Source organism: Panthera tigris, chromosome D4 (genome assembly GCF_018350195.1).
Source record: "Panthera tigris isolate Pti1 chromosome D4, P.tigris_Pti1_mat1.1, whole genome shotgun sequence".
NCBI lineage: Eukaryota > Metazoa > Chordata > Mammalia > Carnivora > Felidae > Panthera > Panthera tigris.
Window position 1 is genome coordinate 61,486,369 of NC_056672.1, and position 60,948 is coordinate 61,547,316.

Sequence of the window (60,948 nt, forward strand, 5' to 3'; positions counted from 1 at the left end):
CAACAATTTCTTACTAGACCCATGTCCAAAGGAAAGGGGAATAAAAGGAAACATGAACTATTGGAACTTCATCAAGATAAAAATCTTCTGCACAGCAAAGAAAACAATCAACAAAACTAAAAGCCAACTGATGGAATGGGAGAAGATATTTGTAAATGACATATCAGATAAAGGGTTAGTATGCAAAATCTATAAAGAACTTACCAAACTCAACCGAAAAAATACCAGTGAAAAAAATGGGCAGAAGACATGAATAGATACTTTTCCAAAGAAGACATCCAGATTGCCAATAGACACATGAAAAGATGCTCAACATCACTCATCATCAGAGAAATACAAATCAAAACTACATTGAGATACCACCTCACACCAGTCAGAGTGGTTAAAATTAACAACTCAGGAAACAACAGATGTGGGCAAGGATGTGGAGAAATGGGAACCCTCTTGCACTATTGGTGGGAATGCAAACTGGTACAGCCGCTCTGGAAAACAGTACGGAGGTTCATCAAAAAATTAGAAATAGAAATACCCTATGACCCAGCAATTGCACTACTAGGAATTTATCCAAAGGACACAGGAGTGCTGATTCATAGGGGCACATGCACCCTAATGTTTAGAGCAGCACTATCAACAACAGCCAAATTATGGAAAGAGCCCAAATGTCCACCAACTGATGAATGGATAAAGAATATGTGGTTTATATATACAATAGAATACTACCTGGCAATGAGAAAGAATTAAATATTGCTATTTTGCAACAACATGGATGGAACTGGAGGGTATTATGCTAAGTGAAAAAAGTCAGTCAGAGAAAGACAGATACATATGTTTCTCTCATATGTGGAATTTGAGAAATTTAACAGAAGACCATGGGGGAAGGAAGGGGGAAGAAACTAGTTTCAAATAGAGAGGGAGGCAAACCATAAGAGATTCTTAAATACAGAGAACAAACTAAGGGTTGATGGGGGCCTGGGGGGTGGTGGGGAGAAATGGGTGATGGACTCTGGGGAGGGCACTTGTTGGGATGAGCACTGGGTATTGTATGTAAGCGATGAATCATGGGAATCTACTTCTGAAACCAAGCGCACACTGTATGTTAGCTAACTTTACAATAAATTATATATATATATATATATATATATATGTATATATATATATACATATATATATAAATTATATTTAGAAAAAGAAAAAAAAAGAGAGATGAGAAAAGTGGAATGGTTGGAACTCTTTAGGTTGCAGGGTAACAGAAACCCAGCTTGACTTAGATTAGGTAAAAAAGGAAATGTATTGGTTTGGGTGCTACAAGAAGGGAAGGACTACAGGTAGACCTCAAGGACAGAGACTTGAATATAAGCAACTTTGGAACCAGAAAACCGAGTCCCACCTGGATTTCTGTCTCTTCATTATTTTTTCTCTACAAATTTATTGTATTCTTTTAAACCAGCTGCAATCATGTGATAAGGAAATTGGCTGCAAACACTCTTCATCTCAGCTTCATCACCAGAGAAGAACAGACCATTCTTTCCCTGGTCCCTAGTCAAAAACTCCAAATGACAAGTTCTGACCACCTCTCAGCCATCAACTGTGACCAGGTTCAAAGTCTCTCAAAAGGAACACGGCAGCTCATATCCAAATCAATTGCCTAAAGGGCCAGAAGGAATATTTGCCCAAAGGGGTGAATGATGTTCCCAGAAGAAGAGTTAAAACTATGGGCAAATAAAATAACAGAGATTTACTACAAATACTACAACAGAGACCCAAAATGACTTATTCAATGAAGAAAGTGCAAGATGATGAAAGGAAGAGAAAATTTAAGGGAAACAATGTGGGATGATGAGAGCAAAAGTCTATTTGTGTGGAGACAGATTTCTTTCCACTACCTTTTTTCAGATACGCTCTTTTTTTTTCACATATGATCTTTTAGATAGACATGCAATCCTAGTCCTAAAATGTCTGAGCTTCTCACTTTCCATATCCAACAAAAAATTCTGATATAATAAGACCAAATCTTATCCCCCTTAATCCAACTATCCTCAGTCTATTTGTGTGCTGTTCCTTCCCAACTAATATGTCAAAATACCACACAAGATTTTGCCCTGTCCAATAAGCTCAACCTCCCACCTTTTGACAAAATTATAAGTAAACAAAAAGATGGAAATTAGTCCCAAATTTAAGACTCACTATTTGCTTAAAACAAAAATAATTCCCTTTAAGGCATGTTGCATTCATTCTTTAATGACACAATTGTAACATAATTATAAACATTATAACAGTATAACCATTATAACATCATAAATAATTTGAGGGAAAATTCAGGAATAGTTGAATCAAACAGGAATTAGGTTGCATTTTGGCTAAAGCTTAGTAATTTATCCCAGTCTACATGGGTAGGCTAAACATCCAAAATAATTTTTTTCATTTTTATTTTATTAATATTTATCTAAAAAACTGTATTCACGTACTAAATCCAAAAATGACTTCATTTTAACATTATTCCTCCTGTATTGTACATCCTCAGTAAATGCTTGTTAAATAAGTAATACAGGATCCATGGAAGCAGAGAGATAAAGAAACTTAACTTTTCCTTTAGGGAGAGGTCAAGAAAATCTTCATGAGTTCACTAAGGGGACGAGGCAGGTAACGAAAGAACATGTACAAAAAGAGAGGTCTGCACAAGCACGAGGAGCCAATTAGTTCACTACACTAAGGAGGAAAACTAAAAATGGGAGAGCAGGGAGAGGTGCAGTAAGAAAAGCTGGCAGAGGTCAAATCATAAAAAGCTTTATAAGCCATGCTAACAAATTAGATCTTCATTCAGTAAATGATAGAAAGCTGCTAAAGATTTTTAAGCTGGGAGCGGGTGAGGGAGAAGAAAAAAAAAATCGTATCTTCAGTTTTCACATTTATAAAATCATGCTGAAAGTATTAAGCAGATAAATTGAAGAGATCTAGGCCAGCAGCTAAGGAGAGCAATTAGAGGTAAGTATTATATTAATTCACGGGGTAAATGATGAAAGGTCTAAATTGAGAGATTCCAAAAGTATTTCATCAGAAGTAATAATAGGATTTGAATCTTGGAAACAAAAGAGAGGGCAGAGACTAGAAGTCCCCAGCTGAATGTATGTTGATGCCACAATCCATAATGAATAATATGGAAGGAGAAAGCTTGTAAGGGGGGCAATAATGAGCCCAATTTAGTACCTAGTATGCTGCCTGTAGTAGGTCCAGGAGAAGCTTCCCAGAAGGCAGTGAACATTGTATGTCCATCATGTGGGATGGAGGTCTGAACCAGAGAAAGAGATTTGGAGCCATGAGCAGAAAGGTGGTAACTCAAGCCCTGCAATTAGATGAGATGATCCAGGGGAGTGTGCCAAGGAAAGAAAGAAAGAGAAAGAGAAAGAGAAAGAGAAAGAGAAAGAGAAAGAGAAAGAAAGAAGGAAAGAAAGAAAGAAAGAAAGAAAGAAAGAAAGAAAGAGGGAGGGAGGGAGGGAGGGAGGGAGGGAGGGAGGGAGGAAGGAAGGAAGGAAGGAAGGAAGGAAGGAAGGAAGGAAGGAAGTCGGTCTTAGGACAGAAGTCTGGATTGTATGCAACTTATATTTATTTAAGACTGTTTCTTAATTTTATAACATATTTGTTTATAAAAATTTGAACTATAAGAAAACTTGCAGACTAGTTGAAAATTGGCATATGTGGTAAAGGGACGATTTGTTACATGAAAAATAAAAATAGCTAAGCATATATATACATGTATATATGTGTGTGAGTGAATACATATACAATAGGAGGTATGGTTGATTCACTTGAAGGGGGGTTTCAACATCTGACAGAGCAATGCCCCTCAAAGGAGCTTGAGTGGAAACCTTCTGCTATCAACTCAAGTGGGTAGTGAGTATGGGAAGAGACAGGTGGCATAACCCACATAGATATTCTCCTTGAAGGCCAACTGCTAACCTGAGTACTTCTTGTACTGGTAGACCAGTGCTTTGATACCTAGAAAATATCTTAAAGGCCCTTCTGAATAACCTGTATTTTTCCCAGGTCATGGAAAACATTCATGATGTGAGAGACGCAGTGAGTTGAAGAGAAGCAGCAGAGCCATCAATAACAGCTAGTATGGAGCTGAATGCCATAAACGAGCAGCAAATTGTGGCATGAGAATTCTATGGCCACATAAGAAAGATGGAGCCTAAAACTTCTTGTGGATGAGTATCAATAGCCTGAATGATAGGTAGAATTGTTTACCCTACATAGTGGTAACACTTAGGTATGGACATAAAGCTGACCAACCCTTTACTGACATGAGACATTTCTTTGACTTTACAAATCTCTGAAGACAAAAATGAGTCTTACCCTTGGACTCCCAAATACCATTTTTTTAGAGTTGACCATAGAGATAGAAGTATGTCATGTCACCCTAGAAAACCAGGATCCCTCAGTCCCCAGCACTCATCTAAGATGTTGTTGAACGAGTATTGGAAGATGGCCAAGGAGTGCAGATGCTAAACAGTATTACATTATATTCAGACTCATCAACAGATGCCTGGAAGGATGGTATTTTCTTTCCACTTTTTCAAGAACAAAGTTATAAGCATCCTGGGTGTCAAATTTCGTAAAGATCTAAGCGCCTGTTCAGGAAGATCAGTGGTAATGATGATGATAGCTACCATTTATTGAGTACCTATCATGTGCCAGATCTTATGACAGATAAACAATACTTACAGCAACTTCTACAAGATCGCATAGTTAAAAATTGGTACAGACAGAAGTCAAACCCAGATATTATTGGTTCCATTGTCTATACTCTTTACTTTATGCTACATTGCCTCTTCTACTGAGAGATGGTGTGGGTTATACATGGTGAGCTTACCAAAGTCACAGTTGTCTTTCTAGAAAAGACAACTTTTTTCTTATTAAAGAGAACCAAGATAGACCCTGCAAGAAATGTGGGAAACTGATCCATCCTCCACCATTAAGTACTGTTTTACTTCAAAAGAACTTCAGCCTTTCGTTTTGTAGCAGTAAAAACACCAGGATCCAGCTCCATAATACACCGGCCTGGTGATGGGCACAGAACATAGGAGCCAGGGTAGCTCTTCTGCCTTCCCATTGGAGAATTATTATCTATACATGGTAGAATTATTCAGAACTCCTGGCAGAGGTAACAAATGGGATAGCAAATAGCCAGGTACCAAGAAAATATTGGTGGTAGTGAACTTCAAAGCGAACTTCGAATTTGGAACAGATTTAGGGAGAAGTTAAAATAGTTTGAGCATCCAGTGAAAAGTAGCCTCAGGAACTCTTGATATACTCTTCAGACACAATTTAAGGGGGGCATTCTCTTTATAATGTGGCCTTGCAAATAAGGAAATCCATGGATAATGTCCAAGCTTTTGAGTCAGACAGAGAGCCTGGCCTGCCAAACCAAGTCTTCATCCACAGAACTGCCAATACTTCATTATGGAAGTTAGCTTCTTTGGCTAGGAATAACTCTGAAATGCAGAACATCGTTTCCTAAACTCAGATCTAACAGGTAGTAAGGGTCAGAGGCCAGCTGTCTTCTTGTGGAGTTACATCTAAGTGTGGACTCCCAGCAGCAGTGAACACACACACGCACACACACATACACACACACACACACACACACACATCCCAGTAGAGACAGGTATATCACTAGCATTGCCTCTACTCAGAGGACAAGTTCTACCAATTCAGAAAAGTAATAAAGGTTTCAGTACCATATCAGTGTGAAGAGCTCTCCTGAGGCCTCCTTGGAATTCAGCCAAGATAACTGAGTCATTCCATTCCATCTCCTGGGCAAGAAGCCAGAATGATCACTGACCCTCACCTCACGCTGAAGCCTATGGACATCACTGATGGCATTCCCATCTGCTGTCACAGCAGGACAAAGGATAACCAACAATTGCAACACGCTTTGAAAACACAAAATATCTAATAAAACTCATTTTTTTCTGGAATCACTTTCTATTTAGTTTCAACAACCAAAAAAAATTTTTCTAGAGAAATTTCTAACAAGAAATAATAATAATAATAATAATAATAATAATAATAATATGCTGCCTATTGCTATGGCAAGTTCTGTCCATTCAGTCTCTAACTGCTAAAACTGCATGTGAAAATGACACAGAAGGGCTATGATCATTTTATTTGACCCTAAAGGTCACTACTGAAATTCAATATAAAGTGTATACTTGATCCTGTTCACAAAGATAAATAAGAATATTACTTCACTACTAACTACTTCTAAGAGAATTCAGCTCTTGTTAGAGCCTTGCTGAAAAATGAATCCTCAGAAATTCGAAGCCCCATCTTTAAAACGATTTGTAGAAACTAAGGGACTAAGCCTTGACACCTGGAAACGAATTAAATATTTCTTAAAACATTTTAAATAATGTTCTCATTCTATTTCTAGAAATGATTGATTACTTCTGAATGTGTAATAATTTTCCAGACTACCTTCCACAACTATAGCTTTCACCCTGAAAACTGGACTTTCATTACAGAATGAGCACAGTGACAACTGAGTGTATTTAAGATAATAAGTTAATGGGCAGTTATTTTGTATAAATCAGACATTCAAATATTTATAGGCAAAATAAGAATTGTTTAAAAATTTGAAAAAAATATTCTCATCAAGCACACAAACTATAATATTCCTGAATAATTTCCTGTGACTCACTGACCAGCTACACATTCATTCAACATATTTTGAATTCAACATACTTTGATCTTTTGGTTAGGTCAACTTTATATTTTCCAGATTTAGTCAAATTTTAGATTTAACCAATTCACTAAATTAAACTTAAAACCAATTGTCATATCTCTTTTCATGCAGAAAGAAGGGGTGGAGGGATGGGACTCCAACAAATTCATGAGCAAGTTGCTTGGAATTGAATTCTTATAAAATAGTGTGGGTGGGGGAAAAAGGAACCCTGTGAAATTCTTTGAGTACTACTAGTTGAAATAGTTTTCATTTTCTTGATTCATCTCTCACCTTCTCATCCTTGTTTGTCTCTATTGCCACTCAAAAACCCTCTCACTTACCTCTTATTAATTCCCTGTTCCATTCCCTGAAGTGGCCTTTCAAAACTTTCTCTTCCTCTATGTTCCCAAAAGCCCCAATCACAAGACTTCACTTCTAGCCTGCTACTTTTCTGAGAAAATAGAAGCTATCTGAGGTATGTTTCTTTTTACTCCCTTTCTCTTCCCCTCTGAATTCCTCTGTATTGTAAATTGTATTCCTCCTTCCAATCTTTGGCTCCAGGATGAAATGTCTCTCATTCTGGTAACATTATCCTCTTTGCCTTTACATTTGATCATAAACCCTCCCATCTCCTTACATACTTGCTCCTTCAATTCTCTTCCTTGATTTTTTTTTTTTAATCTCTCCTGACCAATCATCTCTTCTGCCTACTTAGGTAGACCCAATCCTTTAAAATAAACAAACAAGATGCCTGGGTGGCTCAGTCGGTTCAACTTCAGCTCAGGTCATGATCTCGCAGTTGGTGAGTTCGAGTGCCACATCAGGCTCTGTGCTGACGGCTGGGGGCCTGGAGCCTGGAGCCTGCTTCGGATTCTGTGTGTGTGTCTCTCTCTGTCTGTACCCTGCTCATGTTCTCTCTCATTCTCTCTCTCTCTCTCTCTCTCTCTCTCTCTCTCAAAAATTAAAAATAAACATTAAAATAAAATAAAATAAAATAAAATAAAATAAAATAAAATAAAATAAATAAAATAAACAAAAATCTTCTTTTGACCTTATCCCTTCCTCCAAGTTTTCTTATCATCTCTTCAACATCCTAATTATTAGAAAAGGAATCTACATTTGCTCCCTACATTTCTTCACTAGCCCTTACTCATATATTCCTTCTAGGATCATGATGAGCTCCTACATGTCAAATCCAACTTCATTCTCTCAAGCTCTTGCAGTGTTTGACACCGTGGATGACCTTGTATTTCCTTAAACCCTTCTTTCCCTTGCTTTTGTGACCTTGTAGTACCCTGCTTCTCCTAAGCATGTCCTGGCCGTGACTCCCCTTGTTCTTCCTTCTCCTGTCCTGTGACACCAGGACAGGTTTACCCTTGATCCTCTTCTTCATACCCCCTAACTCTATCCTTTAATAATCCAGTTCTTTGGGAACTCTTTTGGCATCAGGATCTCCAGTCCAAAAGTTATCTCTCAAACTACTCTATAAATATGTCTACCTGGCAGACAGCTTTATCCATAACACTAGGGACTCCTCAAAGGCATAAACCCTGTTTTACTTATTTTTGTTCTTCAGTCTCCCACCTCCACCATCGAGGGGCAGGAACAGGGTAGTAGAAACTCAATAAAAGTTATTTAAGCTAAACTAAATTGTATTTACCACCAGCACCCAAAACTGAACAGACACAAACTGAACAGCTCTCTGGCCCTCCATACCCAGAACAACCCAGCCTCCTAACTTCCCCATTTCTCTTAACTTCTAACCTCCAAGCCTTAAAACCTCAGCTCCAACTCTGACATGTTCTTTTTCTTTATCCCTTAAATCCGATAAATTATCATGTGTTATTGATTCTTCCTCTGTTATGTTTTTACGTCTGTTTGCTCATTTACCTTCTTTGTGTCATATCTTCAATTTGAGGCCTTAATTACCTCCCACAGATCTTACTGTAATAGATTTCCAAATCAGTTTTCTCATCTTGCCTACATACTACTTCTATATTAATCTTCATTTAACACACTTCTAATGATACTAGTCTGCATCTCAAAAATAGCTAATATTTATCCTTTGCCTAGCAAACTACAAATGTCTTGCCCTAGCATCCAAAGTTCTTCATAATATGGCCCCAAAATGCCTCAAGTTACTTTAAGAAAAGAAAACATTGGGGCACCTGGGTAGCTCAATCAGTTAAGTGTCTGACTTTAACTCAGGTCATAATCTCATGGTTCATGAGTTTGAGCCCTGCATCAGGCTCTGCACTAGCAGGCTCTGCTTTCTCTCCCTCCCTCTCTCTCTCTCTCTCTCTCTGCCCCTCCCCCATTCTCTCTCTCTCTCCCAAAATAAATAAGCTTTTAAAAAATTAATAAAAAAAGAAAGAAAATAAAACATTTTTAAAAAGGATATTTATTGATCAACTGATAGCTGTCAGAAACAAGAAAGCTCTAAAAATAAACCACTCTCTCTTTCTACTGTGTCTCTGTTTCTCTTTTCAGTTTCTCTTCTCTCTATTTCTCTGCTTCCTCTGGTTATTCAGTTTCCATTCCCTGATGGTTTCAGCTAGCACACAGCACAATAAATATGACCACTCCTAACACCTTCTAAACCTCGGTGACTCTCAATACTTCCTTGCAGTTTCTGCCCCCACTGCTAATTGTTTCAGTCTTTGATTTCCCACTTACAAATTCTGAAGAGTTCAAAAAGCCTATACACGTTTTCGTGCCACAGGAATGCCACAGGACAGCCTATGGGTTGTCCGTACTTGGATCAGATGCCCATTCTATTCCAATCAGCCAAGATCCAATCACACAGGGGATGGGCAGGATAACAGGGTCAGAGAATGGATCCTTTGGAAGTAGAAAAAGATTCCCTTAAAAGGAATCCTTTAGAAAGGCAGGCAATGATCAACATCTCTAAAGCAGTACTTTTTCTTGCCCTGTTCCCCTACATATATGCCATGATTCTATCAAACAGGAATTGCCATCTCACAAACCCAGTCCACAATTTTATAACTGCATGTCTTTGCTCATTCTGTTATCTCCACTTAAAATTATCTCTGCCACCATCTTACTATCTTGAAACCTACCACCCAAAGGACACAAACAGACATAAAAGTAATTCCCAAGGCATTCAATACATACCAAGAAAAGGAAGCGATGAAAAATTATTTGAGCACAAAGAAACAATACCCAAAAAAGGTTCATTTTTTTGGTCAATTGAATTAGCAAAAATATATTTTGAATGAATAATGTACCTTATGATGACAGTTTCTTGTCTTCCAGTGAAATACAACTAAAATATGGCTAAAACATTTAATTCCTGTCAAAATGTCACAAAGATGTCCAAATATAAATAAAAGAAGACAAGCACACCTAATATCAAGATTTTTTAAAATAATAGCACTAGAACAAGTAATGGTAAGAATATAGTAAAACTGTTGGTCTTATAAATGGCTTTCTTATAAATGGTATTTAAATGGTATGTAGTATATATTATATATAATATAATATATATATTATATAATATATATATTATATGGTATATAATAATATATATAATAAATGGTATATAAATATATATTTCTTATAAATGGTATTGCAAAAATACTAAAACCCATTTAGAAAGCAACTGACCAAATCATTTTGGAATATACAGAAAAACCTTAAGAGGAAAACTAAATTGCTTTTTAACACTATCAACTAGAGGAAAACTCTTAATGTTTTGATATATATCCTTCCATAATCAAATATCAAAATTCTAAAGGCAGGATTAGTATCACCTTGGGCTTCAACAGGGGTAAAGTAAGTACTATTACTGATTCTATTTTTATTTAAAATTTTGACACTTTGTTCATCATGGATTTTTTGCATTATTTTTTGAATATTGCATTAAAATGTTATTTAATCTTGATTATTGAGTTTTTCAGTGCCCGTTTAAACTTTGCACCCGAGGCAAGTTCCTCACTGTCCTCATTCTACTCCTGGTCCTGCCTAGAGTTCACAGTCCACACAAGGGGTTGGAAAACTTTTTCCAAAATGGGCCAGATTGTAAATATTTTAGGCTCTGTGGGCTGTGTCGTCTTTGTTGATAACTACTCAACTCTACCATTATAAAGCTAAAATATCACTGATATTTAAATTAAAAAGTGTGCTATATTCCAATAAAAATTTATTCACAAAAACAGGCTGCAGGACATATTTGTCCCACAGACTATTGTTTGCCAACCCCTAATCTACACTAAATCCTCATCTAGTTGTCGGTGTTAGAGAGTCAAGTAATTCTCATTAATAAATTGTCTGTAAATAGCTAAAGCTTACCCTTGAAGAGTCAATGATTCTAATTTAACCAATTTTGGTCAAAATTTTTCTAAAATGAACTAAAAAAACTTTTTAATGGTTTTAAAATACAAAAAACAATTAAAGAAAATTAAAAGCACCCATAATCACTATTCAACAATTACCACTATTACAATTTTGGTGAGTTGTCTTCAAGTCTTTCTATACGTAATTTTTCTTTTCTTTTTTTTTTTAGAGAGTGTGCATGCAAGTGGGGGGGGGGGGTGAGGGAGACAGACAATCTTAAGCAGGTCATGCCCAGCATGGAGCCAGATACAGGGCTTGATCTCACAACCTGAGACCTGAGCCAAAATCAAGAGTCAGACACTTAACTGACTGAGCTACCCAGGCACCCCTCTATACATATTTTAACAAAGATATGAGTATTGAGCAGCATAGGCCTGATTATGCTGTGGTAACAAATTAACTCCTAAATCCCAGTGGCCTAACTCAACTAAGGCTTATTTTTCACTCATACTACCTGCCCATCATGGGTCAGCAGAATCTTAGTCCATCAAGGACCCAGACTAATTAGGAAACTCCACAGTCCTGTAGCTGCACCTGGAACATGTGACCTCATCAATCACCCTGGAAGACAAAGCAATAGCTGGAGGATCTCACACCAGCTCTGCTATGCTTTGGCCCATAAGTGACACACAACTTTTGCCCACAGCCCGTTGTCTAGAACTAGTCATGTAACTATAGGTGGAAGGATAGAAATGACAAGGACATAAAATGAAATGTTTAGTGGCCACCATCCTTCTTATCACATTATATACATTTATGTATGTATGTATTTGTATTCCTTTCTTTGCCCTTAAAATTATATCATAAACTTTTCCCCACATCATCCAATCTCCTCATAAATACAGATATCACTCCTTGTTACTGAGTCAGGTTCACTATTATAGCTTCTGTGCAGCAAAGGAAACAACAAAACTAAAAGGCAACCTATGGAATAGGAGAAGATATTTACAAATGACATATCTGATAAAGGGTTAGTATCCAAAATATATAAAGAACTTATAAAACTCAACACCCAAAAAATGAATAATCCAATTAAAAAATGGGCAGAAGACATTAACAGACATTTTTCCAAAGAAAACATCCAGGTGGCGAACAGACACACGAAAGGTGCTCAACATCACTCACCATCAGGGAAATACAAATCAAAACTACAATGAGATATCACCTCACACCTTCAGAATGGCTAAAATCAACAACACAAGAAACAACAGGTGTTGTCCAGGATGTGGAGAAACAGGAGCCCTCTTGCACTGTGGCTGGGAATGCAAACTCGTGCAGCCACTCTGGAAAACAGGATGAAGTTTCCTCTAAAACTTATAAATAGAACTTCTCTATGACCAAGCAATTGTACTACTAGGTATTTACCCAAAGAATACAAAAATACTAAATCAAAGGGATACATACACCTTTAAGTTTATAGCAGCATTACCTATAATAGCCAAACTATGGAAACAATCCAAGAATCCATCGACTGATAAATGGCTAAAGAAGAAGTGGTATGTAGGAGTGCCTAGCTGGCTCAGTCAGTAGAGCACACAACTCTTGATCTTGGAGTTCAAGCCCCAGACTGGGTGTGGAGATTATAAACAAACAAACAAACAAATAAATAAACAAACAAACAAACAAACAAACAGCTTTAAAACAAAGAAGTGGTGCATATATACACAATGGAATATTACTCAGCCATGGAAAAGATTGGAATTTTGCATTTGCAAAGCCATGGATGGAGCCAGAGAATATAATGCTTAGCAAAATAAGTCAGCCAGAGAAAGACAAATACCATAAGATTTCATTTACATGTGAAATTTAGGAAGCAAAACAAACAAGCAAAGGGGAAAAAAAAGAGAGAGACAAACCAAAAAACAGACTCTTAACTATAGACAATAAACTGATAGTTACCAGAGGGGAGGCAGGTGGGGGGATGGGTGAAATAGGTGATGAGGATTAAGGAGTGCACTTGTGATGAGCACCAGGTGTTGTATGGAAGTGTTAAATCACTATATTGTACACCTGAAACTAGTATTACACCGTATGTTAGCTGGAATTAAATAAAAACTTTTTAAAAAGCTATTATAAACATTGCTATGTGCCAGGCATTTTCCTCAGTACTTTATGCAGATTTTGTCATTTAATTCTTAAAACTAGTCTATGAGGAAAGTCCACTAGCATACCCATTTTATGGTTCTACAAATAGAGGCCTAGTGAGCTTACATAAATTTTCCAAGACCACACAGCTAGTAAGTGGCAGATCTGAGACACATACACAGGAATGTCAGACTTCAAAGCCCATGCTCTTAACCAATGAGTGTGAACTAAAGAGCTGAGCTGTGGTCCAAGTCTGAAACACAGTACTGCTGTACTGGGCTATTGACTGGGAGTCATATTATGGCAGGAGTGGAAAAGGATGCATCAGACCATAAAGATTTGTTGTTACCAATAACTGGTGGACAATAGAAACAGTAACAGATGAAAAATGGGACCCAAGAGGAAACTGGTAAAATTTTCCAATTTTTTTTCTCTTTCTTTCTCTGTGAGGTATTTTGAAAAATGATTGATCTCTTTGAATTCAAGATCCCTGGATTATTAGACCACTTTGGAGGGAGGGGGAATAATAAAGATATAATGGACTCTGATACTCTAGAAATCTGGAGTTCAGCAGGTTTCAATTGAAAAAAAAAAAAGAAGAGTAATAAATGTAAGAATCTTCTTTAAAACATTTAACTATGAGCTATCTTTACTTAATATGTGTTCTCTACTTAAAGCAAGGACTGATATGTACATATTTCGTTACACACAATTTTTAGTATTCTTCATATACTCATGTCTTACCACAGAAATTTTAAAAATTGTAGGATTTGCTATGTATCATATCTTAAAATTCTTAATGAGCTGAAAGATTTATATTTAAAAAGCACTATCAATATAATCATTTAAATATTATCACCACAATTGTATCTTAAGATTAGAACATATATCAAACATAAGCATGCTGTCTTAGTCTATTCAGGATGCTACAACAAAAATACCATAGATTGAGTAGCTAAAACAACAAACATGTATTTCCCACAGTTTTGGAGACTGGGAAGTCCAAGATCAAAGTGCTGGTAGATTTGATATATGGTCAGGCCCTCTTCCTTGTTCATAAACAGCCACCTTTTCATGAGACCTCACATGGAAGAAGCAGTGAGGGAGCTCTCTGGGCTCCCTCTATAGGGACACTAATCCCACTCATGAAGGCTCCACCCTCATGACCTAATCACCTCCTGAAGGCCCTACCTACTAACACCATCACATTAGAGGTTATGATTTCAACATATGGATTTGGGGAAATTACAAACATTCAGTCTATAACACATGCTAAGTTCTGTTTTAGTAATAAACCCATTCCTAGATTTACTGTGGAGCAGACAGACACATAAGAATTTTCTATTGGTCAAGTTTTTATTATTTAGAAGGTATATTAGTTGCCTAGGGTAGCCATAACAAATTACCACAAACTTGGCTTAAAACAAAATTTATTGTCTCACAGTTCTGGAGGTAAGAAGTCCAAAATCAAGATGTCAGCAGGGCCATGCTCTCTCCAACGGCTCTAGGAAAGAATCTTTCCTTGTTTTTTCCAAGTGTTTGGTGGTTCTTGGCACTCCTTGTCATTCCATGGCACATAGATGCATCACCCAATCTGTGCCTCTACTATCACATGGCATTCTTCCTATCTGTGTCCAAATTTCTCTCTTCTTATAAGGACACCAGTCATTGGAGTAGAGCCCATTCTAATGCAATATGACCTCATCTTAAATTGATTTCCAAATAAGGTCACATTCACAGATACCTGAGGATAGAATTTCAACCTATTTTTGCCAGGGGGACACAATTCAACCCACAACAGATGTCATAAAAGTGTCTTCATGTCTTCCTTGGGAGTGTAGGTGAAGACAGCAGAAAGGGAAGAATTATTTTCCACCAACTCTAGCGGAAGGCTCTGTGTTGAGTCTTGATAAATTTTTACTAATAGACCCATATTCAAACATTCTATCATATGCCTAAACACATAGAGTTTCAACTCTTGAGTGGATTTCTTGGAGCAAAACTGGGGGTACCTATACCCCATATATAACAGTGTTTACCAATCAATCAACAAAAAGTTCTCCAAGTTGAAACAAACTAACTTACAGACAAAATTTGGCAACCAACCCATTTGAAAGTTAGGAATTGCTTATAATTTTGATCATTACTCATTTTTCTCTCTTTTTTTATAAGGGCAAGAACTCTGTTATTTGATATATACTATTTGTAACTGCTACTGGAACTTACAATAATCCCTGAACTTAATGGTTCGCAACCAATATTAACAGATGATGACGATCATCATCATCATCATGACAGAAATAAATCCAAACAGAAATTTTTCAGAAGGCAGTAGCCTTCTGTTTTTATCATAAGTACATTTTTTAAAGTAGATAACTATATTCAAGTGTTTATTATTTCTTACATAATAAGTACAGATAGAAATCTTGAGCTTATGTTAAAAATAAAAAAATTAACCAAAGCTCAAAATAAATATATTCAGCAGGGAACAATAGTCTTATAACAATGTAGCCTTTCGCAGAGCACCTTGGAGTGATGAATCATTGTACTTGATGATCTTAAACAAGTTTACATATAATTAGAGAGGCATGGAAGTTAGGGGGCTGGTATTGTTGTTTTACACAGAAACCTAGCACCAGACATCTCATAAAAATTCAGAGGTTTGTATTTGTATTATGTAAGAATTACAACAACCCTAACAAAAAATAAAAATCCTTGGTCAAACTGTAAAATGATTTTTCACTTCCGTTTCTGAGTCACTTATTACAAATAGCAAGCCAAAAATAAAGCACACAATTAGGAAAGGAATCAAGCTAATTTTGTGTAATAGGTAGATAGATAAATATAGATAGATAATTGTGTTTTAAGTGTGTAATACATACATGCTTGTAATTTTGAGAAATTTTGGTGAGGAATATTCACAAATATGTTGTGATGTATTTTTTTAGGTTTCAATCTGCATTACTAATACTTAAAACTTCTAGAGACCAAATTTTATTTTAAATTATCCAGTAGAGAAATCTTTACGGTTTTATGTTACTTAACATATATTATGCCTTTCTTCTAAAAAATTAATATCTTGAACAAGATCCCTGTCTCCCAAAGTCCTGCCTTCTTATTGCAAGTACCCTATGTCTATTCAGGTATTCCACTATCTGGTTGCCCCTCTTCCATCTAAATACTGCAGTCCTTACTACTTCAACCCCTTTATTTTTCAGTCTGTAACCCTGAGTTCCCATCCCAATCCTTCTCTCTTCGGATTTGACGCTATTAAGGCCTGATCTTCTCAGCTTCAACCGATCACACTTCCAGTGGAATAGAGAACTGAACAGACCCTTAACAAAGGAGGAAAAACAAAACAAAACAAAAACCTCTCCTTTACCAGATCAAATATAATTACAAGACTTGAACTTATAAAATGATACTCCAGGTGCCTCCCTCTCTCTTACTACTTGCTTACCCTCCCTTCGGCCATTTCTCTACCAGAGCCTGGGAACCTAATCACAGTGACATCACCAAGAGCTAGGGACCATTCTTCCTGGGTTGCTAGGTCGTTACTTGTCATCCTCATGTCATTAGGCTGTGCAACAGGTTCTGTTCCTCATCCTATCCTGAACCTACAAAAAAGACCTGTCATTTATAGACAAAATTATAAAAACCTCTCTTCTCTATGAATCCTAGAAAATAGCCGAAGCTCCAGGAATATCTGCCTAATTCTCATTAAATCCCCAAACTCTCAAACAACTTTATCTCAGCTATCAGTTATGTCTGATTCCTAAACTCCATAAAAATTTGTTTTCCACAGAAACCTTCTGTTGCTTTTCCTATAACCTCACCAAATCTGCAGGCCAATAATATATTCTTCCTCCACAGGATCCATGAATCAAGCTTCATTCAGATTTCCTGATGCACTGGGGCTGGTATTTCTGCTTCTGTCTCTCATGTTCTGCTTCTTTCACTGGTATGAAGGAGGAGGTAGAATGGTTTGATGAGTTGGTCAAGTCCAGAAAAATCAGTGTACACTATGCCAAGAACCTAAGAAGCTCAGAGAAATTTAAGACACAACTAAGTTGTGATGATCTACTCAGTAGTAATAGATTGACTATGTTCCTTTGGATCCCTTAAATGTAAATGAACAAAAATCCAAATGGAGACAGAAGTTGGCCGGGATGAGCAAATCCCAAGAAAGACAGGATAGTCCTAGAGACCCATCTATGAGCCTGAGCCCCACAGAATGACCTAATAGTTACAAAACTCAGATAATGAATGGGGAAGCAGTACTTTGCCAGAGACCAGAGACCATTCAAATGGGCAAGGTCACTTGATAAATAATATCTAGAGAATGATTCCAGTTAAAATATTCTAAAAAAAATGCAGTGGCTTAATACTGAAAATATATATGCTCTAAATTCAGTTCTGTATGTAGACAGACATATCATTGTTACAATGAAGAAGTAAAATGCATTGGTAAAATTAAGCAAGGGAAATCTTTAAGTCTTCGCCATATCTAATACCACATTTCTGGCCACTTGCCTTGTGATGAATGAAGATGATAATGGAAGAATTATATCCACAACCAGGCATTATATTCATGAGCTTGATGCAAGGCAACTTTTCTCACTTAGAAAATTAAATCTGCTGAATTAACAGCCCACCAGCCCAGTTGGAATGATAGTGTAGAAGGGCATTACTTATAATAACAAATATGATGTAATAACCACTAATGGCCCTACAAATGGTATAGGAGCAGATTTTCTTTCCCTACTAATGAAACTGAACGTGATAGGCATTGTTTTTTGTCAAAACCAGTGGTGTTGAGCTTTGGCCATATGTGGAAAAAATAATGTTTATAAATAAATTTAAATGAACTGTAGCACCACTTGATAACTTACATTCTGAAAACATTGAGCTTATACTAACATGGAATAATCATGATACACAAAAAGAAATCCCTAAGGTAAATACACAATTAGAAGCTCAGTATCCACATTTCCATAACCAAAGAAGCAAAAATCCCTTTGATATTCTTCAAATCAACAGAATTTACACATTATTATACTTATTATATATAAGTTTAATGTATGATGAAGAAAGATCACTAATTAGTGCAGAAGAGAATAGACAGTAAATGATGCTGCGATAAATTTGTATCTGTATCTCATAAATAAATTTCAGATGGATAACAGATTTAAATGCAAAAATTGAACTTTATAATGCCTGAAGGAAAATATAAAGAATTATATGTAAAAAAATGTACATTGGAAAAAAGTCATGGAAGTCATCTTAAAAGTTGTAAAAGAGGTTTTAAAGTAAAAGATTGGTATTTTTTTTCTTTTCTTTTTAAAAAATGTAATTGTGGCAAAATATACATAACAAAATTTTCCATTTTAACCATTTTTAAGTATACAATTCAGGGGAATGAAGTAAATTTACAGTGTTATGTAACCATCACCACTATTTCCAGAACTTTTTCATCATCCCAAACAGAAACTCTACCCATTAAGCATTAACTTTCTTTTTCCTTCCCCTCCTCAGCCCCTGGTAACCTCAATTCTCTATATTATCTCTCTGAATTTGCCTATTCTATCTACTTTACACATATAGAATCATGTAATTATTTTGTCTGGCCTATTTCACTTAGCATAATGTTTTCAAGGTTAATCCATGTTGTAGCATGTGTCAGGGTTTCACTATTTTTTATGGCTAAATAGTGTTCCATTCTCTCTACATATCACAGAGTGTTTATCCATTCATCTGTTGATGGACACTTGAGTTGTTTCCGCCTTTTGGCTATTGTGAATAATGCTGCTGTGAACATCAGTGTGCACATACCAACTTTTTATTATTTCCAGCATGTACCTAGGATTGGAATTGCTGGAACATATAATAATTCGATGTTTCACTTTTTGAGGAACTACCAAACTGTTTTCCACCATAGTATCTTCCTGTTATCTGTTTAATCTTTGCACCAGCTGAACATATGTCCCTTTATTTTATTTAATTTTTTCTTTTTTAATGTATTAATATTTTCCTTTTTTTCCTTTTTTAGTTTTTTATTGTGGTAAAATACACATAACACAATTATTTTTTTATCTTAACAATTTTTAAGTATACAGTTCAAGGGTATTAAGTACATTCATATTATTGTGCAACCATCACCACCATCGATCTCCAGAACTTTTCATCTTGCAAAACTGAAATTCTGTTCTCATTAAACAATAACTTCCCATGACCCGCCCCCCCCCCCCCCAGCTCCTGGGAATTACCACTTTACTATTTAATTTTTTTAAACCTCCTCTTCCCCTCATGCTCCAGCCATTGGTAACCACTATTCTATTCTCTGTTACCATGAGGTTGGTTTTTTGTGTTTGTTTGTTGTTTTTCACTAGCATAATGTCCTCCAGTTTCATCCATATTGTCACAAATGACAGTTTCCTCCTCTCTTAAAGCTAATACTCCACTATATATATATATATATATATATATATATATATATATATAATCCATTTATCAGTCAACATTTAGATTATTTCCATATCCTGACTATTGTGAATAATGTGGCAGTGAACAAGGAAGTGCAGATATCTCTCAGAGATACTAATTTCATTTCCTTTGGTTATATACTCAGATCATATGGTAGTACTATTTTTAATTTTCTGAGGAACCTCCATACTGTTTCCATAATGATTGTACCAACTTACATTCCCACCAACAGTGCACAAGGATTTTTCTCCACGTCCTCATCAACACTTGTTGTCTTTTGACTTTTTGAAAATAGCCATCCTAACAGGTGTGAGGTAAGATGTCATTGTGGTTTTGATTTACATTTCCCTGATGATTAGCAACATTGAGCATCTTTTATTTTTTATGTACCTGCTGGTCATTTGTATGCCTTCTTTGGAAAAATGTCTATTCAATGGCCAAATTTTTAATCAGGTTACTTGTTCTTTTACTATTGAGTTTTAAGACTTCCTTATATATGTTGGATATTAATCCCTTATCAGATGTATGGTTTGCGAATATTTTCTACCATGCCATAGGTTACCTTTTCATTGTGTTGATTCCATATACCCTAAAAGCACAAAGTCAAAATTAAAAAGTAAAAAGAAGTGGCGAGAAATACAGCAAATATGATTGACCAAGAGTCAATATATCAAGAGCATATGCAGATTAATAGAAAAAACCTAAAATTTTAATGAACCAATTACAAATAGCATGAGTATATAATTCACAAAAGGAGAAATGCAAACAGCTAACATTGTGATGTTATATGTTAAACCCCACTTATGATCAAAAAGTAAAAATTTAAATGAGATTATTTTTTGCCTATTCAGTTAACAATAATTTTTCTAATGCTCAGTTCTACTTCACCCCACCAGAGTTAGTAGAAAAGAAGGAAATGAGACCTGCCGATCACAAAAGAAAAATATTTAAAGATCCTTCTGGCAAAAAGAAAAATGCCATAAGGGAATTATCTCCTCTCATACCCCAAGCAGCACTACTGTCAGAGGCTCTGGTTTAATACAGTCCACAATCCCAGGACACCCATCCTCTGAGATGTGTTCTAGACTTTATCTTTCAAATCCATAACTATCAAGCTTTATTCATGCTGTGATATGCCTAATTTTTAGTTATTCACACTCTGACTTTCATCCCTGATCTTATATCTCCCTATCTTTTGGATGGAATCCCTAACTTGTGCTGTCTGTTTTCCTGAACTTGATTCTTTTTTCTGCTAACATGATATATGCTAACCCTCCTTATATCTAATAGAATTCCTGGTCTTGGCCTCCCCTGCCCAATCGATACGTTTTTATTCAAATTGTAGGGGAATAACATAAAAGTATCAATAATCAAGTATACCATAAAGATAATAAAAGTAGCTAACTTTATGATATACATCCTATGATCCAGGCATTATGTTGAATGCTTTACATACATTATTCACCTGAGACTTCATAACCCTCTGAGTTGGATAGGTAGTAGTATTTTTATTTTGCTTATGAGGAAGATGTTAATTAACTCACCAGTCTCATAAAGCTGCTGATCCTAGCCAACTCACCTTGACCCCTCCATGCACTCTACTGTCTCCCTGGGCTTTTACTACATTGAACACATCTTGAAGACCATGATTTGACTTACAGAAAAAAATTCCTATTATATTAATATAAATATAATGTCCTACTGCATTTATAGCATCTAGCTGGGGAAATCAAATATTTCCTGGGAAACAAGTCACTACTAAAGTAAACAGAGATTTATTTTTCATAAATCATTATTTTCTATGATTTTTCTAGAAATATGAATTGACAGATACAGAAAAAACAAAAACCCATCATACCATCCCATAACAATGAAAGGCCACCAAATGACAGGAGAACATAGTCATACGTAAAACCAGATATTAGTATGCCAGGATGCCGAGTAGAACTTTCCCTATGGCCCCAGTACTGGCACTAGGGGCTATAGATGAAATCTACAGGCACTGAGTCTCCATATCTAAAGGGACAGACACCTTCCCTTAAGGCTTACTACTAGTCACAACCAAGACTATGACTAGAGGCCATCAACCCAACCCTCCCACCTCTTCCCAGTCCATGTAAGAGCCTAGGCAGGAAGAGGAGGGTGAATGGAATCCCCAGCCTTGCTTATTGTGAGGAAACTTTCTTTTCCCCTCTCCTACAAAGCCAAGTTTGTTAGAGGGAGGAGATGCACGGCTCTAAAAGAACTCCTGGTATGGGGTGCCCAGGTAGCTCAGTTGGTTGAGTGTCTGACTCTTGATTTCAGCTCAGGTCATGGTACCAGGGTTGTGGGATCAAGAGCCACACTGGGCTCACACTGAGCTTGGAGCCTGCTTGGAATTCTCTCTCTCTCTCTCTCTCTCTCTCTCTCTCTCTCTCTCCCCACCCCCCCCCCCATCTCACACTCCCTCTCAAATCAAAACAAAACAAAACAAAACACAAAAACAACTTTGGGTTGGGGGTAACTGCAGGAAAGGAGAACTACTGTGATCTCACTGTGACATGAGGGGAGCACAGCAAAGCCTGGTGTGTGAGTTCTAGGGTGGGCCTGGCCTGTAGACGGGGGCATGCAATGGAACTTAGAGCCTTGTGCCCACTTCTCCCTAAAGATGTCTGAAGGCAAGAGGCTTACTGCAGTAATCTTGCTATAGCACAGCAAGGAAGCATAGAATAGTAATCCTAGGAAGGAAAAGATGTGTGGCACCTCCAGTCTGGTTTCATGACAAAAGGTATGGCAGAAAACCCCATCAGTCCACAGAAAGGACTCCACAACAGACAAGGGACTGAGAGACAAAAAGGGCTATCCAGAGAGCCAGGACAAATGAGGTGACACTCTACCAGACAGAGGCCAGGAGGCATGAACCACAGCAGGGTTGCCCCTCTCTAAGAAAGCCCTCACTGACAGAGTGGGCCAGGTTGGCCTGAACAAGAAACCATCACATGGAGACAATGACATCAGCAGAGGCTGCTAGAAGCAGATAGAACTAGAGTGACCAGAGTAAATAGGGTACCTCCCTACAAGTGGCAAGTAGTCACAGTTGTAAAACTATTGTTACCTCTTCTATCCAAGATCTCTTTGCCCCAGTTAGGGACTATGTACATGACAGAAGGGGAGGAAATCTCTTAGAATCTTTCTTTTCTTTCTTTCTTTCTTTCTTTCTTTCTTTCTTTCTTTCTTTCTTTCTTTTCTTTCTTCCTTTCTTTCCAGCTATCTACCTATCTCTATCATCTGTCTATGTCTATTTCTCAACATCTCCCTCTCTCTCTTCCTCCCTCCCTCCCTCCAACCTTCTCTCTCTCCCTCTGTCTCTCTCCCTTCCTCCCTCTTTTTCCAATCTCCCCTTCCAACACACTTTTGGGTCCCTCGAGCAATGGGTTAGGGGGAAAGTTTTAAACTGTGTTGGACTGAACTTTACTCATCAAAAATGACCAGTATGTTTTGATACTTACTTAATATTTTATTAAAGCAAAGGAAAAGAAGATTCTACAGATTTTAATAGAAAGAAGTAACTGAAAAAAAGTTAAAGTGCTTAGTATATCCCACTGAGTTGTCAATTGATAGATTACATTATACTACACTATACTGGAAGAACTCTTGCTAGAACCTTACCAAAAGTAACCCATTTCTAGGACTATATGCGAGGGTGACTGAGATGAGCTCTAGTTTTCTAATCTTTTTTGGAAAAAAAAATCATTAAATACAATTTCCCTTCCAGGGCATTCTATCACTAGAAATCAGGACACCACAAGTTAAAAAATCAAATCAAAGATACAAGTCACATTTATGCACATCAGACAAATCTGCGATGGAACCTACAGCCCCCTTCTCTGTGAGTCATCTCAATACTACAGAAAGGTGTGACCCTGTGTTTCCAGGAGGGCCAGTCATACGGTTCTGCTGTGCAGATGAGTCATAAGAAACCTGGCCAACCGTACTTGACATCCTCAAAACACCTCCCCAAGAGCTGGCCATTTTCTTTCCATTCACTCTTATTCTCTTTTTTTTTTTTCCCCTCATATTTCTTTCCAGAAGCCACCCTTATTTGAATTCGCATAACAAGAATATTCTACCTGCTGCCCTATGGAAAGGACAAGAAGACTTTCAAAACTCAGTACAACTACAAAGTGATTCTACTATGGGATCCCTACTTACAAAAGTAAAATCATTTTTTTTTCCTCCACCAGAAAACGGTCCAGATTCTCAACAGTCTCCAGTCTCAGCTTGGTACCATAATTGCCATAAATAAACTTCTTACGCACTAAAACCAGTTTTGCCCTTTTCCCAGGAGGCTTTTGTAAAGCTCAACATAAATTCAGCTATCTCATATGATGCAATTGTGATTTAGGAAAAGCCAAGACCATCATCAATACACAGTTCCATCCTCCCACACCGACAGCCCAATCTAACTGCTGCCAAGTCCCCAAACCCTGAAACTCCCACCCACAAGCTGCCAAACCCTCTGGTTGCCCTATCACTGGCAGATGCTACGATGCTCTGTCAGTAAAAGGTTTGTGAGAAACTGAAAAGTGTACAAAATCAAACAGAATGCAAAGACATTTTTACTGAACTCAGTATTTCAGGATTCTGAAATACTTAATGCTTAAGAATTAAGAGAGATTTGGGGATCCATAGCCCTGTGTTTCTCTGTTTGGCCAACTTTAGGCTACTACCTGCCTATCCTGAAAGAAATCAGAAATGGCGGTTTGAATTTGCAAAGACTTTCAACTTGTGCCATGAAAAGCACCATGTACGTACAACTCTGAAAATGTGAAATTATTTCAATTACGGGGGGACTTGTGTGTGCTATAGTCATTATTTCTACATTGAAGCAATACAATGAACACTCACCTGTGGAGCCAAGTTATTCTGCTAAGGGGGAAGCCATATTCCACTGTCACTGACATGCACCACATTGAGCTGTGTCCAAAGACACTGACTTAGTGACATAATGAGCTGAAATGCTACAACTACAATCAGGTTAGTCCTAAAGAGCTCAATAAAGTCCTTCGCCAAATCGTGTAAATTTTGTTTCAATCTGGAAAACAGTACTCATACTCTGAGCCCCTCATCTAACATGTGGGAAAACTGAGGCCCAGGAGGCTTAGCAAAATAGTTAAAATACAGACTCCTTGATTCCTAGCCCTGCGCTCTTTCCATTCCCTTCTTCTGTGCCCCAGCCTAATACAAACCCACTCTTCCCACATATACTCTCCCCACCCAAGTCTCACCTTTGTACTATTACCAATGCACTTCAAGTCCCCAGACTGCTTCTCTGACTACCTGAGCTGACCCTCTCTTTTCCTAATGCTTAACTCAGTTCCTCCTGGCATAGCACTGTCCTCTCTAGGACTATGTCCCTAAAACTTGGGCTTCTTGTGCCTCCCAATCACTACCTGCTGTCTGATTTCACTCCACCCAGCCCCAAAACTCTTCTCTGATTCCTGAGTTCCAGTCCTCCCTCAACTAATTCTTACCCTGAAACCTTATATACTGCCGGAGTACATTGCTTTTCTACAGTATCAGTATTCTACTGTGCTGTAACAAATTGCTACAAAGTCAGGAGCTTGAAACAACACAAATCTATTATTTTATAGTTCTGTGGGTCAGACGTCTGATACAGGTCTTACTGGACTAAAATCAAGATGCACTCCCTTCTGAAAGCTTCGGAGAGAGTTAGTTTATTTGCCTTTTCCAGCTTGTTGAGGCCACCCCCATATATTGACTCATGGTCCCTTCTTCTACCTTCACAGCCAGCAATGTAGTATCTCTCTGATCCTCCTTCCTCACCACTTCTCTTTCTCTGCCTCTTCTGTTCTGCCTCCCCCTTCTACTTTTAAAGACTTTTGTGATAACAACGAGCCCACCAGGACATCTCAGGATATTAAAGCCAGCTGATCAGCAACCTGAATTCCATCTGCTACCTTAATTTGCCTTTGCCATGTGATCTAATGTATTCACAGATCCTTGGGATTAGGACATGGACATCTTTGGGGGTGCCATTAATCATGCTTGCCTGCAGCACCTTCTCCTCATGCCTTGACAGCCTCCACCCCAATCTACAGAAAAATGGTTCTCCATTGTCTGAATCCCCAAATGAGCACTGAGCTTGCTTCATCCTATGTGCCCCAGTGGTCATTTGGAGATTCTCCTTGTAGAAGTCTGGAAAGGACATTGGCCAGGCCACTCCCCAGCCCTCTGTGTACATAGAGCCAGGGAGGGCTGAGCCTAGAAATGGAGAAGAGAAATGTGGGAGCTAGTGTAGAATCCACGGACCCAGAAACAACAGCCCATGCAGTGCTATTGCTAAGACTGGTCAAAAAGAACGTAAACACATAGGACACTGAATGTGTAGACTGAGCCTTCAAAAAGAGATGCCAGGGACCAAACCTCATGGTAGAAATTATGAAAAGCCACTGCATTGTGAGGAAATCTACATTGCACCTTAGGGGAAAAAAAAGCTCCAACTCAGACAACTGTGGGAGACATTATGGAATCAGCCCTAGAGAGTCCTATTAACAACCTTGTAAAGACTTGGGTTTTTTTCAAAAAATTTTTGAAACAAAGATTCACAGGAAGCTGCAAAGATAGAACAAAAAGATCTCATGTACCCTTCACCCAGGTTCTGTCAATGACTGGATCTTACTGAACTATATATAGTACACAACTAAAACCAGGAAATTGGCATTTGTATAGTGCGTGTGTAGAGTTCTTTGCCATAAGACTTATGTTTTAAAAACCATAACTGGACAATTGAATATATGTCGACATTCACCATTCAGAATCCTACAAAGATGGTTCTCAGAAGAATCCATATGTCTGTGCAGTAAAGCACAGAGAACTCAACCAGGGCCAACATCCATGATGTAAAACCACAGGGAACTCTCAGTCCTTGAGACACACCTGCTGGAATGAGGAGATGCTCTTGAAACATTTTCATATGGTTTTCCTCAGTGTGTGGGAATTGTCTTAAAACTTCAGGGATGCCAGCCATCTCTCAGAAAAGAAATGGGAGAGCTGAACTGAAATCCCATCCCAGGGTCTCACTTCTTTCTCTCCATCCCAGGAAAGGATTCAAGAAAAATCCTCTGAATTAGCCCCACAAAGTATCTCAGAAGGTTAGACCTACAATGGCCCCTAGAGACTTCATGGTTTGGTCCTATTCTTTAACCTACACATAAGGAAACTAAGGTCTGGGACATAGAGGAGAGACTGCTCAGTAACACAGCTAGTTAGTGGTTGTCCCAGGATTAGAACCTGAGTCTTCTAACTCTCAAACTGGCACATTTTCTAGTATCCACAAATATATGCTGCAAATACATGCTCCTGAGATTTCAACATGATTTTAAGAAAGAGGATAACATGATGAGTAATGCTATGTGGAATGAATTTGAGTGGGCCAGAAGTTGATATGAGGAAACTGGTGATGAGGCCATTGCAATATATTGAGGAATATATATCATGGCTTCAACTAAAGCGATGGCAATAAAATTGGAAAGAAGCAAAAGAATTCAAAATATATTTTAGAAGTAGAGTCAGGCTTGGCTGAACTCTCATATGGGTCATCAGTAACAAATTTCTACATCATTCAGGGAGACCTAAGGATCCAGACTATGACCATAAAACAGACCAAAAGTGAGTAATCTTTATGGAAGTTATACCTGAAAACTTGGCCTCATTGTCGCTGTTGTTACTAGGATTCACCAACAGCTATTCAGTTCAGATGGTTCCACTTGTCTTGGCAAGCAATACCTCCTGGGTTCACACGTTAATAGATCTCACTTCCTCCATAGCCTTCCTTCCTTAGCCTCCTGCCTAGAAAACTGACGTACAAACTGTGCCCCAGGATTAGGTTCAATTGTACACTTGGGCTTGGATATTGGTGTCCCTGTTTATATCAGCTCGGCCATATCTACCTGAAGTTCTACTTGCAGGTTCAAGGTAGCCCAGGTTGAGTGGCATCTTAAAAGCCTCCTACCCTATGTGCCCAGAAAGGCAAAGAAACAGCAATCCTAATGCTGGTGTAAACATCAGATGAAACCTGAATCATTTAAGGATTCAGCATATGGCTGGCTCATGAATCTACCCCCTTGTACCCAAGATCCTCTGGTTCCCTGAAGAGATGGAATTCTAACCAATTATCCCTGGAACCTGACGTCTTATCTAATGTCTGTAAGCCCTTTCCTGAGACTGGCTTTCCACACACATCCCTCTGTTTCCCACTCTCCTCTGGGACTTGCAATCTGGACACAGACAGCAAGAACAACTGTCAACCTACAGACCTGTTGTTGCTCTCTACATGTTTCTCTTGGACTGGACACTGGACCACATGAGAGTTGGCTTTGCCACATTCCTCCAGGCTTAGTTTTGGTCTTCCCATAGGGAAAAGTCTGTATTGTTTGAACTTTACAGTGGGAGAGGGAAAACAGAATGAGCAACTTTCAAGCAGTGCTAATTGAGAAGTAAATTCATGTAACCACTTTGATGAAAAGATTGGCAAAGTCTTGAAAAGTTAAAGATGCAGATCTCCTGTAATCCTATTCCTAGGTATATGTCCAAGAGAAAGGGATGATATGTCCACCAAAAAAAATCATACAAGATTGTTTAGAGGCACTTTATTATTTTCGTGTGTTTGTTTTGTTTTGTTTTTTAAGTAAACTCTGTGCCCAACATGGCGCTTAAACTCATAACCCTGAGATCAAGAGTCACATGCTCTACCAACTGAGCCAGCCAGGCACCCCTGAGAACCACTTTATTCTTAATAGCAAAAAATGTAAATAATCAAATGTCCCACAAGGAAAGAATAAACAGATTGTGATACAGCCATTAAATGGAATATCACCAAGCAATTTAAAGAAAACTTAATATATAAAACAATGTGAATGGATCTCAGAAATACTATATTGAGCAAAATAATCCAAACCTAACAGGTACACACTCTGTGATTCCATATAAAATAAGTTTAAAAACAGACCAAAACTAATCTAAACTAGGTCAAAATAGTGGTTATCTCTGGTGGGATATGGGGAGTGGGGCTACTGAATGGCAGGGGCCATGGGGAAACTCTTTAGGGTGATAGAAATAGTCTATATATTGATCTGCGTGATGGTCACATAGGTGTATACATACGTGGAATGTCATAAAATGATATACTTAAACTTTGTGCATTTTACCATATCCAAATTATACCTCAAAGGTATAAAAATAAAAACAAATAACATTAATATGTTATCACTATAAAATGTTTTAAATAAATATAAGCAAAAGGAATAAATCTATCTTTCACTTCCCACCACTCAGATATAACTACTGTTAAATGTCTTTTGTAGCCATGTATCTATTTAATTTACAATTCACACTGCTTTTTTTCTTTAATATTTATTTTTTAGAGAGAGCGAGAAAGAGAGACAGACAGAGAGAATGAGTGGGGGAGGGGCAGAGAGAGAGGGAGAGAGAGGTTCTAAGGCAGGCTCAGTGCTTGATCTCACGAACCAAGAGACCATGACCTGAGCTGAAGTCGAAGGCTTAACAGACTGAGCCACCCAGGTGCCCCCAATTCATACTGTTTTTTAAAGCAGCTATTTTTTATTAAAAATATTTATCATTTAATTGTTTTTTTAAGAAGTGATCTTCAAACATTTTTGTAGCAGAAACCATTCTTAAAACCAAACTCTGTGGGAACCCTCAACATACAAATATTACTCTGGTGGGAGCCTATTATTTAGGAAGGTATGCCCTGCCTGCTAGACCTCCTCCACCTACCTCTGGGAACTTCTGAGCCCTCTTAGTAGTGCCCACCCAGCCTCAAACCCCTGACTTGGTTTCATTTGTGATTAATGCATTCCAATTTACAAATGACCCACAGTGCGTCAATTCTGATGGTAGCAAAAATATCAAGACCTGAAAATCCACAGCCTCTTCTCTTTTAGACCTACAAAGGAAATTCCACAGTTGTCAGATGACCCCATTCACTAATTGAGTCCATTTACTCACTCCACCCTCAATATCCCTCAAAAAAAAAGATGGCTTAGTCCAACCCAGTAATGAGGCCTTTTTGAGACAGGTGCATGAAGAAAAAAAAGACTTGTGAGGTCTTACACTGGAAAAGGAAAGAATTATCAGCTAAAAAAACAGATCCAGGAAAGGGAAAGTTGGAGAGGAAGAAGATAAATCTGGGTCCAAGAAAAAATATGAAAGGAATTTTGGACAAAGAGGTAGTGGAGCAAATTGGAAGCAGTTACAAAGGATGGGAAAACTTTGGGAGTTGGGGGAATTTGAAATCGTGAAGAGCGCTTGGGGCAGGAAAACTCCAAAATGCCTTTTCCAACATAAGTTTACTAGTGCCCCACCCAATGCTATTTTATTAAATAATACAATATTTTTTGATTTAAAACTAATGTATAACTTCATTATATGCTAATATGTTATATACACTTGTGATTGTTTCTAGACTTTTGATTCTAATCTTATGACCTGCCGATCTATATCTGAACTCGTTCCACACAACAGCTTCATAATGTATTTTAATAACTTACAGGGCAATTCTCCCCTCATTATTTTTTAAAATATTTTTTAGAGGGGTGCCTGGGTTTCTCCGTCGGTTGAGCGTCTGACCTCGGCTCAGGTCATGATCTCGTGGTCCGTGAGTTCGAGCCCGACGTCGGGCTCTGTGCTGACAGCTCAGAGCCTGGAGCCTGCTTCAGATTCACGGTCTCCCTCTCTCTCTGCCCCTACCCCACTCATGCTCTGTCTCTCTCTCTCTCTCTCTCTCTCTCTGCCTCTCTGCCAAAAAAAAACATTAAAAAAATTTTTAATATTTTTTAGATACCCTTGAATATCTGTAATTCCACCTAAACTTTAGAATCATTTTGTCACATCCCCCAAAACGTGTCATTGGGATTTTGGTTAGAATTTAGAGTAAGTTAGAGGAAATTCACATTTTTATAATTTGGAGTCTTTTTCTCCAGAAATGTGGTCTGTCTCCACTTATTCAGGTCTTCTCTTGTTCCCCAGGAAGTTCTGTTGCTTTCTTCATATAATCCTATTTCTTGCCAAGTTAATCCCTAGGTCCCTGTATATATTTATCATAATTATGAAAGGGATCTTTTTTTCTATTATATTTTCTAGCCAGTTTGTGTTGGTTTGTGTTGGTTCATATGTACATGTGAAATCAGCATGCATATGTGTATGTATATACATACATGTGTATATACATACATGTGCGTATGTCATATGGTATAATGATATGTATGTACACACATACTCTAACGAGACACAAAAATTCATATTAGCTTTAAAAGGTTTTCATTTGAGGGGTGCCTGGGTGGTTCAGCTGGTTAAGGCCCCAGCTTCAGCTCAGGTCATGATGTCATGGTTGGTGAGTTTGAGGCCCACCTTGGGCTCTCTGCTGTCAATGTGAAAGCCCCCTTCAGATCCTCTGTCTCCTCTATCGGCCTCTGCCCTGCTTGTGCGCTCTCTCAAAAATAAAAAAAATAAAAGTTCCTCACTTGATTCGCTTATATTTTCTAAGTATTTTCTAGATAATGATAATTTTGTCTCCTCCTTTCCAATATTTATACTTATTTCTCTCTGTTTACAACAATGGCTAGGAATAGTATCATACTGTTAAAAAGTATAATAAAGTTAAATATTTTCAGTGGTATTTGGCACCTTTATGTTTCTAAGGTTTTGTCATTAAATAGGTTTACTCATAGTTGCTCATGAATGAGCTTTTTAGTATGTCAAGGAAATCTCCTTACTAAGACTGTTAAATCGCTAAAAACTGGTAAATTGTATTAAATGCCTTTCTGGTATCATGTCCATTCCCCTTTTAGCCTATTTAATGTAATCAACTATGCTAATAAACTCCATGTTGAACAATCCACAAATTGCTAAAATAAGCCCTATATAACATGGTTATGGTATTATATGTGTAACACAGCACAAAAGTCAATTTTCTAATATAGACTATTTACACTGATTTTCATAGGTGAGATTGACATAGTTGTGTGTGTATACCAGTTTTGTCAGGTTTAGTTATCAGACTTATGTTTGTTTCAAAAAAATAAATTGAGAAGACTTCTTACATTTCTAATATCCAACATATTTACTGATCAAAAGAAATACCTGCCCCTGGAACATTTCCAGGAATTACCCATAAAATCATCAAAGTCTGGTGCTTTCTGGGTGGAACAGATCTTTAACAATCTTTACGACTCTCTGTGTGGGTCCACTTAGTATATGCAGGTCTCCTTTAATTAATTTTGGACACTTGATTGTTTTTTTCCTTGGAAAATCATCCATTTTATCATCTATTAGCTTGAACGTGGGCATCATTCTCACTTGCAATTCCTTCTCCCTCATATCTGTCATTCCATGCCCATTTCCAACCCTATCGCGGCTTTCCTTTCCTCTTCCTTGACTGGACTTAGAGGTTTTGTCTGTTTTTTCTCAACATTCTCAATGGATTTACCATTCCACTCTCTTTATGTCCACCAATTCTTTAATTTCTGTATTTAACTTGGTGAGCTTCTATCACCAGTATCCTCAGTTGTATTCGTTGTTCTATTTCTAATATCTTCATTTATTCTTCCCTTGTTTCATATTGAATATTAAATATATGTTTAAGGCACCAAATCTGGTCTAAGTTCTGCTTTGGCCATACCCTTAAGTTTTAGGAGTGGTTTTCATTGTCATTAATGTATACATTTTCTCTTTGCCCCAAAAAGTAATTTAGGAGGGTGTCTTAAATTATTCAAGAGTCTACATTGTTTTGCTTTAGTCAATTTCAAAATCTTATGGTATTCTGGTCAGAAACTGTGGCTTATACATTTTCTACTTTGGAATATTAAAGTTTTCTATCTGGTCCAGTATATAATCACATTTTATAAATGTCTAATGTGGACATCAGGAAACAATGCATATTGTCTCTTTGTAAGGCATAGAGTTAATATATATCACTGATTTTTCTCAAACTTTATGTATCCTCATTCTTTATCTACTTATTCTCCACTTACTTTGTCAATACTGTGTTGCTGTGCTCATCTCAAATCCCCCTTGTGTTCATATTTTGGTTTATATATTTCTGGGCTATACCTTCCAGATATAATTATTTCTTATGAATTCTTCCTTTTATCAATACAAAACATATTACTTTGTTTAATGTTTCACATAATGCTTTTGCCTTGAAATCTACTATTGTCATATATTACCACCCATTTTCTTTGTTCTTCACTATAATTGTTGACCAACTTCATATCTTTAACTCCCCTTGGCCACTGTTACAATAGCATACAGTTAACTGTCAGTTTGGTTTTGACAGAGGCAAAATACACATACAATGAAATGCCTAACCATAAGTGTACAATTCAATGGGTTTTTACAAATATATATACCCATGTTATCTACCACGGTCGCAATCAGGATATCAAACATTTCCATCATCCCAGAAAATTACCATGTACCATGTTCTTATTTCTACCAACCTAAGTTTTACCCCTTCTGTAATTCTATATAAATAGAATCATTCACTATGTATTATTTTGTGTCTGGTTTCTTACACTCAACGTGTTTTGGGGATCTGCTCTTGTTGCTGCATATATTATTCTTTTTTTCTTGCTGGGTAGTATTTAAATGATTTATACCAAAATTTATCCTTCTGTTGATGGATATTTGGGTACTTTTCATTTTGGGACTGGAGTAAATAAAATTGCTGTGGGAATAGCAATTTCTTTTGGATAAATACCTAGAAGTAGGATTTCTGGCCACAGCACAGGTGTATGATTAATTTTATGAGACACTGCCAGAAATTTTTCCAAAGTGACTGTGCAATTTTATACTCTTACCAGCAGTTTCTCCACATCTTCACCAACAGCTGGTGTTGTCTTTTTAATTTTAGCAATTGTAGTGGGTATGAAATAGTATCTCATTATACTTTTACTTTGTGTTTTCCCTGAAGACTAATGGTACTGACAAATTTCATGTGTTTATTGACTATTTATACATCTTCCTTCATGAATCACCTGCTCGAGGCTTTCACCCATTTTATATTGGGCTGTTTGTCTATTTATTACTGGTTTGTAGGAGATGTGTATTGTAAATATTTTCTTCCAATCTGTGTCTTCCCTTTTTGTTTTTGCTATGATAACTTGATGAGCAGAACTTTTTATTCTGAGGTGCCTAGGTGGCTCAATTAGGTGTCCAACTTCAGCTCAGGTTATGATCTCACAGTTCGTGAGTTCTAGCCCCACATTGGGCTCTCTGCTGTCAGTGAGGAGCACACTTTGGTTCCTCTGCCCTCTCCCTCTCTGCCCCTCCCCTGCTCATTCTCTCTCAAAAATAAACATTTTTTTAAAAAAATTTAGTTCCATTTTATCAATTTTTTCCTTTCTATTCAGTGACATTTATGCTCTCTCTAGGACATCTTTTCCTAACCCAAGTTTTTTTTCCCTCGAGAAGTTTTATGGTTTTGATCTTATGTTTGGATCTCTGATCCATCTCTTAAGTATATTATGGTTTTTTGGTGTTATCTAATACAGAATTATATTGTTAATTGCATTTCCCAAGTATTTGCTGATCTATAAAAATACAATTGACTTTATGTTCTACATTTTCTAAATTCATGTATTAAATTCACTATAGCTTTTCTAAATTACTTTGGCCTTTTAAAATTCATTTCTAAGTTCTAGTAGTTGTTTTGGGGCTTCTTTAAGATTTTCTATGTAAAGAATCATGTTGGGGAGAAATAGAGGGTTTTACTTTTTCCTTTCCAAACTTTATAGCTTTTACTTCTTTTTCTTGCCTTATTGCAATGGCTAGGAGCTCCAGTGCCATATCAAACAGAAGTAGTAAGAGAGGACATCCATACTTTGTTCTCAATCATGAAGAAGGCTTTCAATATTTTAATGTTAAATATGATGTTACTATAGGTGTTCTGTAGCTGCTCTTCATCAGGTTAAATAAAATTCTTTCCATTCCTGATTTGCTAAGTCAAGAATTGGTGAATTTTGTGAAATGTTTTTTCTGCATTTATTGAGAGAATTAAACATTTTTTCCTTTATCATACTAATATGTGAAATACATTAATTAACTTTTGGATTAAACAGCTTTGTATTCCTGGAATAGACCCCAGTTGATCATGAGGTACTAACTTTTTCATATATTGCTGGATTCAACCTGTTAATATTTCATTAAGGATTCTGATTTCTGTCTTACTTCAGGCTACTGTAACAGAATACCATAGACTGAGTGACTTTAAACAACAAACATTTATTTCTCACAATTCTGGAGGGTATGAAGTCCAAGATCAAGGCACCAGCAGATTCAGTGTCTGGTAAGGGTCCTCTTCCAGGTTGCAGACTGTTGACTTCTCCATCACATTGGAGGTTAGGATTCGAACACATGAATCTTGGAGGGACACAAACATTCACTATATTGCAGTGGCTATAATCACAGAAATACTGATCAGCAACATTTTTTTGAAATAGTTTTCTCAGGTTTGGTATCCGGGTAATACTTGCTTCATAAAATGAGTTAAGAAATATTCCTTCCTCCTTTATTTTCTAAATTTGCTTAGCATTCATATTGTTTTTTCTTTAAATGTTTTATAGTACTCCTCAGAGAGATCATCTGAACCTATAGTTTTCTTCATGGGAAGGTTTTTTAAATCACAAATTCAAAATTTTAAGTAGATAAAGGGTTACTCAGATTTTCTATTCCATCTTGTATTAGCTTTAGTAAGTTATGATTTAAAGTAATTTGAAAACATCTAATTTGTTGAATTTAATGGTATAAAATTTCCACATTGTTGTTTTCCATATTATTTTTTTATTATTCTTTTAATGTCAGTATGATCTAGTGATATTTCTTTCATTCCTCAGGTTGGTAATTTCTGTTTTCTATCCTTATCAATCCCGGTAGAGGTTCATCAATTTTATTATACTTTCAAAGGACAAACTTTTGGCGTTGTCAATTTTCTCTATTAACTATCTCTTTTCTATCTGGCTGATTTCCGCTGTTATCTTAATCTTCTTGGTTTGGGTTTAATTTGGTCTTCTTTTTCTAATTGCTTATAGAGGTATGAAAAGTAACCTTAAAGTAACCTTTTTAAGGAGGTTTGAAGACAGAGCAAGCAGTTAACAAAATTTGTGCATGAAGCACACCAGATTCAAACCTGGGTATCACTTTCATTTGAAGTCTTGGAGATTACCTCCAGGTTATAGATACAGACACACACACACACACACACACACACAGGACATTCTTGGGCTTCAGGAGATGTTCTTCATCTTTCGACACACTATTTCTGCATACTGCAATACACTGTATGAGATCCAAGGTCAAACAAAGTCCTGAATGACCAGGTTCACAGCCTTGAACATGTCTGGATAGTCTACTGGTGTGTCATCATGGCCCAGACTAAACATGAGTCTGGACTTTCAGGCAAGCATAAGCTCCTAAAATTTAAGCCTCTTTTTTCACATCTCTAACGGTTTTCCTAGGAAACCAGTGAAAGAGGGTTTGTCTCAGCACCACTGTCTACATAAATATGAGTCCTTATAGACACCAGAATTATGAAGGTTATTTATTCTGAACCATAGGCCGTGGATATCTTCTATTTTCCCCCACCCTTTTCTAACAGTAAGCAATATGTCTCCTATGACTTATTAATTTCCATACGGACTTAAATTTGTGGAAACTCTTCCATTATGAAGTCATGAAATTGCAAAAGAATTTGGAAAAATAACAAAGCTCATGAGACAGACCTGCTCCAAACCTGGAGATCTCTATTTGTGAGGCATCAATTCAGTCCCATTACTACATATACTCAGGGGGATAAATCCTGAAGTTGTGGGAGCTCTAATGTGGCAGTGGAGGTGACGGTGGGGCCTACTTGCTAACACCAATCTGTTCCCATAAAACTTAAAGCAAGGCAAGATTTTTGCACATTTTTCTGTAATTGAATACCATTAAAGTATTGAATATACAATGCATCCTGCCTTTCTTTTATTCTTTCAAAAACTACTTATTGCATGCCTACTATATACCAAGCACTGTGCAAGGGATATTGGGATAAATTGGTGAAAAAAAAAGAAAGCTGAAAGACAGTTATGACTGGAAAGAGTAAGAACAGAGAAGAAAAAGTGAATTGCTGGTGGGAGCCTCTATTACCAAAGACTTAGTATGTTCTTAGGACCTTGAATCAGAAAAAAAGCAGTTATGCTGGGTCCCTCTGACATGTATGGCAAGGAGTGTGTGTGTGTGTGTGTGTGTGTGTGTGTGTGGTGCCTTTTGGAGAAGATGAGGGAGCATAAGGAGAATACCTCAATTTCTGCCCAATAGAAGTGGGAGGATGGAATCACTGATGTTCCAGAAGCTAAGAAAGGAAAAATGTAAATTATTTTCTTTACGCATGTGGTTTGCACAACATCCTCCAACATAAGACTCCCACTTGGGTCCTAAAGTTGGAAAAATCTAGGGAGTATGGAGAAAAGGAACAGAGCTACAAGACTTGACATTGTATACTGTGTGCCAGCACTAGCAGACAAACTCCTAGAGGGAGACCTTTATAAAATAGTCTCTAGGTTCAATAGCTATGTGAACTATGAATCTGGAATTAGCATCATCTACCTAAATTACAGAGATATACTTCTCACATAAGTCTCTAAAGTGCAAGCAAGGTAGCAAAGGAAGAGTTCTTTAAGTGAGGGTAATTTGAAGAGCCCCTAAGAACTCCCTACCCCAAATGGTATTTCCCATGTTGACTAAAATTCTTCATTTTGTTTCACTGCTTGGAACCCATCTTTACTCATCTCACTATAACCACAGAAGCAGTTATAACATAGAATAAATAGTAATTAAAGATTCTGAAGTCAAATTGCCTTGTTCATCTTGGGCTTTACCACTAATTGTGCCTGTGACTTTGGGGTGTGTTTCTTAATAATAGCTAAAAATTAATTATATGTAATCGCTTAGCAACTATAGGGCCAACCACTTAACATGTTTTTACATGTATCACTACTCCTCACAATACCCTATGAGGTATTATTATCATTATAATTTTACAGATGAGGAAACTGAAGCACAAATGTAACTCTGAGGTCCAAAACTAGTAACTGGAGGAGCTGAAATTCAAACCTAAGCAGACTTAACTATTATGGTGGTCCCCTCACTTAAATGCTCTAAGCCCCTATGCTTAGAGAGTAGTAAGGATTAGGTAAGATAATGCTTATAGATTTGACAGAGTGCAAAAGTGTTCGACACTATTACTGTTGTTATTCCAGATAAATTAATTCTTGAAAAGAATTAAAGCAGTACCCAGCAAACCCAGTTCAATTTTACTGGCCTCTAGTATCAACCTCTGTATTAGGTGCTAAGGTGATGCCATGATGTAGAAGACTTGATTCATACCATTGAGAAAAACAACTCAAGGCTTACTTAGTTGTCCCCTACATAAAGTCCTTCAAGGGCTCTATACTGCTTTCAGAAAGCTCGTGTGCCTAGCTTGGCACAAAAGGTCCATCACGATTCCATTGTCTTGCCTCCTTGAATGCATCTCCTGCCACTTCCCCCATCCACACTGCAGCCTGAGCTACTTATTCTTCAGATATGCAAGACATTTCACATCTCAGTGACTTACAATGTGCTGTTCCATTAGTCTGGGAAATTCCTTTCTCTACCTCCATTTCTCCAATGTCCAGCTCAAATCTTTCTGGAATTCCCCAACCCCTGCTACATTAGATGCTCCCTCTCTGGGCTCCCACAGAATCCTGCACACACCCACTGTACTTATTACACTGTACTGAAACTATCCTGCTCATATGCCTCCCCCACTATTCTGTAAGCTTCTTGAAAACTGTCTTAACAGTCTCTTACCCTAGCTCCCAGAACAATTTATGCACAGTAGACACTCAATGAATGTGTACACAATGAAAAAATTAATAAATAAACTTTAATTAGCACTCTAATGAGGGTATAATGATTTAATGGAAGAATGAGTATATTGAAATTGACTAAGAGGATCTGTAATGACTTCTTTGAGGAGGTGGCATGTGAACTGGCTCTTTGTGGGAAGGTAGTACTTAAATTAATGGACATATGCAGAGAACCTCCCGGTAAGAAAAGTTTTGAGGAAAGGCCCTAGAAAGAACTTTTGGGGTATACTGAGTAAACCTCTGTGACTAGAACATAGGGAAGAAAAACGGAGAATAAGGCAATAAAGTGGCAAGAAATCTAGCAATAAAACTGGGACATGAAGAGAAGCCAGGCCATCAAAGCAATTCTCAAGCAATTTCAATTAAAAAAATCTTAACTGCTGTAAGTAACATTATCAACTCCCAATTCTATCTCTTCTCATGCATAACTGGCCCCTCTAACCATAACAGAACTAAAGTTACGTGTACAAGGAGATGTTGTAGCAAAAAGACACAAATGGGGAAAGGAAAGTAATATGGGGAGAAAAATAGGAGCAAACTGATCTAAATTAAAATACCAAGCAGAGGGGCACCTGGGTGGCTCAGTCGGTTAAGCATCAGACTTTGGCTCAGGTCATGATCTCCTGGTTCATGAGTTCGAGCCCCACATTGGGCTAGCAGCTGTCAGTCCAGAGACTGTTTGGGATCTTCTGTCCCCCTCTCTCTCTCTGCCCCTCCCCCGCTTGCAGTTTCTCTCTCTCAAAAATAAATAAACATTTTTTTTAAATCTTTAAAAAATATATCAAGCAGGTAGGAGTGTCTCACCTGTAAAACAGCAGAACCATGTCATCAGCAATTTGATTAACCTTAAATTTATTTTCAACTTTATGTCATTTTTGCTATATATATTTCTATAACCAAACCACACTAACTAATCTAAGATGCAGAAACAGAGATCTCTAGGGACAACCAGTATCATTTTAGAAAGGAAAGCCTTTCACCCACATGCTTTGCACTGCACCTAATGGGCCCCGGCATAACTACAGAGTGAATCTGGTACAGTATTGAATACAGGTTGCATCACAAAACAACAAAATGCACAACCACTTTACTCACTGTGCTCTCTGCTTCAAACACCAACTCAGTATTTACTGCACACCTGTTATGAGAAAGATACTGTTCTTGGCATAGACAGGGAATCTGGATGCATCTGGTAAGATCCAGGCCTTTAAAAGAATGTACAGAGTAGGTAAGATAAATGTGTATGTGATAATGCAATTTAAGGTGTGATGAATGTATGAAAAATGTAGCATGAAAGCAAATAAGAGGCATTCAGCTGAAATGGGGAAAGATTTCATGGCAGGGTTAACTTCAGGGAGTACTAGGGAAAGTTTTCATTGTATTTCTTCTTTTATTTTTATTTATGTATTTTAATTACAAAGGTGATAGATGCGCATTATTTAAAAGATCTTAAATACAGATAAGCAAAAAATCACTAAAAAACCACTATATTTTTGTATATGCCACTTAAAAATTATTTATTTATAAAACTGAAACCCTATTGTACATTCCTTTCAGTCAACAGCTTATTCAGGTAACAATATATTACAACCATCTTTCCATGTCATTTACTATACTTCTACAACTAACTTCTTTATATTTAAAAAGGAGCATATCAAAAGGCATAGATGCGTATACAGTAAAAGCATGTCTCTCTCCCATCCCATTCCCCAATCACCTTTTAGTTGTAACCAGAAACAACCACTGTTACCGGTTTCTTGTGATCCTTCCACAGATATTTTGCGTATGTGTATATATTTCTTTTTAAATAAGTGGTAGCCATGCACACACAATCCTGTACCTCATTTTTCAAATCTCCCAGGCAATACACTTATCACTGCCTTATTACTCTTAGTAGCTACAAAATGTTCCATTGTATGAAAATATAACCACTTGATTATCCAGTCCCCTTTTTTTTTTTAATTTTTTTTTAACATTTATTTATTTTTGAGAGACAGAGACAGAGCATGAACGGGGGAGGGGCAGAGAGAGAGGGAGACACAGAATCGGAAGCAGGCTCCAGGCTCTGAACTGTCAGCCCAGAGCCCGACGTGGGGCTCGAACTCACGGACCTCGAGATCGTGACCTGAGCTGAAGTCGGACGCTTAACTGACTGAGCCACCCAGGCGCCCCCATCCAGTCCCCTTTGATGGACATTCAGAATATTTCTAATATTTTGCTACTACAACGTTACTAGATGTGTCCTTAAAATGTAAATAGGTACACATTTGTAAATATATATTCAGTAAAAACTGCTAGAAGTGAAGTTTTAAGTTCAAAGGATATGTATAGTTTAAAATTTGAAAGATATTAATTACCACAGTGTCTTCTATTCAGAGGTGTCATCTTGCCAATTACAAATGAGAACGTCTATTCCTTTCCCTTACGTGTGGCTGCCCAGGTGATACTATTTCCCATTCTGCCATGCCCCCCGCCCCACTACCAATATACAAACACACCTTACAGATAGGTGAGAACACCTATCTGGCCTATGGAATGTAAGAATGTGAACAGAAATGATGTGCATTGTGTCAAGACCAAACTAATTGAGAAGAGAGTGTGCATTCTCCATCATATCCTTGCCTTTCTGCCAGTTGGAAAGAGAAGATGTCAAGGCCTTAGGAAATGGCAGAGCCACATGATGCAAGGAACCTGAGTCCCTGAATCCATACAGAGAAAAACTGTTTATCAACCAGAAACATCCACATGGGAGTATCACATGAAGGAGAAATAAGTTCTTATTGTATTAAGGTGTTGAAATGTTGGTGTTTGTTAAAATATGTTGCCTTATTGTAACCAACATACTAAAATACCTTTTTTTTTTAATAAAACTCCAGATCCCTATACACTAATAATGAAGCGCAGAAAGAGAAATTAAGAAAACAATCCCATTTACAATTGCACCAAAAATAACAAAATACTTGGGAATAAAGTTACCAAAGAGGTGAAAGACCTGTACTCTGAAAATTTTAAAACACTGATGAAAGAAACTGAAGATGACACAAAGAAATGGAAAGACATCCATGCTCATGGATTGAAAAAACAAATATTATTAAAATGTCTATGTTACCCAAGCCAATATACACATTTAATGCAATTCCTATCAAAATACCAACAGTATTTTTCACAAAACTAAATCAAACAATCCTAAAATTTGTATGGAACCACAAAAGACCCCAAATAGCCAAAGCAATCCTGAAAAAGAAAAACAAAACTGAAGGTATCACTATTCCAGACTTCACAAAATATTATAAATCTGTAGTAACCAAAACAGAATAGACACATAGCTCATTGGAACATGATAGAAAACACGAACATAAACCCACAATTGTAACATCAATTTATCTTTGATAAAGCAGGAAAAAATATCCAAAGGGAAAAGGACAACCTCTTCAACAAACGGTGTTAGGAACACTGGACAGCTACATGAAAAAGAAAGAAACCAGACCACTTTCTTATACCATACACAAAAATAAACTCAAAACTGGAGCACCTGGGTGGCTCAGTCGGTTAAGTGTCTGACTTCGGCTCAGATTGTGATCTCACAGTTCACGGGCTCGGGCCCCACGTTGTGCTCTGTGCTGACAGCTCAGGGCCTGGAGCCTGCTTCAGATTCTGTGTCTGCCTCTCTCTCTGCCCCTCCCCTGCTCATACTCATTCTTTCTGTCTCTCAAAAATGATTAAATGTTAAAAAAATTTTTAATAAATAAACAAACTCAAAATGGATTAAAAACCTAAATGTGGAACCTGAAACCATAAAATCCTAGAAGAAAACACAGGCAGTAATTTCTCTGATATCAGTCATAGCAACATTTTTCTAGATATGTCTCCTGAGGCAAGGGAAATAAAAGCAAAAGTAAACTACAGGTACTGCATCAAAATAAAAAGCTGCACAACAAAGGAAACAATCAACAAAACTAAAAGGCAACCTACTGAATGCAAGAAGACATTTGCAAATGACATATCCAAAAAAGGTTAGTACCCAAAATATATAAAGAACTGATACAACTCAACACCCAAAAAAACAAACAATCCAATTTAAAAAATGGGCAGAGGGGTGCCTTTGTGGTTCAGTCAGTTAAGCGTCCAACTCTTGGTTCCAGCTCAGGTCATGATCTCAAGGTTTCATGAGTTTGAGCCCCATGTCAGGCTCTGCGCTACAGAGCTGCTTGGGATTCTCTCTCCCTCTCTCTCTTCCCCTTCCCTGCTTGTGCTATCTCTGTCTCTCTCAAATACATAAACTTAAAAAATATATATATAGGCAGAAGACATGAACAGACATTTCTCCAAAGAAGACATCCAGATGGCCAACAAACACATACATGAAAAGATGCTCAACATCACTCATCATCAGGGAAACACAAATCAAAACTACGAGATATCACCTCACACCTGTCAAAATGGCTAAAATCAAAAACATGAGAAAAAACAAGCACTGGTGAGGATGTGGGGAAAGGGGAACCCTTGTGCATGTTGGTAGAAATGTGAATGGGGACAGCCACTGTGGAAAACAGTATGGAGGTTCCTCAAAAAGTTAAAAACAGAACTGCCCTACAATTCAACAATTGCATTACTGGGTATTTACCAAAAAAAATACAGAAACACGAATTCAAAGAGATACATGCACCTCTATATTTATAGCAGCATTATTTACAACAGCCAAATTATGGAAGCAGCCCAAGTGCCCATTCATAGATGGATACAGAAAATATGGTGTGTATATATATGTGTGTGCATGTGTGTGTGTATGCACACATACATACATAAAATGGAATATTATTTAGCCATAAAAACGAATTAAATCTTGCCATTTGCAACAACATGGATGAAGCCAGAGAGTATAATGCTCAGCAAAATAAGTCAGAGAAAGACAAATACCATATGATCTCATTCATATGTGGAATTTAAGAAACAAAACAAACAAGCAAAGGAAAAAAAGAGAAAAGGGGGCAAACCAAGCAATAGACTCTTAACTATACAGAACATACTGGTAGTTATCAGAGGGAAGGTGGGCGGGGGGACAGGTGAAATAGGCGGTGGGGATTAAGGAGTACACTTGTGACAGGCACTAGGTGTTGTACAGAAGTGTTGAATCACTATATTGTACACCTGAGACTAATATAAGACTATATGTTAAACCATACTGGAATTAAAATTAAAAGCTTGATTTAAAAAAGTATCATGTAAAATAGCAACAGAGTATGAGATAGAGCTAACAAAATACATGCAAAATATGTATGCTTTAAAAAAAAACAAAACTAAAGAGATAAATAAAAAAGACCTAAGTAAAACTGGCACTATGTAACATGTTCTTGGATTGGAAGACTCAATATTGTTAGAATATCAAGTCTTCTCCAAATTGAACTACATATTCAATGCAATCTCAAAAATAATTCCAGCATAGTTTTTGGTAGAATTTGGCAGACTGATTCTAAACTTTATATGGAAAAGCGGAGGACCTAGAATGAGTGGAACAACTCTGAAAAAGAGAAACAGGAAGGAGAATTCACATTACCTGATTTCTGTACTTAATATAAAACTAAGCACTTAAGACAACGTGGTATTGGTAAAAGGATATAAATATACATCAATGAAATAAAAACAAAATTTTAAATTAAAAACCCACAGTTCAGAGAATACACTTAGGAAATATCCCTTAAGTTATTTCAATGTTAAGTATGACAATGGCTATTAGAAAATATCTTTCATCTCCTGGGTTACCAAGAACTGTTTTTTATTTCTTCATTTTATTATGAATGAATACTGATTTATCAAATACCATTGTAATATCTGGGGAAATAATCCTAAATTTTTTTCTTCTGATCTATTAAAGTGATACATTAAATTAATATTTCCTAATGTTGAAACAGCCTTAACACATCTCAAATAAACCTTGTTTACTTGATTATGATATTTTAATATGGAAAAAACATAATAGACTGAGAAATTCTTTGAACAATTTATAAACTTCAAATTTCAACTGAGGAATTAAACAGTAGAACCAACCCTTAAAAGAACAAACTTGTTATCTGGAAAAGCAAGTGAATGAGTTATCACATATCCAAATCAAAAATAAAAGAAATGGAATTCCTGAATGAAAAGGAAAGAGAAATGGGGGGCAGATCTAGGAGCCCTCATTGCAAATAAAAGAAACTCAAGAGGGACCGCATTGGAGAAAGCAATAATCAAAACATAGTGCAAGAAAACTTCCCTCAGGAGGAGACTAGAGTTCTTAGATCAAAAGCACTCATTGTGTGCCAGGCAGGATAAATGAAAAAAGGCATACAGCTTAGACATATCCTGGCAAAAGTTCTAAAGTTTAATAAAGAAAAATATAAACTTTCAAAAAGAAAGAACAGGTTACTTACAAACGAATGAGCATGAGGCCAGCATTGGAGATGGCTAAGCACATAGGCTCTGAAGTAAGACTACCTGGCTTCAAATCTTGGTGTGAGCCTGGGCAAGTTACTTAACTTCTTTGTGCTTCTGTAAAACAGGAATGATGACAGTACTTCACTTCTAAGGTTGGCTGGAAGCAGTATTTGCGATAATACCCAGAAGAGTCTGGCACATAGTTCATTATAATCACTGGACTTCGATCTGTTAACACTGGAATTTGTATCAGAAAGTGAAAACTTTGTAGTAGACCTTTGAGAAGGCAAAAGCCAGAACCTTCCCCAGACCTTAATGTTTAGCACTAATGATCTGAAGAGCTGTACAATAAGCCCCTTGCTACTGCCTCTAATGCTACCTGAGCTCATGCTAGTGAGTAGTGAACTGATGGGCTGAAGGAATCTCATTGATTAATTTTTATTAATGTGAACAAGGCAAGGATGACAGTTTTTTTGGCCTAGAGTTCAAGATTATCATAGATGAAAAAAGTTGTAAGCTCTGTCAAGAGTAAATGGACTTGAGGCACCTGGGTAGCTCAGTCAGTTAAGCATCTGACTTTGGCACATGTCATGATCCCACAGTTCATGGATTTGAGCCCCACGTCAGACTCTGTGCTGACAGCTCGGAGCCTGAAGCCTGCTTCGGAGTCTGTGTCTCCCTCTCTGCCCTTCCCCTGCTCGCACTCTGTCTCTCTCTGTCTCTGTCTCTGTCTCTGTCTCTCTCTCTCAAAAATAAATAAACATTAAAAAAAAAAGAGTAAATGTACTCACAGTGCAATCTCTGAGAGACATGGAGGATTCTCCTACAATGAGTAGATCTTATTGTTATTGCCACTCAGGACCCTCCAAAAAGTGAACTAGTATGGGATCTGTGGCTACGTGATTTGAATGTCATAAAAAAGTTATTTCGTTCATTCAGCAAATTACTTGAGCACATCTATGTTATGTGTCAAGCAGTATACTGGAGTTCTAACCGTAAGACACATGGAGCCCCTTCCCTCAACGAGTTACATATATGAATCTTGATTTATATGACCCAAATTAGAACGCCCATGTGATGTAAGAAACTGATCATACCAAGGTCATTAACAAAATGCAAAACACACATACACATACACCTCTTCTAGCACAAGAAACAAAAACAAAAAAGCCAACTTTTAATAGTTAATCATGAATAGCAAATGTTACTTTAACTTATTTTAATCCCATCTTTTATAGTTCTGTGAATGCGAAAGCCAACATAACAATTTGGTGGAACCCTTGTATTAGGTCAATTCTACTTACTAACCACTTAGCACCAATCAGAAATATTTTAAATGTTCCTCTCTAGATACTAGCTAAAAATTCCCTAAGTCCACTACCTATCTTCACATGGAAGATTATTTTTTCAATCCAAAAGGAAGATAAAGAGTTAAATTGCATATAATAAATGTAGTGGGGTTAAATGGTGGCCCCTGAAAAGATATGTTCATGCCCTAATACCTAGGACCTATGACTATCACCTTCTTTGAATAAGGGGCCTTTGGGGATGTAATTTAGGATCTTGAGATGAGGAAATCACCCTGGCTTATCTAGGCATGCCCTAAATCTAATCACAAGTGGAGTCTTAAAGCCAGTCCTTATCAGAGAAAGTCCTTTCCAGAGAAAGGCCAAGAGTGTTTTGAGACAGAAGAGGAAAAGACACAGAGCAGAAAAGAAGGAGGCTATGAGAACACAGAGGCAGAGACTGCAGTGAGGCAACCATAAGTCAAGGAATGCCAGCAGCCACCAGAAGCCAGAAGAGGCAACGAATGGATTCTCCTCTGGAGGCTCTGGAGGGGTGCTGCCTGCCAACACCTTGATTTCAAACTTCTGGCTTCCTGAGCTGTGGGAAAATACGTTTCTGTTGTTTATACCCCGGATCTGTGATAATTGGTTACTGCAGCCCCAGGAGACAGTGAACAAAGGCATTTTGGTAAGAAGCCCTGGGTTCAAGTACCACACCTGACAGTTTTGTCCCTATTGGCTGCTTAGCAAGTCCATTAGCCTCCCTGAGCCTCCACTGCCTTATTAGTAAAAATGGGATAATCAGACCTGTGCTACTATCCCCCAGAGTTCTGATAAGACTAAACTGAAATCATGGATCTGAAAACACTCAGAACACTGTAAAATCCTATGTGAATATGTATTATTATTATTCTTATACTTTATCTGGAATTTCAAATGAGGTTTGGAGCACAGGCTCTTTATTCAAATCCACTTGCTGCAACCCTTTACACAAAAATCAACGTGCCTAATTTTAACAATGCCAACATTCTATCAATTCTTAATATCCAATTTTATGTATAGAATTAAGCTATCACTAATATACATAGTACCTCTTTAGTGCTAGGATTTAATGAAGGCCTAATTACCACTAACCCTATCGTCTATTTTATTTCCCTCCAGATAATTTTCTACTACTGTCATACTAATTTAGTAAAGAGACTATCTAATTGGTTTATTGCCCCCATATATATTAACAAATCAGTTCTAGCTGATTTGCCTTCAACAATATCTGTGAACTCACTTAACATAATCATTAATTCTTTCTGTAGCTGACCTTAATTATTCCATACTGAATTTTTCTTGGTGAAGAATGAACCATTAATAATCTCTTCCTCCTATTTCTGGTTTTCCCCAATAGGTAGATCCTGATCTACTGCCAGACCTAGTTCTTCTTTCTAAAATCAAGTATATTTATGAAGTATAACCATAAACTAAGGATATTAGTTCCACAAGTTACATACAAAAGTTCACTTCATAACTCTATAATCTTACTTTACCAATGTACAAGTTCATATTTCCGAGAGAATGTTTCCATTTTTATTTCACATAAAACATCTTCAGACACATTTTAAGTTATTGAGAGGTTGGTTCTACTGCAAGCTGCAAATGTCTTCCCTTCAGGGCAAGGAAGTTTGACATTAAAAATTTAAAAAAATGGCACTTTGATAATGCAGTCTGGTACCAGAATTTATTTTCTTGTGCCTTAATCATTCTATTCTGTATTAGAGTATAATGGCACTCAAATCATCCTTAGATCTAACCCAGAGTTCCATAAAAATGTGTTGTCTGAAATGTTGCCTCTTCAGAAACCTTTAAGTAAATGTTAAAGGATTCTTCCCAAATAGCAGTTGAACAATAAAAACTTCAAGGACTTTGAGATTTGTAAATGTAATAATCACTTGTAATTATTACCATCAACAACATACATCCTTAAAATGAGATGTCCTTCAATAATGCATTAGGTGTTCCCACCAAACCACTGAATTGTGGGTAATATGTTATTTTAATCTACCTAATTTCACTACCTTTCCATAGAAAGCAATTAAATCACCTCCAAGATGCATGTTAAACATTCAGTTCTCAGGATGGCCACTAAAAATTTCAAATCAATAATTATACTTAGGAAAGCCACCCCCATTATTTTGTATATATAGGTGAATACTACTGTATGGCATACCCATAACTTTAAATATAGGCTTTATCCCCCTACAAATGGATTTATAAAGGTACATACTGTATTATCTCAGATTAATAAGAAATTTAGCAACAATAGTCTCCTAATTCTCATGCTCTTAAATGACCTACAAAAAAAGTAAACTGTGAACCACTTCCAACTGTAGCATCTATATTTTTCAATCAATTCCACATGAGACTGCCAAACTACTACTTATTCTGTAAAATGTGTTAACTCCCTTGATAAGGAAGATGGGCTAAAGATCTTCCTTAAAAGTTCTGACTCTAGATCCTTGGGATTCTTCTTAAGAAACTTAAAAAACATCCTGGGGCACCTGCCTGGCTCAGTTGGTAGAACATGCATTTTAAGTTTGAACCCCACAGGGCATATAGAAATTACTTAAGAGTAAAATCTTTAAAAGAAAAACAAAAAACAAAACTTAAAAAACATGCTAAAAAGCCATTCATTCCCTAGTCACCCATCTTAGCAACCAAAGTATAGAACCTGGCCCCTCGCCACTAGAGGGGGGTGTTTCTTCTACTGGTTTCTCTTTCCCCAAATTTGGCTCACCAGAATTTCTGGTTGAACTAGAATCAAGCCTCAAGATAAACATTCTGACCTTTATTTCTCCTTCATAATTGTGTGGTCCTTTCACTTTATTTCAGGCTGTAAGTTGCCACTAAAATATCAACTTCAATCCCTAATTACTTGTATTATTATGACCCATATCACACTTTCTTGCCTTTCTTACAGGCTAACAAGCGTTACACAGAGCTGATTATAGAGATTTTGACATTAATTCACTGGAAAATAATCAGAAAATCCAACCAAGCCTGAGTATTCATTTTTTAAAAACTGGACTTTTTAAAATTTGCCATGTTCACATGACTTCATTTGAATCACAATACCATGAAGGAAAAAAAAGACTATCAGTAACAAATTTCAAAGAAGAAACTCAACGTCTTCAAGTGACTTGCCCAAGATCATGGGTACGAAACAGTGAAGCCATAATGAAGACTCAAATACCCTGACCTGTACACATTCCTGGTACTACTTACTCTATGCCATGAGTAAAAGACACAAGATGAGAAAATACACCAGTTCTTTACTGCTTTCTCTGAAGAACCCTGGTCTGAGGCAATGTCCCTTAGAGAAGATCAAGACAAGAACTGGCCGAGAATCTGCACACACTCTATGAAGCCAGAAGTCAGGAGAGGGAAGAGCCCTGATAAAAGTAAATGTATCATAATAAAATCAAATCCATCGGACATGAATCTGCTTGGGACAAAGTAGGTATAACCACTCAGAATGCTTTTGGCTACAAGTGACAAAATCCCAAATCACGCTGTATTATCTCACAGAACTAGAAGTTCAGAGGTAGAGCAGACCAAAAATAAAATCAGCAGTTCAATAAGGTCATCAAGGACTCAGGTTTCTTCTCTCGTTCTGTTACCTTCTAGATGAACTTCTTCCAAAGCTACTTTTTCTCATTGTTCTAAGATGGCCTGAGCAGTTATAGCCATTACATTCTCTCGTAACATCATCAGAGGAAGAAAAGGTACCATCTCTTTCTTTTATCTCTTTTTAGGAATAAGAAACTCTTTCCCAGAAGCACTCTGGCCCTCCTCCAGACTTCCTTTCAAATCTCATTGGCCAGAACAGGTTACAGGCCATGCCTAAGCCTTCACTGGCAAAGGAAATGGGATCAACCATAATTGCTTACACTAATCATCTGGGATAGAACGAATGCTGGAGAGAGTCAATCGCCATGACCATACCATGGGCAATTTATAATGATGAGTATTACTGTGACATTGTTTTCACTCCAGAACAAAACTGTAATTTAATTATGCTTCTTCCATGATCATAACAATGAGGCATGTGCTTTGCGTGAGACTCAGATAATTACTGCCTGCTCACATCTCATATTTACCATCATAAACTTATTCATCAGATATAAAACATTTTATTAAAACTTTCTATTCAATCCACTATTTAAAAAAAAATCTTTACTGCAACATTTTAGAGCAAGAATGGCAAAGAGATTGGTGTTCCACACCTATTCCAGTAGATACAGCTATCTAGAACCCCAATTTAAGAATGATCCAAAGCGGAGTTTGGATCAGTGAAAAACAGTGACATGACTCATTAGTGATGTCTTCCATGGACTTGGGTTTGGGCACAATACAGAGTATATTTGCCAACACTGATTTAGAGAAAATCTCTTTAAATAATTTCCCTCCAATGATCATGGATTTCTCTAATGCAACGCCTCGTTATTTTCATTTTAGTGGAAATTCAATCTACTCTTTCCCTCTTTATTCTCCCTATGTAATTTATATATATATAAATATAATATACATCAAGCACAAACTCCAAGAATTATTTTATATATAATCAGAGTTCCACAGGAATTCTGAAAACTGACCCCTTTTCTAAGTCCATAGAAAAGCTTGGCAGAATGGCTTCATTTACAAACTATCTCACTTACAGGAAGCAGAGCATCTTTGGGGCCCAGTCTGGATGTGGGCCTAGGCAAGATTGATGGACAGAAGGAAAAAAAAGAATGGCCATCTATTCACAGTGAAGATGGCCCAGTCCACAGCTTCCAGACAAAAACCAAAATGGAACCAAAACCTAATCCTACACAAAGGTGACTAATCAGTAACTGAAGAATGCTTAAATAATGGCAGATTACAAACAACATGCAGAGTTTATGTGTATAAAATGCATTTGAAAAGACAGGGAAGGACAACAGTGGTTATTCTGGAATGAACTTACAGCTTTTTTTCTTTTGTCCTTCTATTTCTTATCTACATTTTTCTGAGTGTCCTGTACTGCACATACACTGCCTTTTTAATGAAAAAGGGGGAAAAAAAGGAAACATGTTTTTATCTTATCGTTTGATGTTTATGTTTTCGTTGTTCCAATTAACCTTTAACTGCCTTGTAGTTAAGATCAAGCTTGTCCAACTATTCCTAAGGTTGGGAAACGAGGTTGTTTTAACTTTTTGATATCATAAGCAACAAAGTATTCTTGTAGCTGAAAATTGATTTGAAATATAAAAGAAGTTAGAAAAATCCCTAAAAAAATGAATCAAAGTGTTTAATCACCCCATAATACTCTAAAATTACCACTACTCAAAAATTTAATTAACTTAGGATATTCTCTCTCTCTCTCTCTCTCTCTCTCTCTCTCTCTCTCTCTCGCCCTAAGTCAAATCATTTTTTTACCCAAACTGCCAGTTGGCCAGTCTGTGTTCACAAAATTGGTTTTGGCCAAAATAATTTTAAGTCAATTTGATATTGGACAAAGAACACACCATCAGCATCAGGGGAAAGTCTGAAGGCACAGATAAGAAATAGGATTCCCAAAAAAGATTCAGTAATAAAGAACAAGCAAGATAGCCTGGACAAGTCTGAAAAAGAAAAATCACCTAGGGCAATGGTTCAAAAGTGGAAGGAAGTCTTTTATCAAGGCAAGGAGCTGTAAAATGAACCCAAGTAGCTTAGTACGTGCTTGTAAGGATACCAAGTAAACTGGTTCATCAGCCTGCTTGGATTCTCTCCCCTGGGTAGAACAGTACTAGGGTTTTCCCCAGGTTCCCTATGAAAAAACCTAATCTGCCTGGGTCTCAAGTTGAAGACAAATGTTCCCCAAATCATTCCATAATCACTTTCACAGTAAATAAGGTTTTGGAGCTGGCCACTGCACGACAGAGGATTCAAACCAGTTTTTTGGCATATTATGGTTCCCACTCCAACTATAGAAGGTAATTTCCCACATTGTCAGACAAAGCAGAGATGGCAGATGATATGACCTTGCACAGGAAGAAGCAACTCGAACTGGACTGCTTTAGGAGTGAAGAACTCAGGTAGTGGACTTCAGCTTCTACAATAGCTGGTCAATATGGCTAGCGAGAGCCAGAAAACATCCCTGGTTCGAAGTCCTCTAAGGAACCTGATTACAGTTAGGATTTCTTTTTAGCTAGTTAATGTTCAATGGAAAATCCTGGAGAGCTTTCTGAGCACCTATATTCAACTCAAATATTAACTGGTTGCCAGGCTGTGGGTGTTGCTGAGGCAAGCAAGGAGGTAGCAGGGTGAAAGACATTATTGCCACTGTCGTTAAGAAAGGTGTTCTAGGGGCGCCTGGGTGGCTCAGTCGGTTAAGCGTCCGACTTCAGCTCAGGTCATGTTCTCACGGTCCATGAGTTCGAGCCCCGCGTCAGGCTCTGGGCTGATGGCTCAGAGCCTGGAGCCTGTTTCCGATTCTGTGTCTCCCTCTCTCTCTGCCCCTCCCCCGTTCATGCTCTGTCTCTCTTTGTCTCAAAAATAAATAAACGTTAAAAAAAAAAAATTAAAAAAAAAAAAGAAAGGTGTTCTATAGGAAGGAAAACAGAGAACAGTATTTATATTCAATCACAGCAAAGTAGGTGTGAAAAAAAATAGATAAATCAGTCTTGTTTTTGTAAGAAACAAAACAACATAGAGATGGACTATTCACAAATGCTTCTGGGGCAACTGAGTAGTCATTCGGAGAAAAATATAGTTGGACCCATCCATCACCCATACACCAAGAAAAATGGGTAAAAACTTAAGTGTAAAATAGAAACCACAAAGATAATAGAAGATAATATGAGAGAATTCTTTTACAACTTTGTAATGGGACAGGCTTTTCTAACTGTGACCCAAAATCCAGAAGTCATAAAAGTATAACAAATTCAACTACATTTAAAAAAAAAAATCTACTTAGCAAAAACACCATAAGCAAAGATGAAAGACAATAACAAACGGGGATGGCGGACATGTTGCAACTCACATTACAACAGGCAAATTAAACACAACAGCCACAGGGTGATTTTAAACAACCAACCACTCCCCCTCCCACCCCCCCACCAAGAAAGGTAGGGATAAAAGACACATTTCACAAAAAAGGAAATATAAATGGCTCCTAAACATATGAAAAGATATTCAAACTCACTCATAAGGTAAATAGAAATTAAAACTACACTAAGATAACATTTTTCACCCATCAGATTGGAAAAAATCCAAAAGTTCAAGAACACATTTTGTGGGCAAGAACATGGGTAACCAGTCACTCCCATGCGTTTCTGGTGGGGGTGTACATTGTACAACCTCTATAGAGAGCAATTTGGTAGTACCTATAAAATTATAATAACATACACTCTTTGGTCAGCAATTCCACTTTTAAAATTTTACCCTACAAATACATTTACACAAGTATGAAATAATCTATGTAACAAAAGTACTTATTGCAGTATTGTTTCTAATAGCAAAAGATTGAAAATTTCCCAAATGCCCATCAATATGGGACTGGTGATATAAATGATGCTATACCCACACAATGATGTGGAAAAGAGCTCCAAGATATATTATTAAAGTGAAATATATCTGGGATATTTTCCCACTGTTATGGAAAGAACTCAAGAAACACTGTTAAGTAAAAAAGGGAGAATAATACATATATAATTATATGTATTATATAAAATGAAAAACAGAATTTATATTTGTATTGGCTTGAATATGCACTTAAAAATTCTGGAAGGACGGGAATTGAATAGATGGGGAACAGGGGTGGAAAGGAAACTGCTCATTTCTAAACACTTTGTTGTGTGAATCAAGTGAATGCATTACCTTTTCAAAAGGTAAATTTTTAAATGCTTAATATATTAAATGTTTAGTAGATATAATTCCAGAGATATCTACTAAATATTCCACATTTGGACCCCTCAGTCTATGGGTGATAGATGGTGGACAAGTGAGTATGCACTTGGAAGCTGCCTTAAATAGTAGCATCCAGAAATGAAAAGCAAAGTGAGGGTTACAGTTGGAAACCTGATGACTAGAAGTGAAGAACTCACTGATGGTTGTTTATTCCCAGGGCCGAGGCAGTGAAGAAAAGAGGAAAGAACACAATCTTGTGAAAGTGTTATAGTAAGAGAGGCACATCAAAATAGAGATAAGCCAGAGATTAATTCTTAGGGGGAGTTAAGTCAAAATGTGGTACAATTCCTTAGGATACCTGAATTGGTTCTTGGTTCAAACACAGATGTCACAGAGTGGTACAACTAAAGGCACAGCTCTTCTGTAGACCAGCTGCAATGGTGACAGCACACTGATGTGCAACCAGCCTCCTCGGCTGCTCTCTTAGGCCTAAACTCTACGTAAAACTCTCTCAGAAAAGTTATTAAGGCCACAAGGCTGGTTAGGATAAAGAAAATAGAATATTTGGAATAAAGCTTCTTGAAAACTGCTTTCATTCACCCATCAAATGTTTACAGAGCACCTACTCTGTGCCAAGAACTGCTCTAAGTGCTCAATAAATTCATCCCCCAAAATAAATATGTCCAAGGTAATTTAAACAAAAAAGAGATTTTAAAAGATTTTGAGATAACAGAAGCTTCTCTTAAAAAACATTTTGAGGGGCGCCTGGGTGGCGCAGTCGGTTAAGCGTCCGACTTCAGCCAGGTCACGATCTCGCGGTCCGTGAGTTCGAGCCCCGCGTCAGGCTCTGGGCTGACGGCTCGGAGCCTGGAGCCTGTTTCCGATTCTGTGTCTCCCTCTCTCTGCCCCTCCCCCGTTCATGCTCTGTCTCTCTCTGTACCAAAAATAAATTAAAAATAAAAAAAAAAAAGTTGGAAAAAAACATTTTGAAATATGAAAAATAAACTAAAAAGTCAATTGACAGCTGTAAAATGCTATGAAACTATGGTAAATGGATTTCAATTTTTACCCAGTTTATTCTGTTGTTTTAAAAGAGTAAAAATAGTAACTGAACATGTGAATTTAAAATAAGAAAATCATTCTCAGAAATTAGAAATAATGAGGTAGTATGTTTCAATTTCACTAAACTTAAATAGGATAAATCTTTAAAATATAAGCTTTCTATTCTCATCACCACAATCGATAAAACAGGAAAACATAACTGGAAAAGGGAACTAATTCAGAACAGATGTCAGGGAGGAATTTTTCCAGTAGTGAACTATAAACATGCGGAATAAATACTGGAAAATGTATTATGGTAAAAAAATCAGAATCAGTTACTAATTACATGATCTAAGCAGGAAACCAGATACCTAAATATGTAGAACAGGCATTTAAAAAACAGCCCTAAGTTAATGGACAAACCACGTTTTGACTCTCCAAACCTCAGATAATAAATAAACCTGCAATGTGTTAAAATAGGTATTTCTCAATGCCTATAAAGTTGGCTCTTATTTATCCATAAAGATGTATCCAACTGAAAATGTAACAAGTTTGCAAACAGAATTTATTGCATTCTTCCTGCTTGATGTGCTAATATTTTTTCAACCTAAAACCTATTTGGTACTTTCCTTTTGACCAACCTTCTTAATATTTCACCCTATCTACTTACACTCTACAAGGAGATATAAAGACTTACAACCTCACCATCACCAATCATTCTCCAGAAAAAAGCAAAAAGGACAGTTATTCCTTGGCTGCTACATCTAAGAAGAAATAAATGGTTTATGCCTAGCATGCAGTAAGGATCAGAAAGGAACTGAAACAAACAACAGTATCCATTCCAATGAAAGTTTATTAATTTGTATGAAGTCAATTTGCTACTCATCCATATTCAGATGAATGTACAAAAAAACAAATTCCATAGCTAAATATAAAATGACTTTTGGACTATCCAGGTTTCTGCTCGTTTCTACTTTATGGATAAGAGAAAGCTGTGATGCTAGCAGTACATTAACTCCTTCAGGCTACCAAGATCCCACTCAATAGCTACAATTATCACACAGGCCAAAGCAGTTTAATATATTACTAGTAAGATTACTACTATAAGCATACATGTTAGATACAAAAGAGTTATTGAGCCTACGGACTACAGCAATCAGGTAGTGACAGAAGACTAGACCAGAGCTGACTCGTGATTCACAATATTTAACTGGCCTAAAAAAGCATTCCACTCCAGAACCCAAAAGATCCTTCAGATCAGATAGCCCAATGTTATCATTTTATAGATGATGATATTTAGGCTCCAAAAAAAAAAAGCTTAATAAACTTACCCAAGGTAGGGCAGTTTCATGGCATCCAAGCCAGACCCAGGCCTCTGAGAAGCAATCTAGTGCTCTCTGGGAAATACAGCATCCCACTCCTGGAGAACATTCTGAAGCAACTGAAGTTCATGTGAGGCAATTTTTTTTATTTCACAGTTGGGTGATAAGGAAAAGGGTTATGTGGTTATATCTGGAAAAAGATATTAACTTCATCTATCACTTCTAGCTCAAATAAGTTCTCATTTTATAGGGATAAATAATATCCCAAGTTGATTTATCACACAAGAGTAGTAACTTTTCTCCCCCAAATCTGTGGTCTTCTAGAGTTTACCAGCAACTGGGGAAAAACATGACTAGGAAATAAACTCTCTTGGGGCACCTGGGTGGGTCAGTCAGTTGAGCATCCAATTTCGGCTCAGGTCTGATCTCACATTCTGTGAGTTCAAGCCCCACGTTGGGCTCTGTGCTGACAGCTCAGAGCCTGGAGCCTGCTTTGCGTTCTGTCTCCCTCTCTCTCTGCCCCTCCCCTACTCACACTCTGTCTCTCTCTCTCTCAAAAATAAACATTAAAAGATTTTTTTAAATAAAAAAAAAGAAACAAACTCTCTTTTTAACCACACTCCAAGCCTGTTATTTATTAATGAATTAAAAAAATATATCATTTAGTGAGATTTTAAAATATTATTAGCAGTTATGCTATTTATTAAGTAATCTTTCTATCTCAGTTTTTACTGTTTTCTAAAATCTGTAATATAGAAAGTCTTCCCTCATCTATTACTTTTTCCTTTTAAAGTAAATTTTAATATTCTAAATCACAAGAGCCTCTCTCTAAAACTTCCTACAAATATAATTCCAAAATCTCTTTGCCTAGCTCACTTCTACATATACATAGTGTCATACACATCTAGTTAAACATATTTCAGAAGAGGTAGAAAATTAAGAAATTTTTATATTTAACTCATTATACACAGATGTCAGAGTTCTCAATTTTGTAAATCTTAAGAAATTTTTGCACAAGAATATGACATTACATTTCCTAGCCTACAGCATCCGGTTCATCACTAAGAAAAAGCAGCATAAGAGAAAGTGTAAATAAAGGGAGAAAGAGGGTAAAATAAGAATCAAGTCTATCAGGAAAAAAAAAAATCATTAACAAATCTTCCTATGCAGATACAACAGGTACAAGCCGAACTGCAATTTCCTTGTATCAACATGCAACTGTCTGGGCTTGTAGCCATTATCTAACAAGGTATCTTCAATCAGGACTGTCAGAAGTTGAGGTGAAGAAAGCTTAATGTATGATCTCATATACATCCATTAATGCATGCCAAGAAGCTCCCAATCCATATAGTTTGTTATTTATATTATGGCTGGTCTCTATACTCAAATTTAGAAGAGAGAAGTATCTTATGGATATTTACTATCTATGTTAAACTTAGGTGCCACAGAAATTTCAAAGATGTGTGAAGCATGTTTCTGAAGCTTATAGTTTGACAGGAGAATAAGCTATGAACACAAAAGCACCAAAAAAAAAGCTGTAAAATAAGAACTCTATAAAAGACTAAAACACAATCTGAGTACATTTCTTGAGCTAGTTTGACAGGAAAGATAAGATCTCAATAAGCAGAAAAGAAGGAGAAGGGAACATAATACAAAGGAAAACTATGAACAAATGTGGGAGGGGGAAAGATGTTTGAAGAGCAGTAGAAATACCAGTTTGACTAGAATGGGGAAATTCTGTGGAAATAAAGAGGCCAGGATATGGAGACCTTTGAAGAGAATATCCAGACCTTTTGAGCAATGATAGAATTGATATGGAAGAGATGATATGCAGGTAGATCAGTCAGAAAACTACTACAGTAGTACCATATTCCTGAGCCCAGAACACTAAAGTTTGTAAGTGAATGTCAGCTACAGTTACCAAATTTTACATATACATACATATATATATATCTTCTATTATATATATATCTTTACATATATCTATATCTATATCTATATCTATCTATATATATAACTTCTACAGTGATTCTAGAAACTTGGACTTACACAATTCTTTTACTTTCCCTTCCTATTTTCATTTCAGGTAACATCTTCTGGCTTGGATTTTTTATTTCGCTTTTCCTTATCCAACCTTAGCATTAATAAGACTTATCATTCTTTGTTTATTAGCAAAATCAACAACATCATATGTCATTGCTTAATCAGAAGAGCATTTAAAGCAATTTTTTAAACCCCACTTTGTTAAAGTGATTGTTTTCTATCACACACAATAAATTTCCCCAAATTTCATATTTTATTTTCCAAGAGCAAGAGCACCTTTTTTCTTGCAGACTTCACCTACAAAACCAAAACAAAATGAAAGGTTAATATCCAATGAATCTGTAATAGTTACTTCATAGAAAGAGTTTTTTACAGATTGACGGCCATACCCTTCATGAAAGCAAAAACTAACTGCTTTCTTTGCTTTGTGTGTGTAAACTAGGCCACACATGAATGTCTCTCTTCTAGAAAAAGGACCAAACCAGTTAAGTTTTCAACATTGCACGGATTAAGGTAGTCTTATTCTATTTGATTTCCCCAAAGAAGAGATTTAATTATAAAGTATTAAGTTTCATTTAATACAAAATAGTCATCAAAAAGGTAATTCAGACTACTGAAATAGTCATATTACACATGCCTTACAGAATATTGTGATTTCTAGTAAATCAGATTTATGAAAAGGTATAGATCAATAGATATCAATTTGAAAAAGAAAAGAGAATGATTCATTCTGTTTGAGGAATTGCATAGGTTTAGAGACCAAGGATTAAGCAGAGGATGGTGTTCCAATTTGTAAGACAGCCTTCCTTGTCTCTCCTTCCATGACTTTCCATTTGAGTGCAAAGACGTTGCCACTTATCAGTGACTATTGGAACTTCTCCAACAGTCAGCCCAACTTCCTACCCAGAGGAGTACTAAGCCAGCTGATTGGCTCAGTGCAATCAGACAACAGCCCTCAGCCCAACTGCAGTCAAGGAACAAAGATTGGTGACCTGATACTCAGGAAGGAAAGGATGCAAAAGAGGGGCTGGGGAAAGCACAGAATTAACCAACACAGACAACCAGAAAAACACATCCACTTAAAAGAGAGAAATCCTTTACCTGGAGATATTCAGCCAGGAATCGATTTTTTTTAAAGGTAAACAAAGACACGAGTTTAAAACTGTCACTGGAGGAGCCCGATTCATATGAACAAACTTAGTAGCCTTGGAACAACACTGAGTGGGCAAAGACCTTTTTATATATTAACACTTAAAAATTGACTTTATTCAATAAATTCATTAAAAGATGTCCTGTTTCCTAAAAACTGTACCTAATTTTAGGGTTTCTGCTCTACATTGACTCCAGTTCTGCATGAGATTTCAAACTAAAGGGGGAATGGGTGGGGTGCAGAACACATGAAATTTTTACAGCATGGAAATAAAAGTATTTTTAAACCTTCTTGGGGGTGAAGAATTAGGCAAGAAGTAATACGTGGAAACTGTCAAGTGCTTCTCTACACACCCACCCACCAGATACCATCACAGCCGGCTAGGGGAGTCTCCCTCTTCTTGCCTGACAGCTTCACTTTCTTTGAGGTCTTGAGCTGGTGATCACACTGGCCCGTCATGGTATTTTCAGTTAACAAAGCAGTTACTCAACAGGGGAAAAAGCCACAAAGGAGCAGAGCAGCTGCTGCTGCACCCGTGATGCAAGTGCAGGATGAGCCCCGGGCCGCCACCGCCGCCTCGGCTCCTCCGTGACGTCCGGGAGGGGTATCCCCGGCTCTCAGGAAGTGGTGGCCGCGGGCGGCTCCGCCCCCACGCGACTCGGGGCTGGCCGGGCCGCCGGGTGGCAGGACTGCCAAGCAGGTTGGCAGACGGCTTACGCCGTCCGACACACACGCACGCCCCACGGGCCGCGCGCCCCGCTCCCTCGCCCGCGCCTCGCCCTCTTCTCCAGTCACAGCCCGCGCCCCCTCTCTCCCAAGACTCACACCCACTCACCCCGACCCCCTGCGCAGAGCCTTGCCCAGCGCCGCCGGTCACTAGACGGGGACGAGCCGGGTCCAAGATGGCGACTCCGCCCCCGCCCCCTCCGCACTCTTGGCAGGGTCAGGGCGCCCCCTCACGCGGCGGGCTCGCGCCCGAGGCCCGGCTAAAAATAGCCAGGCTCCACTATATTTGGTTCGGCCGGATCCCGACGCGGCCGCGCGCACTCCGCCCCGCCCCGCGCGCTCCGCCCCGCCCCGCCCCGCCCCGCCCCGCGCGCTCCGCCCCGCCCCGCGCGGCACTGAATGGAGAAGGGGCGGGGGTGACCGAGGGGAACCTACTCCGCTATCTGCGGCG

General features: G+C 37.5%; 1 long non-coding RNA gene across 1 annotated transcript; it reads right to left on the reverse strand.

Annotated features, from left to right (window-relative positions):
* Positions 1–34,963: 34,963 nt before the first annotated feature.
* On the reverse strand, positions 34,964–60,691 carry LOC102949221. Its single transcript, XR_006210411.1, has 4 exons — positions 60,607–60,691; positions 45,024–45,141; positions 39,712–39,821; positions 34,964–35,089 (listed from the first exon to the last, which is right to left on the reverse strand). It is a non-coding gene; the product is annotated as an uncharacterized LOC102949221 (long non-coding RNA).
* Between the last annotated feature and the right edge of the window lie 257 nt (positions 60,692–60,948).